The 71,626-nt window shown below is 32.4% G+C and overlaps 2 protein-coding genes across 2 annotated transcripts; one reads left to right on the top strand and one right to left on the bottom strand.

Moving 5' to 3' along the window:
• Nucleotides 1-24,869: 24,869 nt before the first annotated feature.
• On the top strand, nt 24,870-29,812 carry LOC111386039 (auxin response factor 11-like). The gene is made up of 15 exons (XM_023010472.1): nt 24,870-25,105; nt 25,459-25,516; nt 25,763-25,878; nt 25,962-26,057; nt 26,186-26,242; nt 26,457-26,609; nt 26,963-27,047; nt 27,235-27,325; nt 27,421-27,585; nt 27,680-27,793; nt 27,884-27,956; nt 28,057-28,204; nt 28,557-29,131; nt 29,203-29,390; nt 29,479-29,812. Exons 2-15 carry the CDS (start codon nt 25,465-25,467, stop codon nt 29,624-29,626), a joined length of 2,061 nt encoding a protein of 686 aa, XP_022866240.1. The 5' UTR covers nt 24,870-25,105; nt 25,459-25,464; the 3' UTR covers nt 29,627-29,812.
• Nucleotides 29,813-35,344: 5,532 nt separating this feature from the next.
• Nucleotides 35,345-40,217, bottom strand: LOC111386049. The gene is made up of 3 exons (XM_023010480.1): nt 40,044-40,217; nt 39,125-39,207; nt 35,345-35,601 (listed from the first exon to the last, which is right to left on the bottom strand). The coding sequence occupies exons 1-3, from the start codon at nt 40,120-40,122 to the stop codon at nt 35,566-35,568; spliced, it is 198 nt and encodes a 65-aa protein (XP_022866248.1). The 5' UTR covers nt 40,123-40,217; the 3' UTR covers nt 35,345-35,565.
• Between the last annotated feature and the right edge of the window lie 31,409 nt (nt 40,218-71,626).

The following is a 71,626-nucleotide window of genomic DNA, read 5'->3' on the forward strand; positions in this document are numbered from 1 at the left end:
CCGAATCATGAATTGGATGGCAGATGAACAACCTTCTGCTGCTAAGTTGGAAGGAGCTGACTGCTTCACAAATGTTGATGTAATACATCAGTAAGCCTTGTTACCAGTATATTGAATTGTTATGATTACACTTTTACTAATATACACTTTTGCAGATTGTGATTTGTGACCTGGAACCATCGAAAACAGAAATGGCGATGCCATATATGAACAATGTCCAGTACCAGAAACCGATTCAACCAGACTTGTTAAGTGAGAGCCGCAGGAAAAAGAGGACAAAGAAATCAGCTGGCAATGCTAGTGCTAGTGGAAAGTCAGCGATCCTCTTAACGGATAGCAGTATGGGACAGCCTAATGTGTCGAACGACGATGATGATTTCGTTGATCCTCCACCACGACGTCAAGACACACCCCTCCGTGAAAAATCTCCAATTGATGAAGCACTGTCAGCTGCCCATAATTCTCCAGATGAACCACACCCTCAAATGCCGCAATGGGTTAATGTAAGTGGATGTAATTATTTTTTTGAAATCAGCGAACACAGATCAATGTCTTAGGTCATATATTACCTTTTTGAAATCATTGGTCACAGATCACTATTATGTAGGTCACATATCCACTACGTTTTCATCACAGAACATATTTTCCTAAGTCACATATAACCTTTTTTCTCCATACAACTAGTCACACTTGTATTGTTATGGTGTTATGTCAGGCATATGATGATTTGAGGATGCAATTATGCAAACTGCAGTCGGACAATAAATTGTTGAATAGGGAGCTCGTTAGCATCAAGTCATAGATCTCATGCTTCAATGATGTGTGCACTCTACAAAAATGAACTCCATTATCCAAATGCAAGGTGTCTTAAAAACTAACTTGATGGAGATTCGAACTAACATGCAGTTTCTGTCCGAAACTGTGTCAGCAATGATATCCTCTTCAATGGAAAAGATCATGAGACGGTTTAGTGATAAAGCAAAAGATCAAGGCACAGAAATTCACGGAGTTGGAGACAAGGGAACTCATGTTGCTAGAGGCTCTGATAAAACCGACGAGGTACTTACATGATATTTACACATTTCATTATACACACTATGGTCACATTGACATGCCAAGTATTCTTCTTCTCCAAGATACAGGTGCAAACAGTGTAGCCAAATGTTGATAGGAAAGGAAAAGGTAAGATAGACCCAAGTGAAGACATTGGTACTCCCTATAGTCTTCAACCACCATCGTTCGATTTGGGGATCGAATATACTCAACCTGATGACGTTCACTCTGAAGATGTTCAGAAACAGGTAGTTTCCATTATATCTGACGTGTTGACGGCAACTAAAAGTGTTTAGGTAGAGGTATTCACAAAGCCATTATTCATTATGTACTTGTCACAGATCAACTACATGTAAATAATAGAAAACTTTAACAGGTCACAGATCATTCATTATTCACATGTAGTTTCTATGTCTGATGTGAAACATAACAAGCTTTTACAACAATATACAGGGATCCACGTCTCTTGATGGTCATTCTGAATTACCGGTCAAATGGGTTCGAGGCTCGCAAGGATACTGTAGTCTCCGTTCGCTGTTGGAGAAGGTAAACTATTCAAACATGATGATCATGTCATAGTTTTTGAGCATTTCAAAGGCGACGTTGAAAAAGTTGACAGATCTACGTTCATGAGTTGGTTCGAGAGGGGTTTCAAACCCAAAAACAAGTACGTACAATTTTGTGTATATCTGAGAATGTAACTTAACAATTCATGATAGCGCAACACTCAACATTCAATTTCATGTTTGCAGGAAAAAGTTTAACGATGAGGACGATAAAATCAAACCTGCATTCGTCATTGGTTCATTCCCAGTTGGTCACAAGTCATGGTTCTACAATCTTATATACACAGAATCATCTTTGAGTAGCACGGTACAATAAAACCACATTATGCTCTCACATATCCACAGAGTGGCCACATATTTTAACTTCTTCACTTACATGTAATTGTTGGTCACACTTTCATATATTGGTCACATATTCACATGTTGGTCACATTTTCGTAAACTTTCCTTTTCTTTAATGTCATTGTTTCCTTTTATTACAGCACATGGATGCGTGCTTCTAGTATATTGGCCAGCTTGCAAAACATGGCAAGAATTTACATTTTAGAGCCACAACAACAAATTCTTGGTTTCAGTATAAAATAAAAGACATATACCCTACTTTTATGAAGGATCCCCAGGTTCTGATGTCGGAGTTGAGCCTTATTAATGTCATAACTGGTCACAACCTACCTTTAAGCAAACCTTAGGCTGATGTTGACCATGTGTTCATGCCAATGCTGCCCACAAACAAGGCCCATTGGATGCTAGGTGGCTACAATTCAGAAGCCATATCTTAACAGTGTTCAATTCAGCAGGTAAAACATATCGTGACTCGAAGGTTCTAGAAGGCATTGAACCATATGTGAAAATCTTGCCAGCACTTATGAATGCTTTGGGAATTTCGAAAAAGGACCTTGATTACCACGGACCTAACTCCAAGGAATTGAAGGTATACATCGACAGTACGCTACCTCTGCAGACAAATGGGTAATTCTTATGACATATTTTGTGTGCTTAACCTGATAATTTTTCAATCATAACATTCATTTTCCACTGTTATTTTGCAGTCACGATTGCGGGATATTTGTGATTTTGTACGCTTTATACATCCTCCGTGACGGACGATGTTCCATACCGCATAAATTCGACATTAACAAGTATAGACTGGGTATTGCTGCACTACTCTACAAATATTGGGAGATGTACATGAAGCATGCGAAGCAGGGATCAATGGAGGAGGGGATGGTTATAGAATGATATCATATGTGTTAGGAAGATGAAGTTTTAGTTGGTAGCTTTTGTGATCTGTACACACATGGCTTTTTGTATTTTTATTGTTGTTTCTCAAGTGGATTGTCTTGTTGCTATGTACACGAAATTTTACGTGTGAAATATATGACAGCATCACTTTTCAAGTTATAAAATCTAGTAATTGTCTTCCACAAGAATTGCTTTCGTGAGCTGTTATTTTTTGGTCACGGGTTATTTTGGGTTTATATGCACATAGATGGTCACATTTGAAGATTGGTCATAGATCATGAGTTGTTTCGCACCGGATCATCGATTATGTAATCACAAGCAGTTACTGTACATGATCTTTTATTGTTAAAAAACATCACAGATAACTTCATTCAGTGACACATAACTTTTTTTTGGGAGCCAAATTTAATCCTTTTTGCGTTATTGGTCAGAGAGAACTCTATTTTGTGTCACATGTCATCACATTATGTCCCAAAACTGTTTGGTGATTACATGTATTTATTATTGGTCACATTTAAATAGGATTTAGGTCACATGTTCATCATATTTTGGTCACAGAGTTGTTACGAAGTCATATCTCAATTTTTTTTCCAAACCATTGGTCAAGTCTTTGAATTTTGATCACATGCATGTGTATGATTCATCAGGTCACAGTTCTGAATTAGCAATGACCACACAATGCAATAATAGCGTTTATGTGTTTAACATCAGGTCACAAGTCCTGCTATGTGAGGAATAGGGATTCACAGCCAACTAGATTACATAACTTTTGACCATGTCTGAATGATTGTATTAACAAACAAATACTCAGACTCAAATTAGATTTTGCACACTTGAAAAAATAATGGATTGCATATGACGTCAATCTTGTATTACAAATGAATGTTTCAAAAACACAATGGTCACATATATTCAGCGCTATTGGAATGTATTGCATTGAATAATATTAGCTCAATGGGACAAAACTGGAGCATCTCCTACGGTTGTGACCATATCCTCCACAGCGCCCACATTTCACTGTTGGTTTCCCTTCTCTGGATGATCTCTTCCTCTTCTCATTTGGCCTTCCACAACTCCGTTTCTAGTTAGGAGTTAAGACAATTTCATGTAGCACTTCTTTAGGCAATGTCCGTTCACTTGAAATTCCAACAGGATATATAGAGTCTTCGTATGCGTTCAAATATGCATCACATATGTAATAATAAGAACAGAAAGTATATGGATCCGTTTTTTGTATTTGTAATTACAGTCAATGCGTGTGGACATGGTAACAAATCAACTTGTAGCATCCTGCATGTGCATGTCCATTTCTCAATATCAACAACGAAAGTTATCTTATCACTGCTAACAGAAAACACTGACTGGTTAGAAGGAAAAACCTGGGAGAATATAATCAAATGGACAAATTACGTCAGTTCAAATAAGTATCTACCCAGCAGTCACAGTCGTCAGGTGTATGTCACAAATTATATATTTGAACAAGTCACAGTTGCACAATTTAATGTCACGGAATTATATGGAAAGGTCATATGTAGTTCCCAGTTTAATGTCACAGGATTGTATAGAAATATCACATGCATTGAGTTGAGATCACATATATGAAAGGCGCATAAGCATACAAACATATGTTATCACGGATGTGAATTTCAAGTCACATTAGTTCATGCAGCTCTCGTATGAGTAGTTGTTATAGTCAAAATTAAAAATTACCCGCAGGTTCTGTAAATCTATACTCATTTTTCTGATCTCATTTTCGTATTTGCTTGTCAACTTTGTGAAAGTCCCATGCGCGTTGTCTCTGTGTTTACAAAACCAATTTTGAGTAGTTTGTCGTAATGACTCCAGTAGGGATACGATTGGATTATTTTTGGCTGCCTTTGTGACTGCATTGATTGATTCCACAATGTTCGATGTCATTGTTGAATACCTATTTTCTGGCATATGGATTTGTGACCACTTTTCAGGTCCAACCTCAGCTTGCAAACATGTATTGCATTGAGTAATATCATATAACTACAATATGTAAACATTCCAATGTTTTGTGGAAAATTATATTGAAGTACTGCAATACCAGGTAAGCGCTAATCTTCTGATTCATTGTGTCTAGTTGCCATATGTGATATTCAAACTCTTCCAATGTGTAAGCTCTGACAGTTGAGTTGAAAGCTTGTGTAATGTTTTGTCCAGATTTCCCAAAATGTGACTTCAAGTTCTGCAGCAAATGGCACGAACATATACCATGATAGGTTCTCGGATACACATGTTTTATTGCATTCTTTATACTATTATGCCGATCCGATACAAAACATAGCCCTTCTCTATTCCCGTACGCCTTTTTTAGGTTTTCTAAAAACCATCTCCAAGATTTATCGTTCTCATTATCTCCAATCCCAAATGCAAGAACGATACACTGTTACTTGCATCTTGCGTACACGCTGTGAAAAGTGTACCTCCATAGTGACCATTCAAGTACGTACCATCAACCACAATTACATGCCTACAATGTTTCTAGCCGCGTATTGATGTACCAAGTGCCATAAAGCAATACTTGAAGCGATTGTGACTGTCAACCTCCAAGTTTGTGACCGTCTCAGGATTCTTTTTTTGAAGCATGTAGAAAAACCTTGGTATGTTACCAAACAAATCAGTCGGATCACCTCTTATCATCTTCAGGGTTTGCTCACGAGATCTCCACGCTTTCGAATAATTTAAATAAACCCCATAAGTATGCAACATATCATTGCATATATCCTTCAGTGTGTCTATAGTACGAGACGACGTATAGTTGTACTTGATGTTAGAGGACACAACTGTGCATATCCAACTACATCCCTCTTGTGAGCACCTCACAACATATTCTTTCTTGTCTGACCACTTCACCATAAACTCAAACATATTCTGTATGGCAAAAAGTGACAAGCTTAACTTTAAAATATCTTTATCACAGAAGACACTTCATTCTTCAACATCTCTACCATTTGCAACATAAACAATTGCGATTTCCTTGTCATAAATGTGACCTACGTTTTCAATTTCTGCTTCGCAAATGTCTGATACCATATCCTGCAACATACATAACTCACTAACAGCATGTGGATTAACTGGCAGTGTGATAGACGATTTATCTACTTCTGCCTCCACAACATCAATGATTAATGGATATTTAGTAGGTTCGCGCTCCATATCCTTGAGCATGATGTAACAGAGCATATTATTGTCATTTCTGATTCTAATTGGAGGCAAATCTTCATTCAGTGTGTACTTTAATGAGATTGCTACCTTTGTAGGATCCAAATCGAACTCCTTTATTACCATGTCCACAAAGTTTACATATCTGCAATTTCGATCTACCAAGGCCAAAGAAGTTTGAAATGTATGCAACAGGCACACGTGCAAGTACACCATTTCTGCAAATTAAATTTACATTTGTTAGTGGTCTAGTGATGAAAGTGTAACGATTGACAGAGTTTGTGTATGAACTCCTAAAATAATAGGCATGCACGTTTTTCATAAAGTCGAATGCATGGTAGAAACATAAAGCACAGGTTAGGAATTACAATTTACATACACAATGTATGCGCATTAGTGACATATATAGCGTGCACTTAATTTTACGAGTGTTTTCATTCATGGCACAATTTTGAAAGTATGTCATGTAAGAATGAATATGACTGAATATCACATGGGTCACAGATCATGTAACACAATTGTCTCACTCAGATTATGCACAGTAGTTCTATATACTAAGTGACTCAGGTTACATTCTTCAAAAAGTCAATCACGGAGAATATGAATTTCAATATTGTTGAGATACACTTTAATTCATTCATCACATGTCTCATATGTGGCCTTCATATCACATTACATACAATACGTGCATTGGTCACATAGTCAGATATCAGATCATTTGCCGAAGCACGTACTTGTACTCTATTTTCAGCGATGATCAAGACTTCTGTTACTAATGTTAGATTTCTTCTGTTGCAAATATGTCTGTATTAATAAATTGATAATCGTAGTTTGAAATTCAATGATTATTCTTATCTTTCGCGATTGTATTCGATTAACCGAACACAAATTCGGAGTACGTGACTTGACGTTTTCAATCGCGGGTGAGATTGTGAAATTTATCATCGAAGTCAGTTATAACTGTTACCTGCGTCGTTATCGTCGGCGGTCGGAATAGGACTTCACAGTGAGAACGCAGAATGACTGCTGAATTTTTCAATTTTGGGATGTCGATTTTGTACTGAAATGAGTCATGATATAGAAGGGAACTAGGCGTAATTTTAGGAACCGATTGTAACTATATATATATATACACACACACACACACACACACCTGACTTTTGAATCTTCAAACTATACACCTGATATATGCTTCAGTATATACTTAGTGTCTGAACTATGATTTTTTCCCATAATATTAACCTACGTTAACATCATAACCCGAGATTTATTGGGTATCAAAAACCCAACAATTACATTTAGCCAATTATCAAGGAACTAAGAAACAAGCAGATAGAGTGCAATTAGATAGTTTGATTAGATATTAAAAAATTAAAAATACACTTGGTATGAATTTGGGGAAAAAAATAGTAGTAGTAATAGAATATACAAAGGATATAAAAGATTGCAATTTATAAACAAATTTGTAGTCAACGGATTTATTTCACAAGAAACATATGCAGAAGAGAAAAAATTGCAAATTAATCAAATAATTGAAATCGCAGTAATGTTTCTAAGTTTTCACCTTCAAGATTCTCCAAGTACAAAACTTGTACTAAATTTATTTCAGATTTTCAAGGCCTTTTATGATCCTTTTAACAAATATTAGTCTTTAGGGGATATAAAGTGTACTAAAAATCAAGGAAAAAAACTCAAGAAACCCTAATTACTTGAAGTAAATTTTGAAAATAGAAAGATCTCACAAAGCGAGTTTATAAAATTCTATTTCTTTTGATTTTTCATAAAGATTAGTCCGCAAAGTTTTAGGTTTGCTATAGGTCTACAATTTTCTCAAAATTTTAATATATTTCACATATTCATGCTTTGGTACTACTTAAATGCCCAGAAACAAACGTAAACACAATTAATCACAGAAAACCCTAAAGGTCTAAGTAAAATTTTAGAAAATCAATATAAGAATGCTAAGAATTTTTCATTTGAAGCTGTTCGTATGAAATTTCGCAAGTGTACGATATCGTTGACAAGTAATACGCGATGAATCGTCCCACGAGGAATAAATTTCAATTGAGTGTGCTAATCTTTAATTAGATTCAAAGAGAGCAAACAAAAGTGATTTGCAATTTTTAATTGTTCTAACTTATCTACAAAACTTCGAATTTAGTATATGTATATATGAAATGAATGTATTTGATTACGAATTCATCTATTATTATTTATTTTAATTCTCAATTACGTAGCTAATTTCGTTTATGCATTCTTAACAATTGATAATTCTATTATAATTTTTTTTTCATAACAAATTAAATATATTCTGATTACGACTCGAATGTATTCCTAGTCCAAATTTGAATGAATAGAGCACATTCAATTTAACAATTATCTCAAAAATTGCACATGTGAAAATATTATTCCTAACATTTATTGTACATGTGTTAATCAAGCCGTGTTTAATACCTATTATGAGTATCTTAATACTACAACAAACAACTAATTATCTAATTAGTGGTCAAACAATTAAATAATACAATGAGTATGTAACATTAATCAAGAATCACAAGAATTAAGCTAAACTACTAGTCTTGAATTAGAAATAAATAATAAATAGGATTATTTTCATCTAATACAAAAGCGGATCTAACCTATCATATTAATATATAAATTGCAAGAAGAATAATAGAAAAATATCACCAGAATCATAAAAGAATACAAAAAATGTTGATATTTGGCCTTCAATTCTTTGCTTGGGTTTGATCTCCTTTCTCAAAATATTGTAATTGGTCCATTGTTCTTGATAAATTTGATGACATTATTGTGTATAAAGATGCAAGAGAGGGTATTTTTTCAATGTGTAACCCTTGTTCTCTATTTATAAGAGCCAGAAAATAGGTTAAAATCGCGTCCAATTTAGGTCCCAAAAAAGTTTGAATTGCCAAGGAAAACTGCTGATTCATCTGAGCGCGTGCAATTGATCCAAATGACTCTTGGGGTCAAATTTTTGGTGTATTGTGCGCCAAAATTATCCCGCGAGCCAATTTACATAGTGTCGTCCCTGAATAGTTTTGGTATTTTGATCATAACTTTTTCTTCTAATGTCTAATTGAAATGATTCAAATTTCGTTGAAGAGCTAACCCAATGGATACAATTCTTCTAGAAATGCAATATTTTCAATTTGAATATTTTCTATCCGAAAAATGAGTCTTAAGTTGAGGCTAAAAACTTGGAGCATAACTTTTTTGGTTGGAAATTAATTTGTGAAATTAGTTCAACTTTACTTCACTCCTTCGACCTTCAATTGCATCCAATTGATCATATGTGATCTTCAATCATCATTTTATGGTCTGAATCAACTATTGGATGTTTACACTTTGGTCCCCAAACTTTGAATTTCTTTCATTTTTGCTCTTTTTCGTTCATTTCTTTCAATTCTACCAATTTGCGTTCAGTTCAACTTAACAAACATAATTAACACAAAATTAAGTTATAACTCATTTATATCACTAACAAATACGCCAATTTACTGGTTTAGATAAGTGTCAAAAGCCCAAGAGATTCAGTGAACACTTCCAACACATAATCCCTGTTAAGCATCCACAAAAGTGAATAATGCTCTATTGCACGATAAAGGCCCAAAATATGAACCAATGTTACAACATACGTACCCAATATATAAAAATCAAGTCATAAAGACTTATCTTTGAAAGGATTCAATCCCTGTTGAGTTACTCTTCACCAAGAACTCAACAAACCGTAACTTTCTGAAATTATGAACGTAAGGAACAACACATCCTTTATAGATTTCACCAAGAACCTAAATTAAAAATCAAAAAGAGAGAAGGTTTGATAGTCTCAAATAAGATTTTCAGTAAGCGTTTAGAACACAAAGCAGATTTCTCTCAAACCTCTCAAAAGCCAGAATGATCCGAGTGAAAGATCCTAAGGGCCATATAAAACGTTTTAATCCATAGAAAAATCCAACAGCCATTAGCAAGCCACTTGTCATCATCTGATATAAGGCCTCCACTTACAAATTAAGTCACGTTCTAGAAATGCGTCTTTAGGCCAATTTTGGGAGCACATTACAAATGTGCACAGCACAACACATTGTTCAACTCGATCCATTTACATCCCTAGCGAACAAGCAGTTTAACTTGGTTGTTCAATTATATATCAGATACCGTATTCCCCAGCTCTCTTCCACACCAATAGCCAAAACGGGAAGGATGAAAAGTCTTTCTTCATTTTACTTTTATTCAAGTCTATATGTTCTAATTTGCTTGCCCTGATTTTTAGTCATCCAATCTATGTGACTATTCTCGAGTCATCTGTCTTCTATATAGTATTGTGTTATCACTGATTACTAATTTTTCTTTCTGGAAAGATATTACAACAATGCCAATTGCATGGTTTATGGTAATTTGATTGTGGGGTCTAGTGTTATTTTTTTTATTTTTTATTTTTATTTTTTTCTCCATGAGCTTGTAGCATGTATGCATTAAGTTGTAATCTATAATTATGTCGTAAAATATTAACTGGTCAGATACGTCGTAATCTATTCGTATATTTTCAGGTTCATGTAGTTAGTTTCACATGTGATCATATTAAGTTGCCTTGTTCTGGTGGAATGCATCTACTGGCACCGAATAGAATGGTGTCTGTTGATTTTGCTTCATCAACTGAGATTTAGTAAACTTCTTCATGCAACATTGCTTTATGTTTATCTTTTTTCCAGCCTTTAGCTTCATGATTTCTGGAGCAAGACAGGTTACATAGTCTGGGGCAACCGGGCAAGGCCCATATTTTTGGCTGGCCCTGCTGGGTTGGCCCGTGAAAATAACTTTAACTTCTTGGGACTCAACAATGTAGAGAGCCCAATACACATTTAGAGGCTTTTGCCTTTAAAAAAAAAGGTGGCGATCTCTTTCTTTCATAAAGAGGAAGTCAGGACAAGAAAATGAATCGACCGTTCAACGCAGGCCTTTATCGATAACCTGGTATGTCGCACGGGTCCGCCTGCACGGCACCTAGCCAGACTGTTGAAGGTTGTGCATCTTAGCTCAGTTCTCATTCATACTTGTTTCTTTTAATAAAAGGAGCCAACCCCTTATCGATGCCTGAAAATGAGCATCAAAACTCCTAATTGAATGTAGTTGGACCCCACCCCACGCCATATCAAAATAAAAAGAAAACTAGGATTAGATGATGCAAATGACTCAACTACCTAAACTTGAGTCAAAATAGTTGGTATAGAAATTTTATGTCATGCGTAGTAGTTAGTAGTTATTTTAAAAATAAAGAAAAGAGGAAAAAAAAATCTTAAACTTGATCTTTTATTAAATAATTTTGATATTGTTCTGTTTGTCAATGATTTTAGATGTCTGAATTAAATGAGATTTTAAACCAATTTGTAGTAGTATATATTAGTGAAGTGTATAGTACATAATATTTAAATATTTTTATCTATTTTTCCGAACAATACTGCCAGAATACAATGGAAGAGATTGGAACTCCAATGGATCTGAAGATACTTGATCCGACGGCTAGGGAAGTGCTGATGGCGGTCAAAAGTTGGGTCAAATTGTACGGAAGAGGACCTAAAATTTTAATAAAAAAATCCGTTTAATAAAATGCCAAAAAGGTTGCACTCACTCACCAAATAGTGTTAAATATTTGGATACCATGGTATCTTCTTAATTTTGATATGCTTTTCTTATGGAAAACTTCTTAAAAATTTCCATGGGATATTAAAATTCTAGTGAAAGTGACGTTCCATTTTACCAATGAGACTTCAATAATTGTACGTGAGACGTCATATGTTTGAGGTTAGAAATTTTAGAATAATGTTAAGTGTACATTTTATGGTTGACATCTTGGTGTATTTTTCATCGAAATTCAAAAGTGTTGGGCGAGAAAGCGTGTTTCTGTCCAATCAAGTGTCGCCACGGGATACAATGTAAAAAATGATGTCAAGAATAATGTACATGTATCATGATTGGAAATGTTAAGCCCCTGTTTGATAAGCATTAAAATTAAGATTTTAATTTAAATTAAAGCCAACAATTAATTTTAACCATACATTTTATGAAATTCACAATTTTTCAACCACATATTTCATTAATTTATATCAAAATCTATTAAAAATCTTATTTTAATCACTACCAAACAGGGGCTTAGTTTATTTTTTAAACTAAACAATATATATGAAAGAAAGATATATACTATTTTATACATGTAGGTTTTGTCCAATTATAATGAAATAAATATGATCATATATGATAATCTCTAAAGGCATATTTATATGTTTGATTGGACTAGGAGTGTCAAACAAGTTGAACTAGAAAAACTTTATATAGCACAATCTTTCTTCAACGTAGTTTAAACGCTAGTTAATCGTAGTTTTCATTCTTGAAGCTCGACTATGATAGATTATGCATGCCGTTCGTAGAGCAATAGAATGTTTGGTTAATTCTTCCTTCATATTACGCATAGATTTAAATGTCCTCGACTCTCCTTGATCACCTTTTAATTGTTTTTATTATTTTAAGAAAAATGGCAACAAAAATTGAAGATGAGCAAGCCCTATTATGACATGACTACATATGATCTCTATTGTCACTAACAAAATTTTGATATGTTAGATTGGTCAGGCCTTACATATCTACGGATAAATAAAATATAAAAAGAAACATACAATAGGATTATTAATTGTCATATTAAGGTCCCAAGTGTTTCCCATTCTTTGGCAAAGAAAATGAAAAATATGATCGTTATCCACACATAAAGCCACCGTATTTGACCTCCTCTCTTTTGTGCGGTTCCGTAACGTCTATATTTTTCATTCTTATTCTTATAAGAATGGGAATCAAACGTGTGCTAAGTCTCATACTGCATACTATTTCACATAAAGGATCAAACCACAGCTGTAAGATTGATTTATACATGAGTTTTTGTGAAGGAGTGGAGAAACAACCGCGAATTAATGGGGATGGAATCACAATATTCTCTCAAGTTATCAAAGTCTTTATATAAACAAATGGTATTGGGGAATAAGGAATAAAACAAAAACAAAACAAAAAAAACATTAAAAAAAACAAAACATAACATAAAACACATAATCGGATCTAAGAGGCATTTTCCTTATCATATGAATATTAACAAATTGATGATATAAAAGCATGTAATCAAAATGGAATCTACGCAGAATCATTTGACAATCTTTAATTATTATTAATTTTGGGCTAATTAGAAGATCAATGTCCCTTAAGAGAAGCATCGAGTCATTTTAAAAAATTGTAGGGTCCATTCATAAACCCCCACTAGTTAAAGATTATTGGTGTCATGTAATCACCTAATATTGGTGTTTAGTGCCATAATCCAATAATATCTTAGTCTCATTCAAGTGAAATTTCCAAGAGATTACAATGTATATAATTACAATTATCTTAGACAAAATATGGAATCACAATCTACATAAGTCACTTTTTTGATATGAGAATGTGCACTGAAATTAATATTAAACTAAAATAAGTTCAATTCAAAATTTCTCAAGTTCAATGGCTTCACAGTGTATCTTCTTGGCATGTTTGCTTCCTCAAGTGCACAGCTTAGGCCGGTGACAATTAGACCAGTTGCAACACAGAAGACATGAACACCTACAGCAACGATAAACTTGAATCGTCGATGATTTAAATAGGTAAAAATTTGTTACAAAAAATAAATTTATTTTACTTCAGAACTAATTTAAGTCATTACTTGCATATTAAATTTGCCTGAGTTAAAAGTAGTAGATTCTCCCTCTTGCCAAAACTTGGTGGTCCAAACCTAAGAATCAAGACTCTTGACCTGGTTAATCCATCTACTTTTGTTTAGCAAATCAATGAAGTTTTCCTTATTCTTTCATTTCTTCACTTTAGTTCAAAGTAGTCAATGACTTTATCTCCCATGCACTAACATATATACTAAAGTTCCATTTTATGACTAATACAAATGATATAATAAGTCCACATATCTAAATAAAGTATATATTACTACAATATTGATATTATGTTGACTTATTTGGAGAGATTAGATGTGTTAAATGGACCAAGTCGAGTCGTTGGATTCGCCTTGACAAGTCCATCATGCGAACCAGCTCATGCTCTCACGTGGTCGAGCCGAGCTCGAGTTGGCTCACTTCACAAAATTTGAGCTCGACTCATGAATTACTCATGGATTGTGATTTTTTTTAATTGAAAATTGTACTTTCGCTCCCCAAAGTATAATGAAAATGTAAATTTGAAAAGAAATGGTAAACAAAAAATTTTGTTTTGTCAAAAAATTATAAAGTTGTATAAATCATCCTCCTTTTATCGGTCTGAGACCCACTACAATACGTAGAGATAAATTAAGCAAGGAAGAATATTTCGTGTACATTTTAAAAATGAAATAAATATTTTTTGATAACAAATAATGAAACAAAATATACTTATAGTTTTACATTAGTTGTTTGCAATTGCATATTTGAAAAGTTATCGGAAGGCCATCTTCCTCTTCTTGAAACTACTGACGTATACAAGCATGTGCTTTTATTTGGATTGTAATATTGTCTAACTCACAATATGCATCTCGATCTAACATATGATTTCCCATAATAGACCTCAAGTTTTTAAGTGCTAATAAAGTCGTGATTGCTATGAACAAGTCCGAGCCTATACTAGACAATACTGGATACTGCTATGTATTTCACCATTAAAATAAATTAAAGACGTTGATTGCTACCAATGTCTCGTTCCGTATAGGTACTACAAGTATAAGAATTTCATGCATCTTGAACAAGGAAAAGTTAAATTAATATAGTTCGAATTAGAGAAAGAATTATACAATTGTATAGTTTTTTTTTTCTCATAAGAGGATATATTAATTTTAAATTTTTTGAATTAACTTGAAGAATGTTTGGTCCCACACAAGAATTTCATACATTTTGAACAAGGAAAGTTAAATTCATATAAGTCGAACTGGAGAAAGAACTATACAATTCTTTAATTTTTTTCTCATAGAGGGATATATTTGTTTCCTAGATAAATTTAAAATTATTTTGAATTAACTCAAAATAATGTCAGTCCCTCACAATTTCAAATGGGGATGGAATATTACAGTCAGGTACACGTCAAAAAAAATAATTTTAAAGCGATTTTCATCATGCAAATACTTGGAATAATGGAGAATCTTCACCCCTACACGGTAAGAAGGCTAAACAATAGGGTATAATATAATTTAAATTGGAGAAATTGGATTCACATTGCATAGAAGACAAAAATATGTTTTCCAATATACAAATAAAATGCATGTATTCTGTTATAAAACTAAAAGAAAGAAAGAAAATAGAAGAAATAGAGAATCAAAACTGAAGAATGTATTATTAAGAATCAATGTCATATATTTATAAGGTTCAAAATAAGAGTTACAATTGGAATGAAATAGATTTTCTAAATTAGATAAGACTTATATATGTATGGTGATAATACTAAATAATCATCAATAATTATCTCATTATTTTAAAACACTTCTTCTTTGATGATTATTTGTACGATAACTATTTTATTGAAATATTGTCAAGAAAATCTAGTAGGATAAAACTTGATCGAAGGAAAATAGTACAGCTACTTCCCATAATTTCAACTCTTGTATCAAATTATCCATGTCTTGTACATCAATGTCTTCAATATTATAATTTCTAGAGAAATATGTCTCATGTTGTTTTACATATTCTTCACATAACACCATCTTCATACAAGTTATTTATCATCCTTCAATAAATGTAGTAACATGATGATTCGAAAATAGCTCTTGTTGATTTCTTCAAGAGTTTCATACATATAAGAGTACCTTTTTTAGGGTAAATGTCATGTAGTTTAAGGATATCATTACACAAAAAAAAAAAAAAAAAACCTCATTAAAACCTTATTAGGAAAAATACTGTGGGAAAAATCTAATGAAGGAAAAAATCTAATGAAGGAAAAAAATACATTATTCTTTTGAATACGCTACAAAAGTTGTCTCATTAAAAACCTTGTCAAGAATATCCAATGGGACAAAACCTTGGTCAAGGGAAAAAAAGTGCAACACGTATTTATTTCCCATCACGACAATATTACTTGAATTATGCTTCAAGCATATTAAATCCTTCAATGATAATATTAAATTTATATGTAAAATAAGTTGATTATAATCACATTTATAATATGCATATCAAATTTCATGCATCGTCACTCTAATGAAATAAAGATTTGTGATTACATCTACCACATGATAATTTATTTATTTTTAAAAGTCATTGTGACATTTATTATATAAAAAGTCATACATTTCATATTACGATTTTTCTTTTTTAATTTCATTTTGCACAAGTATACACCTTTTGGTGTTAAATTGTATATCAAAAAACTTCAGATTTTTCTAGTAAATTTAATTTAGGATTGCATCCCTTTTATTTGGCCAATCATTACTTTGATCGATATATTTCGACGCATTTATTTTGATTTCTTGCTATATGATGTAGTACATTATATGTAAAATTATTGTGGACAACTTTTTCTTTTCTTATTCGATTCTATTTATTTTTCTATAATAACATAACTTATTGAGATATCTCAAATTTCATTATTCCACGTACTTGAGCCTCTTCTGAGGTTTAATGATATGTTATGTCTAAATACTCATTGAAAGTATTTGCCTCTTTAATGAGATCATCTCGACTAATTGCTCAATTTTCATTTGGAGATTTTTTTGAATTAGAATCGAATATAATTATGCTTCAAGCGTGTCATAAAAATATCAAATATAATAGTATCAAATTATCCTCCTAAGATATCAATTCATATTGGAGCATTTAAAATTTGTGCGTGAAATATTGTTTATCCCTTTGATCAGTAAATGTATCTAAATAAATTATCTTTTGAAATTCTATTTAGAATAGTATTTTGTGAGGATTTAGATGCATTTGTATAATATTTCTAACTTCTTAATTCCTCCTCTTATTGCTGAGAGAATATTCCAATCAAATTAATAATCAATAAATTGCGTTATCAAATATCACTAATTTGAGACAAGGGTTTAAACTATGCATTTATTTTCAGAATTCTTTATTTTCCATCTCAGTGCATTGTGTTGATTCAATTTTACATATATGTATTATCAAAATAATTAAATGAAAACATTAGTTTCTGACCATAAGCTAATTATGATAAGAAAAATTATGATGTTGACGTGATACATAATAGAATTCTCTAAACAAAAATAGGAAGTACTTTATTCTCAATTAATTGGAGAAGTTTTAACAAATAGTGGTGTTAAACAATTTATCAGCATCCCAATTGACACATATTGAAATGTTGAGATTTATACACACTAACATTAAGTAGACACAATCTTAATTATATACTTAGAAAATTATGCTCATAATTTAAATTTGAGCAATAATTTCGCAAACTTCAAGTTGTGAACACCATGCAATCATCTAGTATATTTATCAAATCTATTAGATATAAATAATATTTAGATGATCAACATGTAGGATGATGGAACATCATCGTAATTATTTTCAGAAATATAGGAAATTCAGCCCCTATTTCAACTAGTGATGTTCAATGAAAAATTTTCATAAAAGAGAACAAACATCATATATGATTGAATTGAAGAATCTTCGAATTTTTCATTGAATATTTATTTAAATTTTTAATTTCGCATAATTGTTGATCCAGTGACAGTTCAATTGGTCATGTCAATCAAATTGAACTTCTAGTTCAGAATAGATATAATTCAATTATTTAATTTCGAAAATATATTATTAAACATTATATAATCATATAATGATTAATATTCACATGACAGAAGTTGTGTGTTTTCTTTCAAGAATAAACACAAATTCATAAATTACATAGGATATATTCTTCAAAATATGTACTATTTCAAGAGTATGTTGTATTTTATTATCACTTCTTTTTAAGAGCAATATCAATATTCTTTTGAAATATTGAAATCGTAGTGTCATACTCTTCAAGAGTAATAATATATTATTATTTGAAATAATAAATTGTATAAGAATTTACTCTTTGGGAGTAAAAACATAATTTGTGTTAAATCGTATTTAATTATACTCTTGGAGAGTAAGTAACATCTAATTAGAATATTTGTCAATAATAGCGTGCTCTTTAGAAGTAATAATATTCCTTTTAGAATATTAACAATGTTGTGTAACATCAAGAGTATCAATAAATTATTGTTTAAAAACATTAATTCTTCATGAGTATGTTTTCTAGACAAATATTAATATTTGCAGAGTTATACATTTTAGGGAGTACTTTATATTTTATTATTGTTTCTTCAATAGCAATAAATCAAACTTTATATTTTACTATTGGTTTTTCAATAGCAATAAATAAATATCTTTATTTGAAATATTAAAAATTGTAATTCATGCTTTTCATAAACAATATATATCTTCAATATATAATTCATGCATTTCGGGAGCAAATAATAATCTTCTGAAATATTAATAATGTTGTACTATTTCAAGAAAAACAATGAATTTTTATTTAAAAACATGAACTCTTCAGGAACATGTTTTCTAATAGAATGTAAATATTTGCAGAGAGTGCTTTTTCAAAAGCAATCATATTCTTTTAGAGTGTTAACAGTATTGTGCTACTTCAAGAGCACCAACAAATTATTTGTAATAGAGAGACATCAGAGTACTAAATTATAAACTATAATATGTATTAAAAAAATATGAACGTGATAATTAATCGAACGATAAACAAGAAACAAACAATTAAATATATCACGTGCAATTTTATGATGAAAAAATAATCAGCATATTTTTATTTTTGTTTTATTATGGAACAAGAATTATGGAATTCATTACCTACTGCACGAGTATCAATTTTTAATTTGCATATTGCATTGAACCTAGCTAGAATGTTCCGTGACGATTAAAAACGATATATTTCAACATCCCATGCTCCAAATATTCTCCTTTATTTCTGAAAATTCCCTTAGTAAATTGAATAACCTGCGAATAAAAGTCTAGCCACAAAGCCTGAATACAATATATGCATATGGCAATCAATTCAACCACTTTCAATGCTTCCTTTTTTTTCCCCACAATTTTCAAGATGCATGTATATATATACTAGAGAGAGAGAAAAAAGAGATTTGATCGAGAATTAGAGAAAATAATTCATTTGACGGAGAAAGCTGTATGTAATAAGATCATCGTGCTGATAACATGTTACAAAACTAAAGGAAAGAAAGAAAGAAAGAAAATAGGAGAAGAAATAGAGAGTCAAAACTCAAGTATATATTATTAAAAGTCAATGTTTTATATTTATAAGATCCAAAATAAGAGTTACAATTGGAATGAAATAAATCTTTTAAATTGGATAAGACTTATATATGTATCATGATAATACTAAATAATCGTCAATAATTATCTCATTATTTTACACCATATTCAACTAATTATAATTTAAAATGGATTCATTTTAAAATTGACAATAAAAAGTATTTTTCTCCTTTTTATAATGAATCAAATTTTTAGGACTATTGTAATTAGCCCATGTTTGGTGAGGATTAAAATCCAATTTTTTTTTTTTTAAGTTAAAGTCAACAATTAATTTTAACCACAAATTTTCAATTATACATTTCGTCAACTTTTATCAAAATATGCTAAAAAATTGATTTTAAGGCCCACCAAATATAGACTTAATCTAAAAATCTATATTGATAAAATTAAATTGAATTCTATCTACACTATAATGGGGAATATGAAGAAAGTTAACGCAAAATCGACATTTATACTGCCATATATTCATCCTCAATTTATCCAAAGAAGGTTTCAACTGATGAGCACCAGATTGTATCATCGAGCGTAATGGCATTCAAAAGCTCTACTAGAACGAAAATAAATATTGATTGCTTCACATGTCATGAAATACTAACGTTATCCATAAATAGAGTATGAGATATGTTTAATACTTTATTAATTAAATTGAAATATTATTAAAAAATGTGCAATAATTTGTGGAATGCATCGGATGCAATGTGTTTAATGACAAATAGTTTTCTTATAAGAGTCAAAATATCATTATCAAGATATAATGATATCAACTATACGTACCAATATTACCAACATAATGCATAATATCGAAGGCTTAAGAAATGTTTCCTTCATAACTTATCGAACGTCATAATACATTTTGCCTTTTCGTTGGATCTTTGAATATTTGACAAGAAAATGAATATATTTTTCCGTTCGAAGAAGATGATGAGCTAACCATGATGTAAATTATGTAAATATAACAATACAATAGTAAATATAGAAGTGCAATTGGATAGTGAAAACTCTTTATTGAACTGGTATAATAAAATTAATATCGGACAAATTATAAAATCCAAAAGAATTTCAATTAAAGAATCAGCTGATTGACATTATAAAATTATACTGATAATGAGATGAGCGTGATAGTCAACTTTAAAAATTCAAATTCAAATTTTAGATCAACACAATTTGCATGGTTGCAAAAAGCAGCCAAGCAGACTGCCTCGACTGGCTGCCTCGCTAGCCAACTCGTGTGAGTCACTCCACTGCTCGGCCTTAGGTAAGATAAACTCCTCATTATTTGGTAGTATCTTAAAAGACATTGGAATCTTGCATATTATAATGTTCAATAGTACCTAATACCATGTACTCCGCATTGTATTAATGATGGAATATATAATTATTTTATTCGCTAAATATATAACTATTCTATCTTAGCCGCGTGGTTAAATACCAAACGAGTTGGAGCGTGTTGTTCTACAATATTGAAAAAGCATAAAATTGAAGAAAAGTGGGAAGAAAACTATTGTTTTTACTATAGAATTAGATTACACAGGATTTAAGCATTTTAATTTTAATTTTTTTCCCTTAAGGAATCACATCCTCTCTTTATATCCCATATTAAAGTTGGCTTCTTCAAACAACATTCCACTCTCTTTTAATTATTCTAGAAAAAAAGTGCTTATAGAGTGGTAATTGCCAATTAGATTGCATAACAATGAATTAATCAACTAAAGATTCACTTTACACCTTAACTCACATGGGCAACATACTAATCTCAAAGTTAATCTATCATTATCATTATGCATATTTAGTTAGTAGGCTTTATTGACTCTGCAATGTTAATAATGTTCAATATTAGAGTGCAATAGTTGAAATGAAAAGTGTTTAACGATGTGAAATTTTTAAGAAGAGGGTAGTGATGTAATGATGAATGGACTTAGGATTTCTTTATTTGATTATTAGTTGCTTCCTTGTCCAATGTTAGTGAGACATTTTAGCTTAAATTAAGGAGCAATTAATTAGAGTGATTAGGATTTGTAATTAACAATAAATATTTGTTTATTAGTGCTAACATTATTCTCATCCGTGTGGCCACTTAAAATAAAATAATAGCTTGTGCCTTCTAACTTGTCTTTTAAAAGGACTAATCATGGTCACACTTCATAAAGCAAAATACAATTTTTAATGTTGGAGATTTATGGGCAACTACTTGAATAAAATGACATCTATGGAATTAAAAGTAACCCTCCATGTGTACTACTTTTACTTTTGTTGCCTCGCTCGATAGGTTGCACGGTATAAATTAAACATTGAAAGTTGATAAAATTTGTCATTATGTTCAATTCAATTTAATTTGTCAAACACACTTGTAGTGCGTTTCTTTCATAAAATGAATAATAAGAGTTATTGTTGCTCATGCACTTGTATTTAAATTTGTACTTTCTTTAGTAGCTTTCCTAAAATTTAAGGCTCCTATGACAATTTAGTTAAATTAAGGACGAAGTAACATTCATTTGCAAGTTGGTGAACGTTTGATAACAACAATCTTGAAATTCAATGTTCATTTGAACTTTAGACAAATATATTGTTTGATTCAATTTTCTAAAAAAAATTAAATAGGGAAAAATGCTACATCATCCAATATAACAATTGAATATATCATCAAAGAGAATATTAATTGGTCTGAGTCTAAATCATTTACATTATTTATCTTCTTTTTTTACTTAATTCAAATGAGTAATTTTTTGTAAAACTCCACCACATATTAATAGTAAGGAAAAAGCTGTTCGAACACGGACACGTTGGCACCGTTCGAGCGATAAGTGCCCAACCAATAGGGGAGCACCACATTAGCGCCCTGAACGGACAAGGCCGACGTGGCTCTGTCTGTCTCGCAAAATCCTAATTGTAATAAAGGTTACTAACCTTTGCACTTATTTCCAACTTTTTTATAATATTTTGAATCTCGACCTTCTATTATTAGCACATCTTGTTCTTGATTCATTATGACGGAGTAAAAAGACTAATTCAGCCCCACATATTTTAAGCAAAATAAACAACAACTTCAAGAGTTCAACATAATATTTTTTTCACGCTAACAAAATATTTGAACAAAAACTATTTTAAGAGAAAACGTGTGCTAAATAATAGAAGGGTTAAATATAACAATGCGAAGAAATGAGTTTAATATATAAATACGAAAATGAGCAAACAATTAAAAACTTTTATTACAATTGAAATGTCATGCAATTATATATATATATATATATATATATATAAGGTGTGACCTTCAAATAATTGTTGGGGACTTTATCTCTTTGTTTTGTCCTTTCCATTAATCTTTTTATCAATTGGTCCAACTTAAATAACACATTAAAAATGACGGAGACTCTCCATTACCAAAACAAACAAAGTTGCTGGAAATTATCTATTTGAAAAAACAAAATAGCAAACATATGTGTGATTTTTTTATTCGTGATGAAAATGAGATGAACTAAACGAACCACTTTTAGATTTATTTAAATTAACTATTCATCCGGCCAAGATAATTGTTTGCCAAAAGTATATAATTTAATAATTCCATGTGATTACCAAAGAAAAGCATAATCCTCGCAAGTAAAAATAAGATACTTTGTGTACGGAAAATTATTTTTTATGTGTGACTTAGACTAGTGGTAGGTCAATAATTTTTAGTTGAAAATTTTTTTTTTTAATTCCGGAAGATATTTATATTTATAACAATTTTAATGAAAAATTTATACATTTTTTATCAAAGTTTTTTGAATATAAAGCTCCCGTTTGTCATTCTTTACTTTACATTTACGGTGCACGAATGGAGTAGCTCGGCCGGAGAAGGAAAAGGTAGTAGAGAGAGAAAAAAGGATAGTTTTTTTTTTTTTTTTTTTTTTTACAGTACTCATTTTTTACGACATTCTTAATTAAAATAATATTACATGTAAATTAAAAAAAATTTCTTATTTTTTAATCACACATTATCCACCAATCATTATTCTATAATGCATTTCTTCAAATTAATGGGGCTCAAATATGGCCTAAATATAATGTAATGTGAAAAATTTATAAAATAAAATCTGTTAAAAAAATTGCTTTGTATAAAGACTTGGCAATTAAAGCGCATTATTATTATTATTATTATTATTATTATTATTATAAATCTGATGTTTTGCACCGAAGATGTACAATTACTGTTAAATATATAAAATAAATATAAACTAATAAATTTCTTTTTATAATTGACGTGTTAAATCATTATATAAAATGACTGCAAAACTCATTTAGTAGTGCTTTTAAATCAATAAACCTTTTTAGACTTTATTTAAAGGGATAACAGTAGTTAAGCTTCCAAAATTTTCAAATCTTGCAAGTTTCACCGAACCTTTGATTTGTAGCAATGTTGATTCCAAACTTTTCAAACTTGTGCGGAGGAGATCCTTTGGATGGTTTTCACTAAAAAATTAGTTTATTGAACAAATGTCAAATAGCTAAACTTAATTTAATTAATATGAAAAGGATAAAATCTCCATTGCCATTTCTTCTTCATTTCTATTCATTCATATTAATCTTTTCAAATTCCATCTCTATGTTTTTGATTTCCAAACCTCAAATTTCTTTTCGTAAAATCTGGGTCCCAATCAGTCCGTAAAACTTAATGGTATTTACATTTCAGTCCAAGTTTCTTTTCAATCTCCGTTTTATTTTTTTAATTGAATTGAAGATGAAACTTGATGCATGCTCTCCTTTTGAACTTATGATAGATCACTGTAACTAATTTTATATTTCTAGATGGAAGGTAGCTTCATTGATGAGGCATAATCTTGAGTCAATTGCTGTTCAATTTTATCTATTGCAAGATTGAAGTATCTTGATGCAAGCTAAAGTATAAGACTGCTTGTAGGAGTGCAACATTTCAGCTACAAGCATGGACCATTTCTCAAAAAGTGAGATTTTGGATTTCGTAAATTGGAAAAACACATATGGATTTATGAAACCGCAATGGAGAATTGGAGAGGTGGTGGCTATGGCCGTGGTAAACTTGTGGATGTGGTATGTTGGGATAGGATGGGAAAGAAGATGAAGAATTATTTATATATTTATTTTCTTTTTCTTTGTTATTTAATTGTTTTAATTATTTTGTGTGGACAAGTATAAATTTATCATTTCGTCTCTTTAAAATTGGTCAAATAAAGGTTAGACATTTGATTTTTAGTCAACTTCTAGATTTTTGGATATAAACCGTCAAGATATACTTTACTCGCACAAGTTTGAAAGGTTTTGGATCATCTTTGCTACAAATCAAAAGTTTGGGTAAAACCCTCAAAAAATTGAATAGATTTGGGACAACAGTTGCAATTTCCCTTACTAAAGTGAAAAATAGTCAGGTCTTATTTGTTAAAAAATGTGGAGTCACCAGCCATTGAAAATACTCGTATTTATATTTGTTATACCAATGATATTCATCATAGTCCAGAATCTCAATTTCTTCGAAGAGAGAAAATAACTTGTATAGAGAGGGAATAGGACGAATAGAAAGCGGTTTTGGGATTTGGTTAAAGTTTGATATGATTCCGGGGACGCTGAAAGAGAGAAGAATTTGAAAAAAAAAAAAAAAACTGGTGATAGAAAGGTTGTTTTGGTTACTGAAGAAACAAAAACAAAGGCGGTTTTGTAACTGAAAAAGTAAGAGAAAAATCAGCTTATAGGGCATCCTTTTTCACTCTTGAATGCTGTTACATGCACATTTATGTATCTACATAAATATAGAGAGAGAGTTACAGAGAGAGAGAGAGAGAGAGAGAGAGAGTTTGTGCATGAAAAGGAAAAATATTAAGTGGGTTTTGTTTGGATTATTGATTGATTGATGATGATGATGTTAAATGGGGGTAATTTGAAGTGCGTGATAGGATCGTTTCTTTCTTCTTCAAAATTTCCCCATTTTTTCTATTCGTTTCTAGGATTTTATTACAGAACATAATAAGTATTTAGTACCCCAAAACTTTTTCCATCTTTGTCATTCTTTCTTTCTTCTTCAGCTTTGAATGGCTCATGCTGATGGCGTCACAGCAGGAGGAGCTTCTCATATTGATACTGGTGAGTGTTCATATTTTTTTGTGGGTATGTGAATTTCAGTTTAGTTTTCTGGATTTTTGGTTGTTTTGGAAGTTTGGGAATCAGAGTGCAAAATATAGAAATTCTTAGTAATTTGTTGATTTTTACTAATTGGTTGTATGATTAGTACCACACCTAAGTACTTATCCTTAATTTATCTGGGCAGAATAAGCACTTTTAGACTCATATTACTATTATATGTTCCCTTGGTTGATTTGTGTTTCGTAGGTGTACAAAGCGATGATCTGTATAGGGAACTATGGAAGTTATGTGCAGGACCTTTAATGGATGTTCCTTCTATTGGTGAAAGAGTTTATTACTTTCCACAGGGTCACTTGGAACAAGTAGGCAGTTCTCGTCTATCTCCTGAGAGAACTTCTATCTGTTTGTTGATTTGTATTTTGATCATTGCCTATTCGATTTGCAGTTAGAGGCGTCTACTAACCAGGAGTTGAATCAACAAATCCCCCGGCTCAATCTTCCTTCGAAGATCCTTTGTCGCGTTTGTCATGTTCATTTGCTGGTATTTTTCTTTTCCTTCTTTTGATTTCTGATTCCAAAATCTATTCTCCTCCTCTCCTTGATTTTCTTGAGAAAAAAATTGTTCTAGTTTGTATGTTATATTGTTTTTGTTTCCATTTCTATTGATAGGCTGAAAGAGATACGGATGAAGTTTATGCGCAGATCACATTACATCCCGAACAAGATGTAAGCAGTTTATTTCATTAATATCACTTCTATTTACATTAGTCCTCTTTAGAATGAGGAATGTTTTAATTTTTGAGTGGATAAAATGTCAAATTTAACTATAATTAAATGATTTTTACAATTATTGCTATTCTTGTTCTTCAGTCCTTTTTGATGTTGGGAAGAACATTATATTGTACAAACATTCGTTAATCTTATATTTTCATTCTTGTAGCGTACTGAACCCGCCAGTCCCGATCTATGCCTTCCTGAACCACCAAGGCCAATAGTTCACTCGTTCTGTAAGATTTTGACAGCTTCTGATACTAGCACTCATGGAGGTTTTTCTGTTCTTCGAAAGCATGCCACAGAATGCCTGCCTCAATTGGTAAGTAATTACTTTTCAATCTCATTTGTTATTGTAAGCACATATATGATAATAACGTTTGCTTGCTTAATTTATCGAATATGTTGTCCACATAATTCACTCCATGAAAGAAGATATGGAGGTCATCTCACCTCAGTTGAGGCAAATAGGCCATGAAATAGGCGATTAGTGAGCTTCAAAGTGAATGTTTATGCATTGAACATCTGAAAAATGGTTATTTTTCTGCTTGGTTTCTTCTATTCTTGCATGCCTACTTCGTTTTCCCGGTCCATGCTTTTGTATACTATTTAAAGATTATTTTATCAAGCGTTTGAAATGTTCTGATATATAAGATGCTACTCGTGATCATTAAGGATATGAGTCAAACAACCCCAACCCAGGATTTGGTTGCTAAAGATCTTCATGGATATGAGTGGCGATTTAAACATATATTTAGAGGTAAGAATATACTATATTTATATCTACTTATTATTGTAGAATTTACTGTTTATTATCTATCTAGGTTGAGAATAGAAGCTTGAGTTTGCCACCAAGCTTATCCATTGCAAAGATAATCAATTTAAAACAACTAAGTGCATGTTTTGGATAAAACTCGACAATATAATAGAAAATTGCATGCAATCAGGTCAACCTCGGAGACACTTACTCACAACTGGATGGAGTATGTTCGTCACCTCCAAGAGATTAGTTGCAGGCGATGCTTTTGTTTTCTTGAGGTGGTTTTCGGTTCTGCCGATTGACGTTTGCTTTTTATTTCGACTATCTATAGACAGTGGTCTTATTTATGTGATTTACCACTGCTGTATTGCAGGGATGAAAATGGGGAATTGCGTGTTGGGGTTCGACGTCTTGCTCAGCAACAGAGCTATATGCCGCCTTCTGTCATTTCCAGCCAAAGCATGCATCTCGGAGTGCTTGCTACTGCCTCACATGCTATTACGACACATACACTGTTTGTGGTTTACTGCAAACCAAGGTGTAGCACCATTTCTCTTTCTTCATAAATTTGACACAATCTATTCTGCTGTACTAAACTCTAGCTTTGTTTATTGTACTATATGAGTGTTCAGGACGAGCCAATTCATCATTCGGTTGAACAAATATTTAGAGACCATGTGTCATAAATTTTCAGTGGGCATGCGTGTCAAGATGAAATGTGATGAAGAAGATTCTCACGAGAGAAGGTTCCTCGTTTCTTTTCTGTTCCTAGCTGTTTTTGATCTTTGAAGCTTATAAAATCTCAATCTTGATACAATTTATGTGCACCTTTCCAGGTTCACAGGCACTATTGTTGGTGTTGGAGATATTTCACCTCAGTGGACAGACTCTGAATGGCGCTCATTGAAGGTTAAAAACTGTCTTTTTAAGTTTTATCTCATACATTGATATGTTCTTGCTTATCCTCTCAATGTAATATTTTTCTTTTCAAAATTATTTCTCCTTTTAGATTCAATGGGATGAACCAGCAACCGTGCAGTGGCCAGAGAGGGTCTCACCATGGGAGATAGAGCCTTTTGTAGCTTCTACTTCTGTAAACATTGCACAACCAGCAACAAAAATCAAAAGACTTCGTCCTCTTGATCTACCACATACTGGTATATTTAGATTACTGCCTTTACATCTTTTAAGTGAACCAACAATGATGATTTGAGTGATGACTCTGTTAAGGATTAAGCCCTAATCCCTATCCCAATCCCAAAAGCAATAGAGAACAAAACGAAAAATAGAAACACACACAGAAACACAGTTTTATTGTAGTCACCCCTTAGTTAGAGAGCTACATCTACTAGTGAAACAAAGGTAACTTAATAAAAAAATATGAATGCTCAATATACCTCCATAATAATTAAGACTATAATTAAGCTTTACAAATTCTGACAAACATCTGGTGGCAATTGTAATATAGAAACTACAATCACTTCTGTTGCTTTCTTCTCTTACATGCAGGATCAACTACGTCTGTTGAATTGAGCCACTTTGGAAATACAATTGAAGTCCAAGCCAATGAAAACCAAGCTTTCCAGTTTTCGAAGGAGAAAAATCTGAATAGCAGCACTCCGAACAACAGCGGCTTTTGTAGTTCTAGATCCCACGCTGGTGGAATGCAGCCACCGACTTCGCTTTTGAATGATTCTCTAAACCATTTCCAAGAATCCATAGATGTCAATAAAAATGTGGCAGTCCGAACTGTTCTTTTCGATTATAAGTCTCCTGTCTCGTCAAGGGGGAGTGATTTCCTTGAACAAGTTGAAAGCAGTAAAAAGTTGGAGAATTCTTCGGTCTGCCGGTTATTTGGTGTTGATTTAAGGAACAATTCATATAATATACCTCCAGCGGAGAAGGTATTGCCCTGTCCAAACATCGATGTCCAGGCTCCAAGTAACAGATCAGAAGCCGATTGGATGAAAAATCCCGACCACTTGAAAACATTTAAAGAAAAACAATGTGTTCTAGTGGAGGGAATATGGAAGGATACACCAAGCAAGCAAAGTTTTGCTTCATCTTCAAGAACCCGTATTAAGGTGAGTTCACCTTATTATATGAATTTCAAAATTGTCATTTAGGACTTAGAAATCCATCTGTTTCGTTTTAGGTGCAAATGCAAGGGATTGCTGTTGGACGTGCTGTTGACTTGACTGCATTGATGGGTTACGATGGCCTTGTTAACGAGCTGGAGAATATGTTTGAGATTAAGGGAGAACTTGGTCCTCGAAACAAATGGGAAGTAGTTTACACCGATAATGAGGGGGACATGATGCTTGTAGGCGATGATCCATGGCCGTGTGTAGCTTGAAACTCTTGATTTTCAACGGTTTAGTTTTATTAGATAATTTTGTCACTTACTCTTTTATTTTTGGTTGTTCTGCAGCGAATTTTGTAAGATGGTCAAGAAGATTTGCATCTATTCGAGCGAGGAAGTGAAGAAAATAAATCCGAAATGCGAATTTCCATCTTCGTCTATAGAAGGTGAAGGCACTATAGCAAGTTTAGATTCAGAGCCAAAATATGAGGCATAGAAATTGTTGTGTCATTTAGGAGCCTTCCTAAATAGGTAGCAAAAGCTAATGAAGTGAACCTTATGAAGGCCACATTTTAAGGTCTGTTAGTACTAAATACTTTGGTTTTGTAATATCAGGTTTTCGTTTGATTGACAACTTTTGAGTCTGTAAAAAATGTAGACATGCTTTTCTTATGATGGCAAACTAATGTTTGTACTTTTATGAAATGTCTCCTGTTTATATTTATATTTGTCTATAAGGGAATCTGCAATGGAATATTCTAAGTGTACATAATGGACACCATAATGGTGTCCATAATGTCGAGGTGGCGCCCCCTTATTGGAGGGGGCGTCTGTGGGCCCGGCGCCTCCTCCAATGGAGAGGCGCCACCTCGAGATTATATGTACTTCAAGAATGGTCCATCTGCAATATATCTTATCTGGCTGTTGTACTTATTTATATAAAGACGCTTCTATTTTTTTATTTTATTTTTTAATTTTTTCCTGTAACGTATAATCTACGAGAATTAAGAAAGATTAAAAGTAAAAAAAATTTGTTCTTCAGTCAGTCCAATCTTGTTCAAGGTTGCATACTAAACATACCCTCAGACTTGTGGTGAGCCAGGTCCTAGCCTCATTTCTCAATCGGCAAAGGATTCTTGAAATTGTATTTTTCTGAATTTTCGCCTGTGAGAGAAAAAAATCGATAATATTAGTGTGAATCAACTAATTTATAGGCTGAAATCAAATTAAGAGTTTGACCTTGATTTATAAGGATTAGCGTATAGACGGAACATTGCGAACATTTAAAAAAAAAAAGGAAAAAAAAAAAAGAAGAGGCTATGAAATGTCCTCTCTCCATTGTAATAGAGTGCTGAAAAGAATTTTTTTCCTCCCTTTAGTGCAATTTTTGGCTCATAAGAGGATGTGATCCACAACCTGTCCATTCAACCCATAATGGATTTGGGATTTGGTAGAAGCCCTAAGTTGGTTAGATGAATTATGATAATGGGCCGAGCTTGGACAGTGTTAAAGTGAGCGGTTTGAATTTGGGCCTCAAAGTAACACTACCAACCGAGTACAATCCATGGTTGACAGGTAAGATTGTTTTCAATAAGGGAAGAATACATGATTACAAAGTTTAAGCCCTTGTTGCCTCACTTTAGAGGAGAAAATGAATTTTTGAATAGTATATTGATAGAAAATGTGTGGTTAAAAAATAAGAAATTTTTTTTGATTTGCGTATAATATTATCTTATTAAAGAATGTGTGGTTGAAATTGTGTCAAATCACTGTTGAAGAATGTATTTTAATGGAAAAATATGCACAAACAAAGGCTAAATATACATTTCAAAATACAAAAACATATGAAAAAAATTTAAAATCAAATGTGATCACCATAACATGTCAAGATTGTAATAATACACAACTATAGTTACAGTCACAAATCACATATGGTCAAAATTACAAAGACAAATTATGAATCATGATCATAAATTTAGTCACAATCATGCATTTTTTAGGTCATAAGTTATTTATTGGTGACAATTCTCTATTTTATCGGTTACATATTATTTATTAATTACAAATTAATTATTTTATTGATTACAATCACCCAAATAATTGGTCACAAATACTTTTCACTCCACCCCACCCCCCATCGACACCAATTGAATGTTGCATCACCTCACCACCATCGTCGTACCCCTCACCACCAACAACATTTACAAACCACCAACAAAAACCACCCTGCTAAGTAGATTGGATCAGATCGAAGGTGGAAGAAACCATCCCAAAACCCTAAAATGATCATTACTACGTGCAGTGTGCAAAACTCCAAAACCACAGCAACAACGATAACTGATGTTGATGACCGAAGAAGTGATGAGCGATGGTAGTAACCCAAAAGCGATGGGAGGATGAAGAAGTTGAGAAATTTTGTGACCTTTTGTTTTGATAGAACATGAATTAGAGTTAAGGAGTGGGGGTAGGTGGGGGTGGAGAGGGTATACCTAACTTTTAAAAGGTTATAGTTAAAATTTGATTTTTTTATTTTTTTATTATTTTTTAATGATAAGTTAAAATGTAGGGGTATGTGTAATTCACTTGTTTTAAATCGTAATAGTGAATAATTCATGTTCAATATGTATTCATAAATATTAGGATCTCCATTATACATTTAATGTAGATGTCGAAAGTGAATATGGTGATGCATTGGATCAGATGTAAGATTATCAAGTTTAATTCCTCACAATCTTCTTCACTTTCTAACATTCGGTCAGTTTTAGACGATCTACATTGATTGTTACGGTAATAAAATAAACATTAGGACACGTCTTTGAGATAAATTCATAATATTTTTAAAATAAAAATTAATTATGATTGTTCATTAATTGGAAAAGCCTTTTGGTAAGAAGACAAAAACTTCAAATAAAGTTGGATTTGCTTCTTAAACTTGCATTGGTGTAAAGCAGAAGCACTGCTTATCATGAGTCAGCTGAGGTGACTCTTCTGTTATTTTCTATTAAAAATAATTGACAATGGATTAATAAATTTCCATTTTTTAAAAAATTAAACTCATTTCTATTGTTTAATTAAATATTTAAAAAATGTGATTCTTACTACAATTCGATATTTTTTTCATCTTATATTTTACTAGGATCTTGTTTTAAGGTGGTAATGGTTAGGTTTGGGTAAAACTTTCGTCTAAATTGAACCTATGTATTTTTTGTTACTTACAAAAATACCCTTAAAATTAGGTATCTTTTGAAGAATCATATTAAAATTTTTTTGAAAGTAAAAAATACTGTGTAAAATTAAAAAGTTGTCACTTTTTTATTAAAATTGTCACTTTAAAAAAAAAAGAAAAAAGAAAGACAATGTCACTTTTAAAAGTTTAGTGTCACTTTTCTATTAAAAAAAATTACATACAATGTCACTTGTATTAAAAAGTGATGTTTGTCACTAAAAAAGGTGACAGAAATTTCAAAACGACTATTGAAAAAAAAAAGGTGAAAAAAAAAATGACAATTGCTAAAAAAAGTGACAGAAATTTAAAAAAGTGACATAAATTAAAAAATGTTACATAGATTCAAAAAAGTCACAAAAAAATGACAATCACTTAAAAAGTGACAAAGTAAAAAAAAAATGTGACGAACACTCGAAAAGTGACGAAAGTGACACTTTCCACTTTTTTTTTTATTTTAAAAACAACATACAGTATCACTTTTATTAAAAAAAATGATGTTTGTCATTCAAAAAAGTGATAAAAATTAAAAAGAAAAAAGAACAGCGACAAACGCTAAAAAAAGTGATGAAAAATGTGACAAACCCAAAAAAAATGACAAAAAATAAAAAAAGTAACGCACTCAAAAAGTGATAAAACAACAATCAAAACCTAAGTTTGTCACTCAAAAAAGTGATAGACAATTTAAAAAGAAGTGAATAACACTCAAAAATGATGATTAAAAAAAAAAGTGACAAAGGCTAAAAAAAAAGTAGCAAAACGCAACTTCAAGTGATATGATTTCATCCTCAATTCGTCAACTACGAAAAAATGAATTACATCTGAATTGATTAATCGATTTCTCTGCCAGGAGATCATGCTCAAGTAGAATTGAATAAACAACATGAGAAAGAGAAACAAAGCTAGCAGACCAGAGAAAATTGCACAAGTTGATAATTTAAGCTACTCGAAAATCGAATTAATCAATAAATCAATCCCAGTATAACAATCGGGAATACCTAAGAATCTGAGAATTTGAGCTCACAAATTTACTCTTTCGAGCCACTAGTCAACCTCAATGCACAAGATTGTCCCACGTAGGGAAAAAACTTAGGTAGGGCGGTCGCACCACATAGAGACAGTAAAAACACCAAAAAGAGAGAGAGAGAGAGAGAGAGAGAGAGAATTGTGTAATAATATGACTAAGCACATTAATTCTCAAAAATGAGAAAATGAATGGAAAAAAATTATTTCAAAAGTGATTTTGTACACAGCGAGGTTTAGAATTTCTCTCTATAATTGGTGGGTGGTTTTAGGGGTTTTGGGAAATTTTAGGGCGTAATTATTACGGTCGTTAGAGATTTTAATTTATTTAAGTGTAATAATCTAATTTGTTCTCTTTTTAGAATAGAAAGCGTAGTTCCCTCTAATATTTTTAGAGCGAGAAAATGAATTAAGTCCATTACTTTGAGATTTTCTCTTCAAAAGTATTTCCAAATTCTATTTCTTCCTGTTTGCATGGATTTAAAACCTTAATTTATATAAGACTAATTATATTCAATAATCACACCCCGATTTGCAGAGAATCTTCCGTAGGCAGTGCTAGGGTGGTCGCACCGCCATCAAGGAGTGCCACCTCGGCTGATGGCCCACACACACACCTCCAAGGTGTGTGGGCCATTGCCGAGGTGGCGCCTTGACGTTGGGCGGGCGAACCATCCACTGAAAATTTTTCCCACGATTTGACACTTTCAAAGAGGGGGTACAGTGAGTAGCCAAGGGCTTTCGCCAATGGAGTAAAAATATTCAATAAGTTCTATCGGATTTCACTACCTTTTTTATAATACTCAAAAGTAAACAAACGTGATCGATACATTTTCATGCACCAATTTCCACAAGTAGTAAACTATAATCACATAATTATCTGGTGGAATGATTGAAGATTTCAAAAACATAATGTTAATGGAGAAAAATAAGTTAAAATTTGATTTATTATATAGTCCAATACTATGTAAAATTTCATTCGGTTACGGGTGTCACTAGCGTTCTCCCATCTTTTTATTGCATGCTTTATAAGTTAAATCGAGTGCTACTAAAACATGCCTTTAGAATTTTATACTTCTCAATTCAACTAAAACATTTGGCAATGTTTTAAAATTCGGCCTGGTTCCTATTCTTCCAATCGAACAGATTGGTGCAGTCCCAAGATTGATATTTGATAAAGATTAGTCAAAGAAAGTTGGAAAATGTACACAAATATTTAGCCCTTGTTTGATTCTCGTTACCTGAAAATGAAAATGGAAGGAATAGTATTTTGTAGAAAAATGAGTGGTTGAAAAAGAAGGAAAGGTATTCGATTTACGTGTAATATTATTTTATGGAAAATTGTGTGATTGAAAATAGGAGAAAAAAATGTAATGTAATGTAATTTAATTTAATGGGGATTAAACAGGGGCTTAGTTATAATGGCTATCTTGCAAATTTTGACCCAACATTCTTCGACTCACAACTTGCATTTACCAGTAAAACTGCAACTTAGTAGAGTTCATTAGTTGCTTGCTATTCTTTTTCTTTGGATTCTTAAAGCCATATTGTGCTTCAATTTCAGCAATGAATAATCATATTATCCACTTCTGTACATGCTTTTTGTACATGCTTTTTAAACCCTCCGTCCCCTAAATATAGACTTGCTCCCCTTTTATGTTTGTTCCAAATTATAGGAACTTTCCTAGTTGAGAGTATAGTCGATTTCTTAATTTTTTAATGTCTCTATTTAATGCGTCTTGTTATCAACAAATATGAACCATTCTTATTTAAAACATTATTTAATGTGAGGGTGTATTTGAAAAAATGTAAGTAAAATTTATATTTACAACGATATTAATTATATTTTCTTAATATGTGCGAAAATGAAAGAAACCTTATCTCTATGGGACGGAAGGAGTATGATTTTGGGTCTCACTGAGTAACTGTTTTCCATGTAAGAGTTTATAGAAATGGACAACAGAGCCATTAAAAGAAGCTATGACAATGTGGAAATAGATTGAAACAGGAGTAATATTTAGGACAAAGAGTATCAAAAAACAAATCTGTCTTTACCTGCTCAATTTGCTACCTACGTGTACCCAATAAAACATTAAATGAAAATTCGTAAATTTATTCTCAGTCTCCGACTACCATGGAATTACAAAGGAGTTGTAGAAAGACCTCTGGAATTATCTCTTAAGACCAGATCAGTCCTGTTTCTTACCAGTCATACCAGCAACCACCTGCAAGGGAAGAAGATACCTTAAACGACCGTAGAAGGTAAGGCCTTTTTCTCATGGCACCGAGGAGAGGAAGAAAGTTTAGGCATTCTATTGTATACAAAAAAAAAAAAAAAAAAAAAAAAAAAAAAAAAAAAAAAAAAAAAAACCCCCCCTAAAGAAAAAAAAGAAAAAAAAAAAGAGCTCCTCTCTGTCTTGGACACCTCATCTATATGTAAACTATTATGCAACGCCATTATATACCAGTAGCATTATTCTTCTAATAAATTCTTGCCACAAGAATATCATGACAAATTGGAGAAAGTACTAGTGTAATTCATAATTTAAACTGCAGGGAACTAACAAAATTCTCATTCAAATACTAACTATTAACAGGAGAATTTTCCTGTCATTTGAATTGCTAGAGCTACTATTAGATATTAGTCTCAATTTCCGAGCAATGCTTACAACACCTATTTCAATGTGAAATGTAGAAATGTAGAGTACGCGAAAATGGGGTAAAGGGTCAATGTAACCCCTTTAGCTACCTAGTCATATTGGGCTCTTTAAGCATACTTTATTAACAAATTCCTTTGAGTAACAGTCTAATTCAATGATCATATACCAAATGTCAACCAAGCTATCCATTATATTGTCAATATAAGATCCATTGTTTGCCCCAAGTGCCCCTTGAACTTTTCACTAACTTGCAACAGAAGAGAACAGAGCAAATTACCCCTAGATTTACGATACAAAAGAATTTGTGAGATCAGGATTTAGCTCCTCTTTGATAGGAATTAAAATCTAGATTTTAATATAAATCAAATCAACAATTAATTTTAATCACATATTTTTTGTATCCCACAATTGTTCAATCACACGTTTCATTAACTTCTATCAATATCTATTAAAAATCTAATTTTAGTCCCCCCACCAAACAGGGTAGAATTCATAATATCAGTTTTCGCAGGTTATGAGCTTAAAAATTTGAGTCTTAAAGCTACCGAAGTACTCACTAGAGGCCCAAAAAAGCAGGCCCAAGATCTTTCTTTAAAGATCACAATGGAAGTCTAGAAATAAAAGTAGGACCTAGGAGCGGAAGACAAGTTGGAAAATTCAAATTGCAGTCAATGAAGATGACCTATGATGCACCGACACGAACACGTGTGTCTACTTATTAATTTTTCTTGTTGAAATCTTTTAAATATAGTACTTATTTATTATTTACTAATAATTTTGAGTTAAAATATATAATATTTTTAATAAAAAAAGAAAAATATTTATGGTAGAGTACCCGAGGAGTGTTGGAATCGACACGTGTAAAACAAGGACACACTACCCTATTTGAAATGTCCGTGCTATAGATATGATGACAGTGATCGAATAAATGGAGCTTCTATAAACTCAAATACCCTACTTGATTGAAATGTGAGATAATACCAACGGATTTTTCTTTTAACCTTTATAAATAGGCTACTTCTAAATATAATTACTTCTATTTCTTGTGATCTGACACTATTAAGGAGGAACTTCAACCTTACTACTTTTCAAGCAGATCATTTCAAGACAATCAAGTCCATTGCTCACATCAACACCTTAGTTTCTTTAATAAATCTAATTTTTTCTAGAGGGGGTCAGACAAATTGAGACCGCAGCCCGCATTCTTTATGTAAACTGTGAGATTAAGAGGAAAAAAACACTGAGGTGTGAGAGCAGGAGTGGAGAGGATGATAATACACAAATAGAAAGTGCTAAATAGTAGAGATGGCGGTATATGTTCCTACTGTGCATATTCTGCTATATCCACTGGTATCAGTGGTTTATTTATTTGGCATAAATATGCCCTTTGTATATGAGATACATAGAGGTGGTGAGCAAAACGGACTATTGGTGGCAATCATGGGTCTGTAGTTATGGTCATACGCTTCCTATATGAGATGCATAGAGATGGTGTGAGAGGCGGACTAGCAGTGGAAGTGATGGGTCTATATTTATATGGAATGCATTGACATTGGAGGGCCAAAATAAGGATATGCAAGGAAACAGAGAGTGGATTCTAAACAAAAGGAGATCTCATGATAGTCTGGTGAGATATCATTCACCCTGTTTCTCATAAAAGAGAGTAGATAGTTTCTAACAAACCAATAAAGGCTTGTCCAGTGGTACAAGAAAAACCACGACAACCCAAAAAAAATAATAATAATAATAAATAAATAAAATGGTTAGGGGTAAATTTATCTCATTTGTTATTGAACTCCAAGATGAATATTAAAAACTTCTATATATGTCAGTATAGTAACCCATTTAAACTAGGTGACATTGAAAAACTTTCTGCCATGTAAAATGCATAATCACCAATTTTTTCAGCAAAAACATAACCCTGCACTTATAGTCGAAATGGAGCTATTCATTTCAAACTGAGGTCCAGACAAGCATAAGAAGCGATGCTACATAAACCTTATTCTACTCTGTAGGACGGTGTACCATTTAGAAGGGGAAAATATTAACGTGCACTGTTGATGACTGTAATCATTGTAGGAAAAATAATTAATTGCAGTTATGCGTAGAATAGTAAAATGCAAAAATAAAATTTATTGACTGATTGGACCTTATGACAGCACGATGTCCTAAAGTGAAATTGCCGTTTGATAATTGCTGCGACCTCCGAGGACAATCACTCTCAGGATATAATGATCATAAACCATTTGTGCAACAATCATGAATGATTTTTTAGAACTCTCAAGTATACTCCAGAATATATGTAAAAACCCAAGTATAAAAATTTTAGAATATGGGAAATTATAATTTCGTTTCTGATGATTTTGTTTTTTGATATGTGTTTTCTGCAAAACGAGATGTGAATTTATATAGACAAATTGGATGTAACTGCCTCCTCTATGATCTAGAAAAATATGCAAAATTTTAATGACTTTGTGGCTAGTGGTTTTTTTTTTTTTTTTTTGGTGATCATGGATGTCCGGACCAGCTTACGGCACCTCGACTAATCCCACGGAGCTCTGAAATTTACAGTCAGGTACTCACCTCAATGACTCTGAGAAGACTCGAACTAGTGACTATTGGGGAGCAAATCCAAGACCTGACCACTGAGCTACCTCTCGGGGTTCTGGCTAGGAGGTTTTTATATTGGGTTGTTAAAAATGTCATATTATATTGGGTAATTTGGCCCATTAAATAATTTCGAAAATAAATAAAATTATTTTAATCAAGGAAGTCCAAGGTCCCAATCAAAGACTTTTAAATTATTGCGTGGGAAGTGACCCGAACCCCTGACCTCCCACACAAATGCCACATTTTCCACCCCTTTGGCACTTCATCTAGATTAATTATTTCTTTCACATTTTATATATCTAGTATAAATATCTAACAATCATTCCAAAAAATAAGAAACGGCTCATGAATTGCTGTGCAATGTAAGATGCAAAGTTACAATAGGAAGATAACATTAACCATTATATCCAACCAGGGTGTAGCAAGGAGATGGAGAAGAGGTTTTGCATAATTATTCATAATCCAGTAAATCACTTACATCACTCAAAGCAGGCTGTGGAACTTTCTTGCTTGTTTCAAAAGAATCTAGCATGGGCCTCACAACTGCTGGAAGAAAGAGTCCTGAAATTTTTGCAATCCAAATCTAGTAAGATGGGACATACCTTTAATTTCCACATATAGAAACCTACGATTAAGTACATTCTGTTTCCAGACAAGCGAGCAAGACATCATCTACTCAAGAAATCTCTACACACTACAAATATAAGGACAACATTCTCCGTGTATTTAAATTGTGCATTTCCATTTAGAAGATTAAAGACCAGAACAAATAAGCAATCATACAAATTACAAGATTAAGAGGTAAGTGTTTAAGAACTTAAAGAGGGGACAAATTTATTTATTTAAATAGTCATTAAAATGTTTTCACGTGCAGCCCAAATACATATTTTCATTGAAGACCTCCATGACAGATGCACAAATTTTGTAATGACAGTGATACTCGAAACTAGGACATTGTCTCATCTACTATATCATTGAACTATGCAGTCCCAAAGCTTAGACTTTAAAGATGGGACACGTTTATCTATTCAAATTTCGTGTTCAGTAGATGGAGCAATGACGGAATAAACCAACATATGTAGGATTTTTCTGAACAAATCGGACAAAGTAGATGTGGGGTTACAGAACAGAAGATCGAAAAATCTCAATTCAATATTGACTTAGTTCATCGTAATTCATGATTCAGCGATCCAAATTCAATTCGCCGAAATCTAATATGAGAAGCATTAACAAATTAAAAAAATCACAATCATAGGCGTAAACATTTAACATTTGAATCAATCCAACAAACGTAGGCCATATAAGACAGAAAATCGTATGAAATCAAATGAACGGAATGAATTCTTCATATCTACTTGATCAAAATACAACACACGACTACACTAGTCAATACTAACCCACGCCAGCGATAAGGCAGGAAGCAGCGACGATGGGCTCTTGAACCACGAACATTTTCAGCTTCTCCATTAACGGCATCTTTCCCAATTCCCCCTTCTACTCTTCTCTTCCCCTGAGTTCTAGCGAACAAGCTTTAGTCTTTCTTTTATTCGTGGGCCTTAAAAAGTTTGGTTTAGCCCTAGTTTGACCCCATTTATCCCACCTTATCTTAGAGCAGAGAATGTGAAATTACTGTTCATTTTTATCACATAAATTTTCACATGAACTTGGTTTGAACTATAGCATTATTTTCACACGTCGTTTCAACGATTTCTTCATTTTTACACACTACTTTGATTAAAGACAATACTATATATTTTATATAATAAAAGAAATTACAGACAAAAATAGAAATAATTTATTATAAAGTTATTAAATTATAAATGATTTAAACATATTTAATTCAAATTTAACGAATGTCGTTCTATCTTAAAGAATGTATAAATATTATTTTATTAAATTCAATGAAACAAATAAAATAAAGGAAAGTTACAAAAATTAAATAAATAATATATAAATAATTATTAACAAATAAAATAAAGGAAAGTTACAAAAATTAAATATATTATTTTTATTAGTTAAAATTGAAAAAATTAAATTTTTTACCATAAAAGAATTAAAAAGAATTTTATATTGAAACATATACCAATAAAATTATCCCTCCATAAAAATAAAAAATAAAATAAAATAAAAATTCTCCGTGGACGGAGAGAATCTCTTCTTTAAAAAGGAGAGTAAAAGAAGTCGACTTTTCATCAAAATGAGAGAACTCTCCTTTTGCACGAAGTGTTATATGCATGGAATGAAACCACTCCGTGCGTAAAGTGATTCCACGGAGTGGTTAAAATTTTTTTCCCCTTTAGATGTATTTAGTTTTTTATATTAAATATTAATAAAAAAATTACACTATCTAGAATGTAAAAAGTTACTTATAAGTAAAAAAATCACTTCGAATTATTTAAAATTAATAAAAAAATCTATAATTGTAAAAGCTACTTATAGATAAAAAAATACTAACTTTAACATTTTTAAGTAAATTTAGATATATATTTAATATTTTTAAATTTAAATATTAATAAAAATTATTATGAATAAAATTAAAAAAACAATCTCCAGCAGAAAGCCTTTTTTTTAAATAAAATAAAATTATTTAATGTAATTTTTTATTAATATTTAATTTTTTATAAATATTTACTTTAAAATGTTGAAGTTAATATTTTTTTATCTATAATTACCTTTTATAATTATTTATTATTTTTAAATAACTTGAAGTGATTTTTTTATTTATCAGTAACTTTTTACATCCTAGATGGTGTATTCTTTTTATTAATATTTAAAATTTTAAAAACTAAATATATGTAAATATTTATACTTAAAAAAAATTAAGTTAATATCTTTTTTATTTTTACTTATATAAAGTAGCTTTTTACAATTATAAGAGAATTATTACTTTTTAAATTTTAAAAGTAACTTGAAGTGCTATTTTTGTGCAGAGCTAGATTGTTCATTTTTGTTACATGTGTTTTCACATTCAATTGGTTTAAAATGGGTTTGGTCAAAGTGATTTGGTATTTTTTTATTATATTATATTATATTATAAAGAAAATAAATAATGTACTATCTATCACTCTTTGAAGTCGCTCATTCTCTCTACTTCAATTCCAAAATTCCAGTTTTCATCTGTGAAAAAAAAACTCTCTAAATTTTTGTTTCTTTCTGTGGGAAAAAAAGTCTTGCAGTTCTTATCTTAATCGTAGGGAAGAAATTGCGACGATTAACTTTGGGTATGTGCTTGCAAATTTTTTTATTTTTTTTTTGTTTGTGTTTCTGTTTTTTGGTTTTTTTTTTGGATTATTTAAGGTATGTAGTTTTTATTTTTGTGTATAGATGAAAATGTAGCTTGACTCATCCTCCTCTACTTAGATGTGAGGTATATTCTTATCTCTATATATATGTGAAAATCTAACTGAAGTTTTCTTTTTTTTTCTTTGGATATGGCTATGAAATTTATATTTTTGTTGGATGTTTATTTTCTCGTAGATTTGTTTCTTATTTTCTTCGCCTTTATTTAATGTAATATATGTTTTTCTTTCTGTCTTTTTTTGTTGTGTGTGTAAAACTTAGTTGCCCGTTTCTTTGTTTACACTTATTTACTTGAGTCACTGAAAATTTTTCGATTATTGTTTCTTTTATTTGAGTTCAGTAAATTTTACATTGTGTTGAATGTAGTATTATTATTATTTGTTAGTTTTTAACTGAATTAATAATTTTTCGTATTATTCAAATTAGTGATAAATTCATTGTTATGATGGATTCTCTGAAAAAATTGACAAAGGACGAGCTTGGTTGTTTTGATCTTGAAACTTTATCCCAAAGCACAAATAAATCATATAATGCTTTCATTTGCCAACAACAAAATTGAAGGCAGGCAGATAGGAGGTATCGAATTCAAACTGTAAGTATTGATCGTCGTAAGAGGATAAATGATCCAATGTTATCTAAAAATAATAGTTCTGGCGTTGATTATGGGCATGAATATTTAATACATTCTCATTCTGAGGCTTCTACTTCGAATGAAAAGATGATTAATGTTGTTTATTCTGAATTACATGAAAGTTCTAATTTGTTTAATATACCAACTACTGCATATGTATTACCGACATGCACTTATTGTACGCATTGTGGCGTACGCAAATTGTATAGAGAAACCAAGAGTTTTTGTTCCTCTGATGGAGAAGTTAAACTTTTTATGTCTGATTCACCGGATGAATTGTATGCTTTATTTACGTCTAAAGAACATGCATGTATGGAATTTAAAAAATTTGCACGTGAATATAACAACCACTTTGCTTTCACTTCATTTGGTGCAAAGTACGATAAGGAACTTTTTAAAGCATACAAATGTATTTATACATTTAGAGTTTAGGGACAAATATATCATTATGTAAATCAACTTATGCCGAATAATAATACGCCTTCTTATATGTAATTATATTTCTATGATATAGATAATGACTTCAAAATCATATAAAAACTTCAGAAAAATCTGGTAGAATCCACTTTGCTTATTCTAATTGAAATCTTGAAGGTAAATCCATATAGTAAATTATTTAGGTCTCTAAATAATATAAACAATTTTTATGAGCATAAAATACAAATAAGATGTCACCCAGGACTCGATCAGAGAGTCTTTAATACTTCGTCGGCGTCTCAAGTAGTTGCTGAATGGGTTGAGGATGATGAAAACGTAAATATTCATGTTCGTGATATTACTATATAAGAACATTCTGGTGACTCGCATATGGTTCATTATTATTATGGTTGTTATAATCATTTGCAATATCCTTTGCTTTTCGTGTTTGGTGAATATGGTTGGCATGAAAGTATTCAAAGATACGAAAACACATCTTCTCAGCTTGCACAGTTGGTCGACCATGTTGCTAATCCTAATATAATAAATTTTGCAGTTCAAATTATTGAAAAAGAGGTCGAATGTTTGTTTATATACTTTATCATGTCTCTGTTTTATCTCCATAGATGTGATATTTGAAGTAAATATACAATTTGCTTCATTTACTATTCGTACAAGTTATATATTAGACCTTCTGGTAAGTCTGTGTAGCTTCATACTAGCAGACTTTTCCAACAATATATTGTAGATATGTACGTTAAGATTTAGACATCCATGTTAGATTATTTTCGTAATAATCAGAAACAAATTCGTGCTAAACTATATCAAAGTATTGTAAATAGTGTATATAAAGGAGAAACTAGATGGTAAAAAATCGGAAAGAAAGTTGTTTTACCACTATCCTTTACATGTGGACCTAGAGATATGATAATGAGGTACTTAGATGCTATGTCTCTAGTCTAACGTTATGGAAAACCAGATTTATTCTTAACTATAACATGTAATTTAAATTGACCAGAAATCAAGTAAGAATTAAAACACAATGATGAGGTTCAAAATCAATCAAATCTGATTATACGTGTATTTATAGCAAAATTAGAAGAATATAAAAATGATTTATATAAAAACAATATTTTTGGTCTTGTTATTGCTCATATATATATATGATTGAATTTAAAAAAAAAAAAAAAGTCTCCCTCATGTACATCTATTGCTGATTTTTAACTGTGGTCATAAAATTTCTTCCACTAAACAAGTTGATAGGATAGTCTCTTGTGAAATTCCTGATAAAAATTTACACCCTCATCTTCATTCTATTATTGTAAAACACAATTTGCATGGTTCTTGAGAAAATCTAAATCCTAAAAGTGTATGTATGATGACAAATAACGATTGTAAAAATAAATATCCTAAAGATTATTGTAATAATACTATATTTGTTGATAATTCATACTCGTTGTATAGGAGGCGTAATAATGATATTTGTGTCAGACAATCAATGGGTTGTACCATACAATCCTTATTTAAGTGTAAAGTTTGACTGTCATATCAATGTTGAAGTATGTTATTCTATTAAAGTTGTAAAATATTTGTACAGATGTGTATACAAAGAACATGATCATATTAATTTTTTCGTTGGAAAAAATGAGACAAACAAAGACGTCGATGAAATCTCTACTTACCGATTTGCTAGATGGATATCTCCACCTGAAGTTATATGGAGGATTTTTTCTTTCAATTTGTTAGAAATCTATCCAATTGTTTGTGCTCTACAACTTTATATTGAAGATCGTCAATGTGTAACTTACAAAAATACGGACGATTTATCTGATGTTATTGAAAATGAAAATACCAGAAGAACAATGTTAACCGAATTTTTTCGAGTGAACAAAGTAAACGAATTTGCTCGAATGCTTTTGCATCGAGATTTTTTTACACATTTTGTTTGGAATGCAAATAACAAAATTTGGACTCCCAGAAAGAAATAGATTGTTATAGGACGAATTGTCTCAGTAAATTCATCTGAAGGAGAACGATATTTTCTTTGTCTTCTTCTTAATCATATTAGAGGTTCAACATCATTTGACTATATAAGAACTTTCAATGGGATAAATGTCGTACATTTCAAGAAGTTGCACTTCTACATGGTTTATTAAATGGAGACAACCGTTGTGAAGAATGTTTATTTGAAGCCATTATTTACGAAATGCCTTATTCTTTAAGAATTTTCTTTGCTGTGCTTCTAACTATGTGCAACTCTAATAATCCAAAGTTACTATGGGATAAATTTAAGCCTTAAAAGACTGATGATTATGTACATCAAAATATGCCTATTGAAGTTATTGAAATACGAGCTCTGGAGGATATAAGTTTTATTTTAGAATCACTTGGTAAAAATATAAATGATTATGGAATCGTGTCGTTTAACATAAATATAGATGACGATGAAAGATTTATGAAAATGGTTACAGAGGAAACAACAAATTTGGATATTGAAAGAGGTTTTAGTTGTGCAACGACATTAAATAAAGAACAACAGTTTGCATATGATACGATTATGAAAAGAGTAGAAGCTGAATCAAGTGGCACTTTTTTCATCGATGATCCAAGCGGGACAGGTAAGACTTTTTTGTATAGAGCACTCCTAGCTGGTGTGAGACGTCGACATTTAATTATTTTGGCAACTACGTCGTCCGGAGTGGCTGCATCTCTATTACCTGGAGGTTGAATTGCTTATTCAAGATTTAAAATCCCTTTAGAAACTAAATGAGAAGTTAACTGCTCATTTAGTAAACAATCGACCTTGGGAACTTTATTGAAAACGTCAAGGCTAATAATTTGGGATGAGGCACCTATGGTAAATCGTTGTGCTATAGAAGCAATAAACAAAATGCTTAGAGATATTAATGATTGTAACTTGCCTTTTGGTGGAAAAGTAGTAGTTTTTGGAGGAGATTTTAGACAGATTTTACCAGTTGTATCTAAAGGAAACAAAGAAGACATAGTCAAAGCAAGCCTGATTTACTCATATTTATGGCCTTTTTCCATACATTTATCATTGGTTAAAAATATGAGAGCAAAGTCCAATCCCACGTTTTGTGAATACTTACTTAAAATTGGAGATAGAACTGAACAAAAACATACTTGTAAGTTTATTAAGCTACCAAATAGTATAATTTTACCATTCGAAAATGAAATTACGTCTTTAAAACATTTGATACATTGTGTTTTTCCCAATATAGAAGCATATGCCGATTATTTACATACAATGATGAATCATGTTATTCTTACGCCTACAAATGAATGTGTTGACTATATTAATCGACTTTTGTTTGAACAAATTCTTGATCAAGGTTTCTCGTACTATAGTTTTGATGAAGCAGTGGAGAAATCAAAACAAAGCCTACATGAAGACTTCTTGAATACTTTGATACGAAATGATATTTCACCTCATGATTCGAAACTTAAGGTGGATTGTCCTGTAATCTTATCCAAGCTTCATTATTCTTGCCGCAATGTACAGGCCGCATTACAAATTCATGCACCATTCTACTACTAAATTGCTCATCTTCTTCTATATACATAAAAACTCCATAAGTAAATTCATAGAAATTACTGCACATCATAGAACATTGTTGATTTGAACCTATAAAATCTATAAAATCTTTAAGGTACTCACGATTTGAATATTGAGTGATCATGGCAGAAAATCATTGATTTGGAGAAAGTATATATTCCAAAGACATGTGCATAAATAATTCGAAAAATAATATTTGTAAGCAAATTTAAGAAATCTAAAAAAACAGAGAACTTATATTTGTAAAAATTCTAAAATACATAAAAATATAAAAATTTAGATCTTCGAAAAGACCCCAAGAAATCTCCTCGCACTAACCCGTGTGTGGATGCCCTGCGAAGGGCCCTTTGCACACAGAATCATTACAGCCTCCGTGGCGAGGGCCATAAGGCCTCCGTGGAGGCCAAGTAAGCCCTCGTGCACAGAGGGAGGCTTTTGTAAACGGCCCCGTTCACGGAGGCGGAGTCCTCCTTTTTGGCTCCTCGCACGGTGGCCCTTCACCTAAATTGTGAACTGAATTTCTCAAATAAATGCTTACTTTGGGTGGTAATTTCTTCTACTATAGTTGCCTTTGAGATCTAGGTGAAATTTTTGAGATAGAGAATGAGATAAGGATAAGGAATGAAATAAATTATATGTGTGATAGTAAAAGGATAAGGAATGAATTATATGTGTGGTAGTAAAATGCTTTCTAGATAAATAATTTGTACTTTATTTTACTTCTTTTATTATTTATCATACATGTATATATTTATATATTTACATGTTATTTAAATCAAATGAATTAATTTATAGCATGAATTTTTTTTCTAAGAAAAAAAAATGTAAATTTTTTTCGATGTAATTTATACTGGATACTCTTAATTCAATTAATTCAAACAATTCAAAACTATTTCTCTACTGGAGTAAAACTTTACTTCCCAATATCTATTCGATCACTTCAGTGATTAAAGTATGGGTGTAGTAACATTTTACAGTACAGATACATATTTTTTCATCTTTCTTACGAACTTTGATGAATTAATAAGTGTTTTACTAACTCAATTATTCTAAGGACACCATTTGCATACTATTTCAAGTAGTCCCCATATCTTATGCCTATTCCAAACTTTCACGTTTATTAGTTTTATATAGCAAAATAATAAGAACTAAGGAAATACTCCTCAATTCTATTGCAGCCATTCTTGTACTATGAGTAAAATTTAAAGTAATCTCCATTTCTTATGCCAGTGATTAGACAGTAAGACATGACTATTTAGACAATAAGGTATGACTATTGATAATATTTTACTATATAAATAATTTTATTAGTTTTAAAAAAAAAAAAAACCTATTCAGTTTGTATTGAGTCTTTCTATTTTTAGTTTGGTCCCATCGATGTCATCTACACGTTCTTTTTTTATAGTAGATGAAATTGACAATGAACACATTAATACTTTCACCTCATCCTTCCAACATCACGTCCCCAAATTAAAATATTTATTAAACCATTATGTCTCAATTTGAAATTCTATAAATAGGCTAACACAAAACTTCAACTTCACATCTACAAAAACAAAGAGATTATTATTACCATTTACAGTTTCCATACTGTAATAAATTCTAACATGTATTCACACAACCTTCTTCTTCCTCCATATTAACTACTATCTTACATTTATAACTATACTTATCTACAGATAAAAAAATGGTTGCACCTCATAAATTCATTCCACAAATTTCAGCTTTAGAGACTAATTGGTTAGCAAAAGTTATTGTCGTAGGAAAACAATCCCCAAAGATTGCTAGGAATTCTAATAGCCATTACCAAAATCGTACTCTCATGGATTTAGAGGTATATATATACTTCTCGTTCCAATAATTTTCTGCCTATCACTATACCTATGTATTTCGTAAATATTTTCATATTTTTCTAATGTTCAACAGGGAAACAAAGTCACAGCAACAATGTATGATGCCAATATCACTGCACTAAACGATTAGTTCCAACTTGGAAAAACATACGTTCTCTCAAATGCAACAGTTAAAGATTTCAAAAGTGAATTTTGAAATTCTCCAAGACTAAAAATTTGAATATAACAAGAAGAACGAAGGTTGACGAATTAAATGAGGATAACTTGAATCTCCTATTCTTAAAATATGAACTCACTCCATTTGATCAATTGGGGAGGCATATGGACAAGAATATAGACATAAGTAAGATTTTTAACATATTAAATTTAAATTAATCATTCCATATAATGTTTCATAGTTTATTTTTTACGTTCAAATTTATTACATGCAAAAATACATAAAAAAAAATACTTTACGTGACCTTCTCATAGATGTGATGGCTGTCGCTATAGCTGTTTGACAGAAACGACTTATTCAAACTAACTTTGGTACACAAGCCTATCTACAAAATGTTATCTTAGTAGACAAACAGTTCAAAACTGTGATGTTAACATTATGGGACAGCTTTATCGAACAGGAATGCACTACAATAATTGAAACCTTGCAAATAGAGCCGTCATATGGGCTACAGATCTCAATGTTTCTTCGTTCAATGATAAATTCGTTTTACAAATACAACTTCATCTACAATGCTAAGTCATTCCTAATTTATTTTCTGCAGGCATCACACTTTCAACCAAAGTAAATAGTAGTTTTTCATTAATGTTCAACTACTAGCCGTTGCAGAGTAAAAAGAATGGTACTACAACATACCAATTACACATATTACTTTTACAGCTTTCATACAAAAAAACCAAGAGTTATATTTTAGAACTAAATATGTCATTATTTCTTGAGGATTTACTAGGAGTCTACCTAACAGTAATTTTATACTCAGGAAGACATTCTCTCTATATTTCATAATACACAATATAGTAACATAACGCATTTTTCTTTGTACTATCTCCCTATCTAATTATAGAGGGTATCTTTTAATAGAAAAAATTCTACTGGGTGAAAGCAAACTGGAAAATAGTATCAAGAAACCAAAAATTTTGGCATATGTCCTACAGCAACTACAAGAAGACGTCCAACGCAAACTTTGGAGAAATTCATAAATGTTGCTTCTGTAAATATGAACACACAAAAGCTATCCCAAGGTAATTTCTTCCATTAAACATAAGTTCAAAGCTTTACTAATTGTTACTTCATGAACAAGGTATATAAATTATAGCTAAAAAAAAGGTTTTTAGGGTGAATGCTTGTTAAGACTTGGGGTCCATCTTAATAAGATCAACCTTATTAAGAGGAGTGTCCCAATTCTTTATATATTTGTCATTATTTCGGTATTTTATCGATGTGGGATTATATTCCCTTAACATGCCCCCGCAAGATGGTGGCTCGTTTGAGCAGACCAATCTTGAAATCCGTGTACTCATTTTTAGAGACTTAATCGGATCGAATCGCTCGTTGGAGTTTAATGGACTCTGATACCATGTTAGAATTTGGGGTCCATCTTAATAAGGTCAACCTTATTAAGAGGAGTGTCCCAATTCTTTATATATTAGTCATTATTTCGATATTTTTACCGATGTGGGATTATATTCCCTTAACATGCCCCCGCAAGATGGTGGCTCGTTTGAGCAGACCAATCTTGAAATTCGTGTGCTCATTAATTGAGACTTAATCGGATCGAATCGCTCATTGGAGCTTAATGGACTCTGATACCATGTTAATACTTGGGGTCCATTTTAATAAGGTCAACCTTATTAAGAGGAGTGTCCCAATTCTTTATATATTGGTCATTATTTCGGTATTTTATCGATGTGGGATTATATTCCCTTAACAATGCTTTCATTCAACTTAAAGACAAATCTCGTTCATTAGATGCAACCATCATAGGAGATGTAGTAGATGTGTTATTAGAAAGTGATGCCAATGCCGTAATGGACAATCTTCAAAAAGTAAAACATCATGTTTGACATCCTTCAATAACACTTTCTTTCTTCTTAACAAATTTGCCATTGTATTGAAAATATGTTTCATCTACACAAGAGCGAAATACAGAACTCAACGATGTCATGAAATTAGAAAGTGATACGGAGATGCTTTTTACCTAAAAGTGACATAAAAGCGCTACGAACCACTTGAGTACCGTTGCGAAATCATATTTGTATTCAACTCCTCCACGCCGACTGAAATAAATTCTTCAATTATCCCAAATGATCTGAACATGCCGTCTGAAATGAAAGAAAGTTCGACAATAAACACGTAAAAGGCAATAACAAAGTTGACAGCCAACCCGATGAAATTTCCATAGCCCCTAAAGAAATCACTCTACCACATGCAAAAAGGTCTCTCTTCCAACCATCAAACGTACCTACTGAAGCAGAATCAAAACTCCAAAAAAGACTTACACGGGCTATAAAACTGATGATCAAACCACTGTAATCATTTCCAAAGAAAAAATGAGTGATCAACATCTATATTACTTTTGTGACAATAGACAGTAGTGTTTTATTTTGTAGTTTTATAAAAAGTAACATGATCTGTCTATTTCTATCTCTATGTACACGAGCCTAATTTTATACCTTCGGCTAAAGACTGCGGTTTAATACTACCGAATGGCAATACATTACTACTTTTGACATTAATAAGTTGTTGTAAATATTTGAGTTTCCTTATTATCTTTCCGTTGCAAATAATATAGTTTTTAAATTAATTTGAAATAATAAAAATTTATGATGTTGAAAATAAAAGTTTATGATGTGAACAAAACAAGAGAAAAAAATTTAAACAAAAAAATATAAAGATTATGATAGAGTTTCTAAATTAAATTGAAATAATTACAATTAAACATAAAATTTAGTAACTCAAATTTAACAAATTACTTTCTTAAACAATGTATAAATATTATTTAATCAAACAAAAGAATTAAACAAATTAAAGTTACAAAAATTAAACAAAAAATATATAAATATTTTTCTATTTAAATGAAATTTTAAAAAAAATTTATCATAAAGAAAAAACAACTAAAAAGAAAAAGAAATTTATAATGTGAACAAACAAACTTATAAAAATATCATGTAATTAAACAAATTAAAGTTATAAAAATCAGACAAACAATATATTAATATTATTTCATTAAAACCGAAGAAGATAAATTTTATCGTAAAGAGAAAAAAATTAAAAAGAATTTTAAATCCAAAAAAAAAATTATAATATTAACAAGACAAATTTAAATTAAAAATAAGCAAGAAAAGAATACTCTCCGTGGACGAAAACGAATCTCTCCGTCCACGAAAAGCTTTCTCCTTTAGAATCTCTCCTTTCAAAAGGAGAAAACTCTCCTTTTTACTTTTCAAAATAAGAGTTATCTTTCAAAAGTCAAAAGGTTTTTTTTTTTTTTAAAAGGAGAGTTTCTCTCCGTGACGGAGAACTCTCCTTTCAAAAGGAGAAAACTCTCCTTTTTACTTTTCAAAATAAGAGTTATCTTTCAAAAGTCAAAAGGTTTTTTTTTTTTTTTAAAAGGAGAGTTTCTCTCCGTGACGGAGAACTCTCCTTTCAAAAGGAGAGTTGAATAGATAGAATTTTTTTTTTTTTATTTCGTTTCTAAATTTTTTTGTTTATATTATACATAATAAAAAAAAATTCCATTTAAATATTTTTTTAATTCTTTATTTATTAAACTTGATTTTTTTTCAATTACTCATTTTCTCTCTTTCAAAGGAAATTTTTTTTCCCATTTCAAATTTTTTCAATAGAAATTTGTTTAGTGTAAAATTATTTCAAGTTTTCTACTGGAGGAAATTTCTGATTAATTTATTTTTTAAATTTTTTATTTTGTGGTATAGAATTTTTTTTTCTATTTAAATTTTTTAAATTCATTTTTGTCATTACTATATGGAATCTTTCCATTTCAAAATTAACATCAGAGATAGCTTACCTCGAATGATTATTTTTATAACCAATTGATTCGTTTTTTCTTTAAACAGTAAATTCGTATCAACATTCAACACGCTAATATCACGTGCAAAATAATTCTGTACTAGTACATTAAAAAAAAGCATTTTTGAATAGTATATTGATGTAAAATATGTGATTATAAAATTAAAAAAATTATAAATTTGCATATAATATTATTTTATTGAAAAATATATCGTTTAAATGATGTCAAAATATTATTTAAGAATGTTTTTTTTTCCCAAAGAATGAGACTCAAACAAGGGCTCAGTATCAATCATTTTAAAATTGAGAAAAAATATTTTAAATTTCAAAAATTAGATATTTATTAATTTTTTTATTAATTAATTAATTAATTTTGTATTTTATTAATTAAATATATTAAGGTCACATATTTATACAATTTAATCACAAATTAATGATTCAGTTAGTCACATATTATTTTTCAGTCACAAATCAAAATTTTTATATATCACAGATTATTTACAGTCTCAATTCAAAAATTTTATAGATCACAATTTATTCATTAGTCATAAATAAAAAATTTATAAGTTATAATTTATTTATCGATTACAAATCACAAATATTATAAATTAGAACTTATTATACAGTCACAAATTAACAATCTTTTAGGCTACACATTATTACTTGATCACAATTTATTTTCATTGGTCATACATTGTTTATTGGGTCATACATTAACTAATTTATTGGTAACAATCAATCAAATCATTTGTAACCATCACCTCACTGTTGTCATCAGAAGCATCAACACTAAATTGTTGTTGCCAGAATCACCACCACCCCACCCTACCCCAATCACTGCTAGGCTACCACCATTGTTGCCATGACCATCACCACCACCATCGCCAGATGCATGGCCAAATCCATCCCCAACAACCCTAGATCCACTATCATTAGCGCTCGATCCATGACCACCACCAATAAAACCACCTCAACATCCCCACATCATGGAAACCACCAGCACCAACAAACAAAAATCAACCAAATCTTCATCCCCAAAAACCATCTAAAACATCATTTCAAAACCATGGTGGTACAGTGCCGCTACAAGCGCGATGGCATAACCACTTCTGCACTAGTTCTAAGTGGTGGCCCTTGCGTCGTTGAAAAATGATGGGAGATCTGTGCACAACTGCCATATTACTTTAAGGGAGGAAAGCAACGGAGCTAATAGATATGGGAGGTGGTACAAGGCTGAGCCGTCTCGTGGAGGTGGTATCTCGCAATGCTATCTCATGAGGCTACGGTGTGTGATGCTATGCTGTCTCACGGTAGTGGTACGAGGCTGCGCCGCTGGGGAGGGTTTGTTGAGAAAGTGAGAAAAGAGAAGATGGAGAGAGGGAGAAGACAATGAAAATTGTTTTTAGGGTTTGTATATTTGATTTTTGAAAAGGAAACTTTTAAATCTCAATTTTGAATTGGATAGTTTAAAACTATTGGATGTAATTTCCACATATATAAATGTGGGGTTCAAACGACAACAAGTTGGGTTGTCAATTACACACACAAATTTTGTATTATATATTTTATGTGTCGAGGCAACAATGGTAGTGTGTCGACCCTTCACAAGTACATTATATATTCTATGTGTTGAGGCGACAATTACACTGTATCGACGCTTCACAACTTGTATTTGATTCCCTTTTTCATTATTAAGTAATAAAAAGGTTAGGAAAGATTCCTGTAAATTGTCTTTTATCTTTGCACTTTTCATTTTTAATTTTTTTTTAAAGTTAGTCAAAATTCATGAGTTTTCATTATGTTATTACAAGCTGCTTGTCGATGTAGGTAGTCGCTGATTGAGACATAAAACCTAAGTGCCAACATAGGGGATGGTGGAGTATTAGTGAAGCTAATAGTACAAAGGATAAAATGTCTAATTAAAAATGTTTCCTGCGCTTGGACTTGTAGTTTTAGCAAGAATAACAGTACAAAGTTAGTGTACTAAATTTTGTTTGTGTGACCTCAAATATTGTACAATAGACTAATGTATGGTTCAATGTTTCTTGTGGAAGTTCAACACTCAAGTTAGGTGCAAACATACATGAATTGAGCATACCAGCATAGCCCCATTGTTACTCATTGTTGTACCTTTCTATTTTACTGAATATCATCTACTTTTTATTGCTAAGGAAGAGTAATTCATGACAAAATTTATGAATGGTCAAATTTTATTTTGCACTCTACATTTTGATGGACCCACTAATAATATTCACTTATTTACAATTCATTTCTAGTTATTTATAAATAAATCATAATAATCTCATTATAATTACTTTCTGAATTGTATAAATTAAAATTTAAGTTGGTCAAACATATCTTTTATCCACAAGTCGATGATCCACAATTAGTATTAATTCTTTGGGCTTACTCTTAACATGTAATCTTATTAACAAGAATAGTACAAATCCTAATATGTTGATTGTTTTTCTTATGCTTATTTGTCGTGTGATTTATGCATACTCCAAAATTATGGATGGATTCTCATTTATTAGTTTTGATTAATAATATTATCTCTCGCTCACACTCCTCCTCCCACATAGTTCATCAAATTGGATTGAAGATCACGACCATTGAAATCAGTGATATGCAAAAAAGAAAAAAAAAAAATTGTATCATATTTGACTTTGAATGAATATATAACAGTATGCATAAAAAAATTCAATATTGAATATATTTTCATTAATTTAATGGGCCCATGCCATGGGTGTGTATCCATACCTCTTCGAATTATGTTTTAGGAAAAATTGTAGCAGCAGTTCCTAACCTTTTATTTTTTGTAGACTTTATTCCAACCTTCAATTTGTGTCATCTACAGTTTCAAACCTTTCAAAAATATGCACCGAGGGTCCAAATGGATGAAAATTGTCTATTTGATGGTTAGTTGACCGAAAGAATCAAAATCTAATCAATTTTGACCAAATTGAAAATGGCAAGATGGTACTTTACATTTTTCTCAAATTAAATATGTTAAAACAATCAAATTAAAAACCCCAAATGATAAAAATATATATATATATATAAACCCGCCCCATACCACCCCATCCCAGCCCAACCCAACCCAACCTACAAATCAAAACACCATAGTAGCTCATCTTTTTCGACGATACATAATTGGAAATCGCCACAACCGCTACTGCAGCACTCCCTCTCACCATTGTCATCTTCCAGCCATAGCACATTTGAAAATCAAATCCCACCCCACCCAAATCAAAACCAGAAATCAAATCATCCAGCCACCAACACGCCATCGTACTGATTTTTCATTTGGAACGTTTTCAGCAGCTACAGATTTGTCACCATAACATCTACTCCAAATAACATGAACCCAGATCCAAAAATGACCACCTAGACCAATACTTCTCTAGGCAACACTGTCTCCATTACCTTTCTATACTAGTCGAACTTAGTTCTTGAACTATACAAAAGCTCGACTCCTATTGCTAAAAAAGTCATATTGAATCATACCACAACTCGTACCGTATTTGACGATTGAGATTTAGGTTTGGGTTTTGATGAAGATTTGATAGCTATTTCAAAACTTAATTCGCAACTCAGGTTGGGTGTCTTGATATTTTCCTGGTGTAGAGGTGCAGAAGTTGTGTGGGTGGTGGCGAGCACGATTTCGATGACAATGTGTGTTGGCTGGGGAAGGAGGATGATGGGTGATGGAGGTTTATATTATTATTTTTATTATTTGGGTTTTTAATTTAATTGTTTTAACATATTTAATTTGAGAAAAATGTAAAATACCATCTTGCCCTTTTCAATTTGGTCAAAATTGATTGAATTTTGACTCTTTAGGTAAACTAACGGAATCAATTTTGACTCTTTAGGTAAACTAACGGCAAATGGACAGTGTCCGTCTATTTGGATCTCGAGTGTATATTTTTGAAAGGTTTGAAATTGTGAATGGCACAAAATGAAGGTTGTGATAAAGTATGCAAAAAACGAAAGGTTAGGGATCGCCGCTACAATTTTTCCTATGTTTTTGCTTTCTTATTCATATATTCCTCTGAAAGTTGGACCCAAATTTCTTCTCTCCTATTTTCAATGTAATTTATTTTTAAATTTTCAATTTGTTAATTCCGCATTTACCTCTAGTTTATGTGACTTAAAAGAAAAAGTGTGTTTGATTAACTTTATTTTCCCATAAAAAATTGAAGTTCTTATTTTTTGGGTATTTGACTTGTAATTTTTTTCGATGAACAATGTTTTCTGAATGTTTTTCTCAAAAACAAGGAAAATATTTTATTTATGAGAGTAGATTTTTCTTTTCTAGACAATTCACACTTCCCAAAAAACTCAATCTTATGAAAAATTATAACATTTTCTTAATTGAAAATTTAATCAATTAAATACATTTAATTGATAATTACCATACAAATTTCATGCATGCAAGTCGCAATCAAACACACCCTACAAATAACGTGCACTCTACATTAAATTATCATATACATAACAGTAAGTGAAATGTTGGATAAGACTCTTGGCAAAAGAAAAGTAAAATCAGAATAGCATATGCACATCTGGGAAATTGAACCTCGCTCAATACTGTGGGAGGGTACTCCGATACCACTACACCAATGCACTATTCTAAAAGTTATTCTACGCTAAAATTTAAGTGGGCAGTGCTGTGCACAGCATCATGTACAACCCTCTCACAGTTTGGAGGGCCCACGAGCTATAAAAATTTTGCGGGCACCCCCCCACGTGTAAGGGGGGCTGTAGCCCGTGTAAGTATTATACCCTAGGTTCAATCAACTTTGGACATAAATACTTTTATATGTAATTAGTGCAATTAAATGGCAGATCTATTATTTAATTAATAGACAATTAAATAAATAATAGAGTCCGTAGATTCAAATATTTGTAATTTGTTAATCACAATGAGTTGTGATTGTGAGATACAAATTACATCTGATTGAATCTTAAATCATCCGTGGTCGTAAGTAATAACGAGATACGGATATCGTTATTACGGATAGACCATCACGTGTGACATTTCTTACTTGTGAAGTAAGTAGCTGATCTCACAAGTTAAAGTATGGTGACACTTAAATGAACACGCGGATGTTTTGTTATAGAACAAAACATTGGAGACCCGTCGAGAGATTCCACATGGATAACTATCTGAGTGTCGGTGGTTAATCTCTAACGTTCAGTAGTGAAATTGGTCCTTTGACTTGAGGTCGTCATGGTACCTTATATGAGGACAGTCATACTTTGGTGGTGTTGGATGTTGCTCTGAAAAGGGCCGCTAATACAACATCGTTCGGGTACGTCAAGAATCGTATGAAGGTTGTGATTGATCAATAAAGGATTCGTCACTCTTAGATAGTAGGAGATTATGATCTGCGTTTCATTCAATTAAGTCAATGATGAAATCCTTGGCCAAGGTGTACTCATAAGTCGAAAAGGAGTTTTCAATTTATATTGACTTAATAGTGGAGTGAAAGATATGATCGATGATCGAGATTGACACAATTCCATATCTCGTAATTGATCGGATCATATTGACGAAGGGATTATAGTTTCACGGTAAACGAACGAATTTGGTTTTGTCATACCACGTGACATTTCCCATCACATGTATTGCCCTGACACATTGCTAGATGTCAATCAGGGACGGCGAATGTGAATTGACGATAAATTAAAAGGGTGTTTTAATTTATCAATTTTGATTAGATCAAAATAATATTTCACGTCATTAGGTATCGTGGTCGGAAACCTAATGGATCACACACAAAAGAGAATTGGAAGATTGCAAATTGTCAATTGGTTAATTTAACAATCGTTGGATAAATTAATTAATTGGATTTGTTATTTATATTTTCGAATTAATTAATTGGATTAATTAATTCACGGACCGGGTTTAATTAATTGGATTAATTAATTATTGGATCGGACCGGGCCGAGCCTGTTTGGGTTTATATAAATACATAACTAGGGTTTGAGATCCATAAGGTTTTTATTATTCTTGCTGGCACAAGAGAAAAACCCTAGAAGTTGCAACCTTATTCTCTGTGTGGATCACCGTTGGAGGCTGGACAATTGGACAGCTGTGGTGGCAAATCAAGGTTGATGGAACTGAAAGAAAAGCAAAGAAGTTTGCAGATCTGAAAAAGGTACAATTTTATCACAATTTCTATCTAAACACAAAGGCGATTCTTGGTGGGAATCGAAAATTATTTTAAATTCCACAGTGCATGTATAAGTAGATTCTCAACAGCCCGAACTGTACACCTCGGGCTGTACAAACAACATTTCCAAATTTAAGTAAGCATAAAACATTCGTGTTGCATAGTACGCAATAATTTTAGGACAACATTAATTTAAATTTACTGGGTTTATTTAGGGTATCATTAAAAAAAAAAAAATTAAATTTAGCTTGGTAATAATAAAAAGTCAACAGTGGCATTACTCAATCCCTTAAAATAATTGAGCAATGGCTTGTCATGTAGTAGTTATCTATTCATTCATACTATTATGAGGACCTCATCTTCTCATCTCTGACGTTCATCTCGAAAAACATAGCAACTTAAAACATCTGTCTAGGAATGGACAAAGGAATAAGAACCAACCGAACAAAGAACCACGAATCAATCAATAATGTTTCGGTTTCAATTCTAGTACTCAGCACCAAGAATTAGTTCTCACCAAATCATTTTTTATTAATTATGTTTATTTGTTAATTTGGTGGTTGATTTTTACTAAACAATATCTAATATGTAGATAAAAAATTTCTCTTGCATTGAATGAGCCTTATTGTTTTAATTTTTTTATGTGAATATTAACTTACGTTTATAGAACTTTGTGCAGTAATTTGCATTAATAATTTAGAAAATTTAATTATGGAACCAAATTAAACCAAATAGGGACCATCTAATTTAGTTTCATAGTAACTGATGGAATCATTGGTTCTATTATTAATAAAAAAAAAAAATCATTAGTTATCGATTCGATTCTAAATTTCATAATCGAATCAAATAGAACTACATTCACCCTCACAGTTGTACCATGTGAGCATAGTTGTTTTTAAATGCGCCATCGCATTTTGAAGTCTATGTAGAGTCCCATTTGATATATATTTACACTTCCTCAAATCACTGACTTGTTTTTATGCTAAAGTGGACTTCTGTCAAGGTACCCAATAGGGCTGTAAGCAAAACTTGCAAAATTGGAAAATCGAATCGAAACCGCATTTTAGAAACCGTCAATTTGGTGCCACGTGGACACGATCAACGAAATGGTTTTGACCCAAACCAAACCGGTCAAAATGGTTTGGTTTAGGTTTAAGAATTTTAATTACGGTTTAAAACCAAACCGGACCGGCGAAAAAATATATAAAAATAAAAAAATGAAAAAATGAAATTTTTTAAAAATTCATCCAAATATGTAAAATCCAATAGTTTTGTCATTTGTGGGTATTTTTGTCAATTCCTAATTTTCTAATACAGATATATTATTATTATTATTATTATTATTATTATTATTATTATTATTATTATTATCCAATAATCATAATATATATTTAATAATTTCAAGACTTACATAATCTATCAAAAGTCTTTTTCCTCTTCAAAATTTAGATAAACTTCAATCGACACCCAATACAGTTTTAAGTCACCAGCACCACACACTTCTTTTTCAGATTTTTCACGCCTCTTCAAAGTTGAGTTGAAGTCCATTATACCAAATTGGAGACAAAGAGATCCTAGACCTTCGGTGATAATATTTGCCACAAATAAAGTTTCAGATCAATAATTTTTTGGAGCAAACTAAGGTAAGAATATGAAATTAAACGTATTTCATAACATCATACAAACGTATGTGTAATTGCTATGTGTAGTTATTATAAACACGAGGTCTTGTTAGACTCATTATGTTTTTTGAACCTTATATCTAGTTTAGTAGACATGTATTGTAACATTATTGTATCGTCATTAACCTAAAAAAAGGTAAACAAAAATGAAAAAAAAAAACTATATTTTAGTTTATTGTGATTTCACTTTAATTATTTAAATTTATAGTAGATATATTTAGCCCCTGTTTGAGCTATATTTTCCATATCATCATAATGAGAAAATTGACTATTGGAGATGAGGTTAGGTCCCACACATGAAATAGTAGGTCAACGAAGGTGGCTGGACTTGTGGAATAACAGTCCAAATTTTCATTTTTTTATTTTTTTTGTCCTAAAAATTTGGTTCAAACAGTAGTTTAGTTTGTTTTAGATTTATTATTAGTGAGATATAAATATATATTAAATTTATTGAATTAATGACATAAAAGTAGACGAGCAAAAAAATATATGGCGAAACCGGCGGTTTAAATTCGGACCTAACCGTTAGGTTTAGGTTTGAATTTTTTTCATACCGTTCAAAATGGTTTGGTTTAGGTTTGAGTTTTTCTCAAACCGTTTTAAACGGTTTGGTTTGAAAATCTGTTAAAAATCGGACTGCTTACACCCCTAGTACCCAACACTCTATTTGAAGGGATCACTATCATATGCTACCACTCGCACGGATAAAATCAACTAGCATCAAATATGTTACCTTTTTCTTAATTTTAAGTTTTTTTTTTTTAAATAATTCATTCCTTACCATCAAAATAAGTGACTTATTTTCAATTATGATCAACAAAACTGAAGAGAAGTAAAAACTAATAGACAAATAAGAATTGAATGTGCCCCTCTTCCATATCTGTAAAAATAGAATAGCCTATTTGTCGCGAAAATCCCTCGATAAATCTTGATTCCGGGTTCAGAAAACAATCAAACGAACACTGATTTACCTCGGCTCGACCCGAGACTTTCGCCTTTAGACTGCTCTCTTTCTCTCTAACCCTACAAAGGAGAAGGGTAGTGATGTTAGCAATCCACAAAGGTATGAAGAGGAAGAAGAAGATATCACAATGGTTGAATCTCACTCACAACCTCACATGGCTTCCCTCACTCTCGGCTGCCTCTCTTCTCTCAACTCTCCTCTCCATTGTTACAACACACACACACCCCAAAACAACTGGGAGATAAATACTTATATATATGTTAGTTTAGGTCACCAATTATGACATAAAATAACATTTTCAGTTATTTGACTGATGTACTCAAATATCTACAAATCCAAGTCCTTTGATTTCATTTTGAGCCTTTCCCATATCCTGATCTCTCTCTAACATTGCATTAGAAATTTATCATTCTGTTTACTTTGATTGCAAATTGTTATAGTACAACAAGCTTGTTGTCAACCAAGTGGGATTTGGGTGAAAAATGAATCAATATGATGTTCAAAATTCATCAATGAACCTTAAAATCTAAGACACCTTTCTCTGTCGGGAGAAAAAATGCTAAAGCAGAGAATTTATGGAGTTGGAGATTTTGGCAAATATAACGATAAGGAGCAACATAGACAAATAAACGTCTAGGACACTTAACACCAACGATGAGCAACAAGGGATAACTCAAGCGTTACAACAATGATGAACAAACATAGGCATCAATGATGAGCAACAAATTTCAAAATATGACCATTACATGAGTCCCTCTGTTTTGAAGAGACAAATACGCCAATGAAGTTGCCGGTACAAATCCTTACCTTGAAGACTAAACTGAGTTCAGCAAAATTGATTTCTGAAGAATATTCTGGTAGCACTGGATTTTAGATTTGTCGACTGTGGGCTTCAAACAGTGAAGCAACCGAAGTTTTGTTCAGTTTCAGATGAAGAGGCGGAGCGACGTGAACTGTCATAAGTTCTAACTCTACTCTCAATGAGTTTAGGGTAATATGTCAATGAGTTTATTTAGCTTTTTGGGCCAGTCGGGTCGGGTTCTGATTGGGATGGGTTTGTGTTGAACAAATTGTTGACTTGTTTATAAGTGTTTTTTTTTTTTTTTTTTTTTTTTTTTTTTTTTGTTTATGACCAATGAACAAATTGTGCCTTATAAAATTTTTGAATTGTGATCTCAAAATAATGTCACATATAAAAATTTTGATTTCTGACCAAAAAATAATATGCGACTAATTAAATCGTTAATTTATGATCAAATTGTTTAGATCTGTAACCATAATGTATTTAATTAATAAGCTATACAATTAATTAATTAAATCATAAATAAATTTTAATAAATATTTGATTTTTGAAATTTGAAACATTTGTTCTTAATTTTTAAATAGGTGATACTTAACATCATAGTTATCCCTTTGTTTATTGAGCTAATTAAATTTGAGTTGGATTGTAGCCTATATAACTAATTCTATTAGACTCGTCCTGAATTAACTTGGTACATTTTTTTTTATGTACCACTTGATTTTTAAACTTCAATAACATCGAGCCATAAATAGGAGAAATCAGAGAAGCCGTGGGGATTCATTTGTACTAACTTACAAGATCGGCCTAAGAGAGTAGGGGTGCTTTTTGAGAAGCAATCATACGTTCTTTTCCTCGTAACCAGCTTCCTTTTAGAGTTGACATGCTTCATTAAGCTCTTAGCATTATTGATATGACTGTTGTTGGTGATAAGAGCGTGCTTAAGGAGGTTTACACATTGCTCGAAAGCAAAAAAAAAAAAAAGCAAAGGGGTAGCCTTAGCTGTTAGATCAGTAAGATGGATTTCTTCCCTACAATTGGAATAGTGAGGTAGTACCAGAAACTTCAACAACGAATCAAGGAGTTAATGATCGGATGTGCTTACGAAAGCAAAAAATCGAAACTAAAATCTTCCATCTTCTACACTATATTGAAATGGATAACAAATGGGAAAAAATGATTGTATTACTTCTTCTTTTTTTTTAAACCGATATGTTGTATTGATATTCAAAATGGAATTTATCTTGGAACTGTTTGATTGTTAATTGATTTGGGCCAAAGTCCTAATTGAAACCACCGAAAGAACTAATGTGAAAATATGGTCTTGATCAAATTGTTTTCAAATCTTTGAGGTTCCGTTTGGATTACAATTAACCCAAATCGACTAGGTCGGTTTTGAGTGAGTATTGGCCATGACTCTTTGTGGTTCTGTTCGGATTACAATTCTCATGTGTGGGTCATCATACTTTGAATGTGTTGACCGTATATATTGACGTTGCTTATATAATACTAATTGAGTGTGACAAGTATCATATTAAAATTCATTGAGATGAGATTTATCACTTCTAGGATAGTAGCGTATTTATCATATAAATTTTTTATTACTGATTGATTTGGGCGAAGTCAAAATTGGTAATTGTAATCAAAAGATCCCTCAACAAAATTTCAAATAGATTAGTTTAGTTTCAAATTTTTGTGGTCTGTCATTGTAACAAGCCTTAATTGATTAACTTATTTGTCTCATTGACATAGAGCATTAATTTTTCGTTTGAGCTTTCAAAACAATCCATCTTTATTTGGCTATTATTAATAATCGATCAAACAACTATTATTTACAACTATTTCGTGGGACTCAAAGAACCATAGACCAATTCATGGTTGCTAGTTATAACCGGTTAAAAAAGTATACAAGAAATAATTATAATCACTGTCAAGTGTATTTGAATGTTGGTTGGTCACACATCCAGAAAAAATATGCAAAATACATCTTGCCAAGTTGTTTGGCATCCAAGCCAAAGTTGGTTGCTAGATGATGACACTTGAAGGCGTTACATATCCAGCGACCACACATTGGTCGCTGAAGGAGTTACATGTTCAGCAACCACTAGTTGGTCGCTCAGACAACTATAAAATTAACACGGGGTACGTCCCGCCAAGGTGTGTAGCGACCATATATTGGTCTCTGAAGGCGTTAGATGTTTAGCGACCACTCTCTAAAATGTTGTAAAAATTAACGCAGGCTGCATCTTGCCAAGTTGTGTAGCGACCAAGACTATGTTGGTTGCTGAATAGTGATACAAATGACCATAGTTTGGTTGCTGAAGCCTTCAATGTTCACCGACCACTATTTGGTCGCTACAATGCTGTAAAAATTAAAGCGGGATGCATCCTGCCAAGTTGTGCAGTGACCAAGCTCATGTTGGTTACTGAATGGTGATACCAACGACCATAATTTGGTCGCTGAAGGCCTTCAATGTTCAGCAACCACTCTTTGGTCGCTAAAATGCTATAAAAATTAACGCGGGATGCATCCCGCCAAGTTTTGCAGTGACCAAGCTCATGTTGGTTGTTGAATGGTGATACCTGTGACATATGTTGGTCGCTGAAGGTCCTTCCAAAATTAATACTATTTTAACAGACCAAAACTTCCACCAACCAATTTGTGGTCGGTGATGATGTCTATATATATATACACACATATATATATATATATACACACACATATATATATATGTGTGTATATATATATATATATATATACACACATATATATATATATATATACACACATATATATATATGTGTGTATATATATATATATATATATACACACATATATATATATATATACACACACATATATATATATGTGTGTATATATATATATATATATATATATATATATATATATATATATATATATATATACGTATGTATGTATATATATATACGTATGTATGTATATACGTATGTATATATACGTATATACGTTTGTATATATCCAAGTGGTAAAAGGGGAGGGTGGAGAAATCCAACTTTGCTTGAGGCTGCTGCGTCAAGGGTTCGAATCCTGAAATATGGATTTGGCTCTTGGGTAAGTGCAAGTGTACAAGCAGCCTTCCACCCTGTACCTTTGGAGGCATAACCTGCGATTTACCTCCCTCACGATACTCCAAGGCAGGGGTGGAGGGGGACCCTTAAGGTTAGGGTTTAACCTTTTTTTCAGAGACGACCCTAAAGAGTATCTCAACATCTTCAAAATACAGACGAATCTAAGTAAAGCCGCCCTTGTGTTGAAATCTTAGAGCATAACACCCCATCCTCGCTTAATTGCTATAACCAACGATTCAATTGCTGATCTAATAAGAATGGTATACTAATGAAGAATAATATCGCCACGAATAAAATAATATATTTGCTCGTATTTTTATAAAAAATAAAAAGATATATGAAAATTGCTGACACAATATTTATAAAAAAAAATTTTTAAATTAAAAGAAAAAGTAAACTTCCATTAATGACCTCTTTTTCGACAACCTACATTCGATGCACTAACGAGTAGTTTCTAATGGAGATATATTTATTTGTGTTCACTGATAGTATTGTAGTCAATAATTCAATTTGAACCATCAATAAATATTGTTTTCGTCATAATTATAGACGATCAAAACAATGATATTTGCTCCATTATAATTTTTTTAATTATTATTCTTGATAACGTTCCGTCAAAAGTTATGTCCAAAGCTCCAAATTTCTTAAAAACTTCCATTTTGATCCCATGATATACTATCCTATTTTGGACAAGAATAATGCTAAATTGCAACACTCCCTATCGCGTTTGCTCTACGTAGCATACATGTGGCGGTTAGTGATTTGATATATGAGGCAATAATAAACTACCATATTAATATATTAAAACACAATCTGCCATGTAGGATGCCACATATAGTGACTACCACAATGAGCAATTATGAACAACATTAATCTTTGGACAATGTTGCAGATTCTTCGAGCAGTAGCTTTTATGATTGATGTAGTAAATTGTAGAAGTTGCTAATGGAAAACTTTATTTTTCGCTCATGAGATTACAACCTTTCACATTGAGACTGCACGGCACTCTGTCATGGTGTCGATCTTGAACTATTAGCTAGCCATTGCTTCCTAGCCTTTCACTTTCTATCCATCTATCATTTACTATGGCTCATTGATGCACTACAATAGTTAACGTATTCCATGTTGTAAGAACGTTCTCATATTCTTGACATCGATGATACATGCACGGTCACTTTGTCATGGTGTCGATCTTGAACTATTAGCTAGCCATTGCTTCCAGGCCTTTCACTTTCTACCCATCTATCGTTTATTATGGCTCATTGATGCACTACAATAGTTCCTAGTTGCAAATTCTTCCAGCAATAGCTTTTATGATTGATGAGACAAGCACGTTCACTCTGTCATGGTGTCGATCTTGAACTATTAGCTAGCCATTGCTTCCTAGCCTTTCACTTTCTATCCATCTATCATTTACTATGGCTCATTGATGCACTACAATAGTTCCTAGTTAACATATTCTATGTTGTAAGAATGTTCTCATATTCTCGACTTATGAATTTCTTCATATGTTCAAATATATTTCTAAAAAACTACATGGATCTTCTAAAATTAGAACTAGCTGGATATCAAACGTGTAAAATTACTACATATAGTTTTCATAAACTTTCATGAGTGACTCCAACAACTTCTCACCCGACAAAAGTACAAAAGATATGCATTACATTGCTGACACAATATGTGACACCCCCAAATTGAGATTCCTAAATTTGGAGATATTATCTTTTAACTTTCTCTTGAAATCATAAATACGGAAGTGATTTAATTTTTCTTTGACAAAAATGAACATCATTGACTACACTCATGAAAATATATTTGTACTTAATAAAAATATAAGACGATTAAAATAAAATTTCACTTTATTTCAAAATGAAATGAAATCTAAACTACATTGGTACTGAGTCCGTGTTACCACAAGCCGTCGTCTCGTCTCATCATGCCTTCATCATCTGAAAATCGGGACGGATAATGTGGGATAAGCTAATGCTCAGTAAGCAAACCTCATGCATGTGATGCACACTGATGATATGCATATGGTTGCTTGAAAACAAAAGGCATTTTTCATTATGTATTCCCGTTCATTCATTTCTTTAAAAACGTAACATTAACGTCGTGAGTTCACTTGATATATCGCCTATAGCCAATCAGAATGCAGTGGACAATTATTATTTGAAACCCGGTCGAGTCCTACTGGTAGTATCGCAAAGCGATTAACATTAATATTAACATTCATCATTTAACTGCAAAGCGGTTAACATTAATATTGAAACATTCATCATTAAACATTGGTCGGGTGCGCGGTCCCCCACGCCCCATTTCCCAGCCAATCAGAATGCAGTGGACAATTATTATTTGAAACCCGGTCGAGTCCTACTGGTAGTATCGCAAAGCGATTAACATTAATATTAACATTCATCATTTAACTGCAAAGCGGTTAACATTAATATTGAAACATTCATCATTAAACATTGGTCGGGTGCGCGGTCCCCCACGCCCCATTTCCTACTCACACCTTTCATGGCATAGACATATTGATGCAGCACCAATAGAAATATTGAATAGAAAGCGAGAAAACCATATAATAGGAAGAAGAAATTAGGGGAACGGATGGAAGAAGGGGGAAACACAATAGAAGAAGGAGAAAATAATGGAAAAAAGAGGAGAAGTGGGCCACAAGCCACCAATAATTATTATTCATTCATCAACTGAAAATTACAATGCAAAATAGGTTTAAATAGTAAAGCAACTCTAACAAGATTGGGTCCGAGCTCATACAAGTCCAAATTTTAAATAATAGTCCAAAAATAAATAGAATAAGTAAACGTCCGATGTCCTCATCAACTCTCCCAGGGTGGGAGAAAACTCGACCCTGTCGAGTGGATATATCACTACAGGTTGTCGTTAATCTCCCAACCATAAGCTGAGTGGTTGGGCAACCTTCTTCCGACGTCTGTAAAAATGTGTCAGTGGAGGTCTGAACCTGGTGTCCTCACCAACTCCCCTTGGATGAACGGGAGGCGATCTAGGCCAAGGAAGATCCTGTTGACTCCGATAAAGCTCCAATAAATCTGGATCCAATTGCTGTAGTGTCTCTCTGGAGATCTATGTACAATCAGAATCTAGTCGACCAACCCAACGAACGAGGAAGCGCTGAACCTCTCCATCATTAGTAAACACAGTTTTTCATCTAAAATAGCATCAATTTTATATGTGTGTGCTGTGAGAGGTGGTAGTGGGTGAGAAGTGGCCAAATAGTCGAGATCACATAGAAATGAGATCTAACGGCTTCCTAGGCTTATACTCATGAACAGCTTCAAATGGACTCATACGTAATGAACGATTCATGGAATTGTTATACGCAACTTGAGCTATAGAAAGGATCAAATCCCAAATTTTAAGATTTTTCCGGACTAGACATTTTAACAAACTACCAAGATGATGGTTAACCACTTCAGTTTGACTATCATTATGAGGGTGGTAGGCTATAGAAAATTTCAATTTGGTACCTATCTTTGCCATAAAGTTCTCCAAAAATGGCTAGTGTAACGAATATCCCTATCGGACACAATTGTCTTAGGAAGCCCATACAATTTAACAATCTCATTAAAGAACAACATAGCCACCTTAGACGCATCTTTTTGCTACAGGGGATAAAATGAGCCATTTTTGAAAAGCGGTCGACAACCACAAAAATAGAATCATGTTTCTTTGGGGTGCTTGGAAGGCCTAATACAAAATCCATACTAACATCTTGCCAAGGACAATTGTGGACGGGAAGAGGGGTGTATAGGCCTGTGTTCTGCCTCTTCTGTTTACTCAATTGACAAGTGTTATAGGTACTAACAATCTTAGCCACATTTTTCTTCAAGCTAGGCCAATAGAATTGGCGTTCTACTTCCTCTATGGTTTTATCACGCCCAGAGTGACCGACGAGACCACCCCCATGAATTTCCCACACTATGAAATCTCATACAGAAGTTCGAGGGATGCACAATTTATTGGCTCTAAAGAGATAACCCTCCTTAAGTCGGAAGCCATCTATAGCGCCTGATTGTCCCCTTTGTAAATCAAGAAAGATATCTTTAAAATTGGAACATGCCTTGTAATCCTCCTTAAGCCTTTCAAAACCGATGACCTTGACACTCATGATCGACAGAAGGGAGACACGACGACTTAATGCATCAGCTGCTTGGTTTACCAGGCCCTTCTTGTGTTTTAAAACAAATGAGTAGGCCTGCAAATATTCGATCCAACGACCATGCTTAGAGCTTACTCGTTTCTGGGAGTTGAGGTAACGGAGGGCTTCGTGATCCGAATAAAGTCTGGGGCAACAAATAGTGGTGCCAATAGCGCAAAGTCTGGACTACCACATGCAGTTCCTTATCATAAGTTGAGTACCGTTGTTTGGCTTCATTTAACTTCTAACTGAAGTAGGTAACAGGGTGACGATCCTGACTCAAGACTCCGCCTATACCTACCCCGGAGGCATCACATTCAACTTCAAAGACTTTGAAAAAGTCGGGAAGACACATAACAGGAGCCTCCGTCATTCGCTTCTTGACTAACTTAAAGGCCTTAGCGACCTCTTGTGTCCAATGAAACTCCCATTTCTTCATGCACTTCGTGATAGGCGCCATAATAGTGCTAAACCCCTTGATAAACCGACGATAAAATGTAGTTAAGCCGTGAAAGCTTCTGACGTCTTGAATAGCTTTGGGCTCAGGCCAGTCAATAATCGTCTGAACCTTAGTAGGGTCAGCAAATACCCCTGTCGAGGAGACAATGAACCCCAGAAAAATGACTGTATCGGTGAAGAAAGAGCACCTCTTGACGTTAGTATACAGATTAGTTGTACGAAGGGTAGAGCAAACTTGTGTGAGGTGGTCACGGTGTTTCTTCGTAGTCTTACTATAGATGAGGATATCATCAAAGTAGACAACAAGAACTTACCCATGAAAGCTCGAAGAGTTTGCGTCATTACCCGCATAAGGTACTTGGCGCATTGCTGAGCCAAAAAGGCATGACCAGCCATTCTTAAAGACCGTCTTTCGTTTTAAATGCAGTCTTCCACTCATCACTCGGGCGAATTCAAATTTGATGGTGTCCACTCTTCAGATCAATCTTCGAAAAGATTGTGGCACCAACCATCATATCCAACATATCATCAAGTCTAGGAATGGGAAAATGATACTTCACCGTGATCTTATTGATCGCACGACTATCTACACACATCCTCCAAGACCCATCCTTTTTGAGCGTCAATAGGGCGGGGACAGCACACGGGCTTAAACTTTCACGAATGAGTCCTTTGTGAAGGAGGTCATCCACTTGCCTTTGAAGTTCAGCGTGCTCGGTAGGATTCATCCTATAATGAGGTAAATTTGAAAGGGATGCCCCTGGGACGAAATCTATGACATGTTGAATATCTCGTAGAGGAGGCAGATGATCAGGTAGGTCCTCCGGAAAGACATCTTGAAACTCTTGGAGGATCGACTGGACTTCAACAGGGCTCTCTATTATGGAGTGGGGTGAAACCTCCATGACCACCCAAGCGAACACAATTGAGTCACCAACAGGTGTACACTCAAACTCCATAGGACTAATGATATGCAATCCCTTTCGTTTCACACTCTTCTTCGTTTCCAGTAAGCCAACAGGCTTTGGGGGCAGAGAGTTAAGGTAAATCTTCTTTCCATTAAACACGAAGGAGCAGGAATTAGATCGACCATAGATGGTTACATCTAGGTCAAATAACCAAGGTTGTCCCAAGATGATGTCCCCGATATCCATTGAAATGACGTCACACTACATATGGTCCTTATACTCGAGAAATTGGATAAGGACTAAACAACGCTCCTTGACAGCTATAGAAGAGGTATCAACCCAAGAGACGCTGTATGGATGAGGGTGAGGAACAGACTTCAACCCTAGACGGGATATAGTAGCCATCGAAACCCCATTAATGCAGCTGTCACTATCCACAATAACTTTACAGCCCTTGTTATTAATCTTGATATAAGTGTGGAAGATGGCATGACGACGACAATCATCGGCATCCCTAGGCTGGGTAAGAGTGCAACGGACGACACCGACTCTAGGCGTATGGGGGAATAAGGGGACTAGCTTGAATACAACCTAAGAAGGTATCTTCACTATCCTCCAAGTCATCAAACTCTTCTAACTTAGGCTCATAAACCTGGTCCTCAAGTGGCTCGTCGACTATACCTTCATGCTCTTCCATAACTAGGGCTCGGCTAGGACACTTAGAAGAAATGTGACCAAAACCCTTGTGGTTAAAGCATTGCAAACGGGAGGACGTTCTTGAAAGCTCAGAACCTCGACCTTTACTATCCGATGTGAGGGTAGTATTAGAAGGAGGAGGTCCTAAAATAGACTTAGGGGATGGAGTGGATGCAGAAGAGGTTGTGGTGCGGGAG

Source organism: Olea europaea, chromosome 3 (genome assembly GCF_002742605.1).
Source record: "Olea europaea var. sylvestris chromosome 3, O_europaea_v1, whole genome shotgun sequence".
NCBI classification, from domain to species: domain Eukaryota; kingdom Viridiplantae; phylum Streptophyta; class Magnoliopsida; order Lamiales; family Oleaceae; genus Olea; species Olea europaea.

Coding starts and splice junctions, on each gene's coding strand:
- LOC111386049 (XM_023010480.1), bottom strand. CDS start 40,122: ATGCCGTTAATGGAGAAGCTGAAAATGTTCGTGGTTCAAGAGCCCATC. Junction 39,208..40,043: donor CTGCCTTATCGCTGGCGTGG/GTTAGTATTGAC, acceptor CAAAAATTTCAG/GACTCTTTCTTCCAGCAGTT. Junction 35,602..39,124: donor CACAGCCTGCTTTGAGTGAT/GTAAGTGATTTA, acceptor CTTCCCTTGCAG/GTGGTTGCTGGTATGACTGG.
- LOC111386039 (XM_023010472.1), top strand. CDS start 25,465: ATGGCTCATGCTGATGGCGTCACAGCAGGAGGAGCTTCTCATATTGAT. Junction 27,957..28,056: donor CTGAATGGCGCTCATTGAAG/GTTAAAAACTGT, acceptor TTCTCCTTTTAG/ATTCAATGGGATGAACCAGC. Junction 29,391..29,478: donor GTAGGCGATGATCCATGGCC/GTGTGTAGCTTG, acceptor GTTGTTCTGCAG/CGAATTTTGTAAGATGGTCA.